Here is a 71,064-nt window from a genome sequence, read left to right on the forward strand (position 1 = left end):
TTTAGAAAAATATCAGAAGCTTGCTGTTTTTAGAAGAATATATGATTAAGCTCTCTTTAGGTGAGAAAAGCAATTTGTCAAATTAGTAACTGCACTATACTCACGTGACATTCCTTCAGCCAATTCTTTTTTAAGAAATTTCAACATGTAAGGTCCATATGTGGGACTAAGGTCCATATGTGGGACCAAGCAACACATGGAAAATAATCTAAACCATTCAATTCATTGGGCTGATCCGCATCATCCAAATTGCGAGCATCAAATGCGAATTAATTGTACTCCCCTAATCAATCCTCTGGGCTGATCCAAGCCATCCAATTGATTAACCACGCCCTCTAGGTCTTCTTCATTAGATGACCCAAACCGTCCATTTGATTTGGCCGCAACATAAATGGGTTGCACCCTTGAAATTATCTCCATATGGCGATCCGAACTACCTAATTGATGGGTCACAACATGGATGGTCCTACCCCACAAATCAGCCATTGGATGAGCCAATCCGCCCAATTAGTGGGCCGCAATGCAAATGGGTTGGGCCTACAAACCATTTTCATGGGATAATCCGAGCCACTCATTTAATGAACCTTAATATAAATTCGCTGTGCTCATTGCATAGTTCTCAGGGGTTATCTGGATGGCTTAATTTGATGGTCGCAGCAAAATTGGTTGTTAAAATGACTTCTTTGAGATCTTGACCGTTCCGTTGATGGTCATCTTTAGGCATTAGATCGAAGTAGGCTCAATACTCATTTTTCATTAAAACAATATGCGGGCATCCTGTTGATCCAAATTTAAACCAATGCTCAATGTGGGCCCACCAAACGGTTCCTAATTTCAATAAATGTTCAATGCGGGCCCACCGAATGGTTTCAAATTCTCCCCTGGCTTGGATTCTTCTGCATAACCATTCTCACCACTTAGCGAAAAGAAAAATACGAAACATTGCGGAAATGATCGGAAAGATTGAGAAAGCATAAGGGTCAGACACGGGAATGGGGAAACACTGAAAAAGACTGATAACACGAACACTAACTTCTTTGTTGATTACAGCAGAGCAAAATGGGGTGTCTACACAAGTCAACGCCGTTCACACTTGTGATAAGAAGATGAAAATAGAGAACGAGATCTCTTTCTCAGACATGGACCTCGACAACTTGATACTCCCTCACGACGACGCCCTGGTCATCACTATGCTCGTTGCAAACTGGGAGTTGAAAAAAATCCTGGTCGGCAATGGAAGTTCCGTGGACATCCTCTATTATCACGCCTTCAAACAGATGATGATAGGAGATGATCGGCTGAGGCCTGCAAATTCAGATCTATTCCACTTCTTGGGAGAGGTGGTCAAAGTCGAAGGACAAATCAAGCTCCCCGTTCTTGTCGGCGAGCCTCCTTGTCTGGCATTTGCTATGGTCAACTTCCTGGTAGTGAGGGCCAGTTCGGCCTACAACGCTATCTTAAGAAGACCCGGACAGAACCTCGTCCGCATCGTCGCATCTACGTACCACCAAAAAATGAAATTCATAACCCCTAACGGCGTGGGCGAGGTCAGGGGAGACCAGCCGCAATCAAGAGAGTGCTATGCCCTGGCGCTCAAAGGCAAAAATGCATCAAAAACACTACCGATTGAACTGCTCGATCTGAGAGACGAAGCTCAAACCGTCGTAAATGAACCAACCGAGGACGTCATCTCCATTCTGTTATACCAAGATGACAGTGGGAAAGCAGTTCAAATCGGCTCTTCCTTAGGCGAAGACGCCTAGCAGGAGCTCACCCAGTTCCTAAGAGATAACGCAGACATCTTTGCGTGGATCCCCGCGGACATGCCTCGTATAGACCCTGAGGTCAGTACGCACAAACTCGGCGTCGATCCAACCTGTAAGCCAGTAAAGCAGAAAAGAAGACATTTCGCCCTAGAGAGGCGGTAAGCAATCAAGAAAGAAGTGGAGAGGCTCTTGAGGGCTGACTTCATTCGAGAAATTCAATACCTTGACTAGCTCGCGAACGTTGTTATGGTGAAGAAATCCAACGGAAAGTGGAGAACCTGTGTTGATTTCACCGATTTGAACAAGACCTGCCCGAAGGACAGCTACCCGCTTCCAAAAATCGATCAATTGATAGATGCTACTACGGGTCATGAACTGCTGAGCTTCATGGACGCCTTCTCCGGGTATAATCAGATCAGAATGTATGAATCTGATATACCTAAGACATTTTTTGTAACAGATCAGGGAACGTACTGTTACCGAGTCATGTCTTTCGGTCTAAAAAATGCCGGAGCAACTTACCAGAGACTCGTAAACAAACTCTTCAGGAACCAGATCGGGAGGAATTTGGAAGTCTACGTTGACGACATGTTAGTCAAAAGCAAAAAGGTGTCAGATCATATATCCGACCTGAAGGAGACGTTCCAAGTTTTAAGAGAACACAATATGAAGCTCAACCCGACCAAGTGCACGTTCGGAGTTGCCGCTGGGAAGTTCCAGGGCTTCATCGTAAGCCAAAGGGGAATCGACGCAAACCCTGAGAAAATCAAGGCGCTGGTTGGACTGAGCCCACCGACCACTATAAGGGAAGTTCAGCGGCTTACTGGAATGGTGGCCGTGCTAGGACGTTTTGTTTCAAAATCCGCGGAAAGATGCCTCCCTTTCTTTAATGCCATTAAGGGGATCAAAACAGCCCCCTGGACACCGGAGTGCCAAGTCGCGTTTGAAAGGCTGAAGAAGTACCTAGCTTCCCTACCGTTGTTGAGCAAGCCCAAGCCAGGAGAAGAGTTAGTATTGTACCTATCTGTGAGCCCGCTGAAGCTAGCAGCAATGTTGATTCGAGAAGAGCATAACCAACAGAATCCAATTTACTACGTCAGCAAGGTCCTACATGATGCCGAGACCAGATACTAGCGGGTGAAAAAGTTGGCGTATGCCCTTATCATGGCAGCCAAAAAACTAAGGCCGTATTTTCAAGCGCACACAATAAAGGTCCAAACGGATCAGCCACTCCGACAAATCATTCACAGACCGAACACATCAAGGCCACTTGTAAAGTGGGCCATGGAACTCAGCGAGTTCGATATCCAATACCTGCCCCGGCCGGCGATAAAAGCTCAAGTGTTGGGCGACTTTGTTGCGGAATGCACCATGCCCTTGCAGGATGTCGCGTCAGAAGCAGGAACAGTCCGGCTTCCAGGTGGAGAGGAGCTAACTACACCTGGGGGGCAAGCCCAAGTCGAAAAGGAACCCATGGCTAAAGAAGTTGCAACTCCATCTGAAGGACAGAATTCGAAAATCGAATTGCCCTAGGAATTGTATGTGGACGGGTCCTTAAACAAGCTAGGCAGCAGAGCTGGTGTGATCCTTACCAGGCCTGGAAACCTCATCCTGGAATATGGGGTGAGGTTTGGGTTTCGTGCGTCCAACAACGAAGCAGAATATGAAGCTCTCATCGCCGGAATGAACCTACCAATCCAAACCCGTGCCCAAAGATTGAAAGCATATTGCGACTCCCAACTAGTCGTCAGCCAGTTCCAAGGAACGTATGAGACCCGTGATGAGCGAATGATCAAATACCTAGCAAAAGTCCGCTGCCTGGCCGACAAATTCGAAAGCTTCGAAGTCGTCAGGGTCCCAAGAACGGAAAATACGAAAGCAGACGTGCTATCCAAATTGGCAGCTTCAGGTTACAACGCTCTCGGGAATATATGCATGGAGTTTCTAAAGAAGTCCAGTATTGAGAATGAGTTCGTAGAAGTAATGCAGGTCGACAACGAGCTGTGTTGGATGGACGAGATCATCGATTATTTGCGAAGCGGAAAGCTTCCAGAAGGAAAGAAGGAAGCCTACAAAGTGATACAGAGAGCAGCAAGGTTTTTCCTCGATGGTGAGAACATATACAAAAGGTCATACACCCTCTCCTACTTGAAATGCCTCCGGCCGAGCGATGCATCATACTCCTTACAAGAAACACACGAGGGTGTAGACACCCCATTTTGACTGGACCCTAATAGAGTCGTTAGGGTAGAAACCCTATCAAACTAGTGTTTTAATGTCCCAAATTTGTTCCTAGAATAGGTTAGCGTCTCATTTAGGTCCCCATAAGATTTCGTCCGAATCCGTCGCCTTTTGCCTAGTAAACGAGCCGAGGTAAGTGTCGTGGTGCAAGTTTATAAGGGTGGCGATTTAGTCAGAAACAAGGGTGCGCTGGGACCTGGAAAAACAGTTCAAATTTTCTGTAATGGGTTGTCCAGGGAGATACGGGGGTATACGGAATCTTTGAAAGCTTCCTAGGTGGTTAGGTTTCCTTTGATCTTAACCCTTGAATCAAAATGTGATTTGAAGGATTAAGATCAAAGAAGAAGATATTTTTTGCAAAGATTTTCCCCCCTGTTTTCTATTTGCCCCTATATGTTAGAAAAAGTATAAAAATGCACTGGATGTGGGTTGTCCATGGAAAGTGAGGAGGGTCAAATTTATCGTTTCTCTTTGATAAAACCCAACGAAATAGGGTTTTAGAAAAAAAAAAACCCCATTTGCAGAGAGAGAGAGAGAGAGAGAGGGGGGTAGAGAGAGAGAACCACAAACCCACCACCCTCTTCTCCGGCTCCACCTCCCATCGGAGCTCCGGCCAAACCCTCCTCACCACTTTCTTCTTCTTCCTCTTCTTCTTCTTTTCCTTCTTTCTCTTCCTCTCCCAGCCACCACCCCATTTTCTCCGGTGGGCTTGCCGAAATCCGGCGAAGCCCGGAGCCACTATCATCTTCAACCTCCAGCCAAGCCACCCACCTATATTCTTCTTCTTTTCCTTCTTTCTCTTCTTTTCCCAGCCACCACCCCATTTTCTCCGGTGGGCTTGCCGAAATCCGGCGAAGCCATCGGAGCCACTATCATCTTCAACCTCCAGCCAAGCCACCCACCTATATTCTTCTTCTTCTTGTTCTTCTTCTTTTCCACAAACCCATTTTCAATCGATCTCAAAAACCCCCAAATCTGCTGCTACCTCCACCTCACCCACCTCCATTAAAAATCCCCATCAATATTCCCAACACCATCAGCCACCTCCATCAATATTCTCACCACCATCAGCCACCTCCATCAAACCCCCTCTATCAACCACCTTCTCATCATCTTCTTCAAAACCCTACCCCATTAAATCTCCTTCTCTCACCTTCTTCCTCGGCATCATCTCCGGCCGGAACTCTGGCCAGCACCCATACTTTTCTCCTCCTTACCGCCACCAAAAACCGCCACCAAAAACCACCACCACCTTCTTCTTCTTCTTCTTCTATATTTTTACCACCATCAAAACCATCTCAACCACCATAAACCCCATCACCTCTTCTCTGCAAATCCGGCCATTAAACCCCCTCAAATCCGATTCCATCATCTTCCCCAATCTCATCTCCGGCCGACCCCTCCATTAGCACCACCACCCACCACCACCTTCTTCTACTTTTGATTATCATTTCCACCACCATCTCCATCTCCGCTCCCTTTGCAAAACCCTCATTTAACCTTAAACCCATCTCAGCCACCTCTCATTTCACTACCAAAAACCCCTTTGAAATTCTCCATTTAAATCCATACCAGCCACCACCATCCTCCGGCCGATCATCATCCATCTCCACCAACCGAGCAACCACCCTCACCTCCAAAATCCTCCACCCTCTCTTCCCATCACCGACACCATCAACCGAGCCAGCCATCTCCTCACCTATCAATAGAAGTTTTCACCTTCATTTTGAGGATTTTGGGTCCTCTCTTCAAACCTTAGCAGAGAAGTTTAAAAAAAAGAAGAAAACCATTGTCCAAACCCTTCTTCTCTATCTTCTCCGGTCATTTTACCGGATTCTATCAATTCCAACCTTCTCTGGCGAGAATCATCATCTTCGACAACTCCACCGGTGCCGAGCATCTTCTTCCCCGCCTCATTCAATCGCTCAATCGTCTCCAAAGTTTGTCTCCAGCCCCTCCTCGGTTGTTGTCAGCTCCGAATCTACAGAGAAGGTAAGCTCATGTTGCTGTTCTTCTTTGATCTAACTTTATTCTCTCCCCAATGCGCTCATGAATGTGTTTTGCGATTATCTTGATGGCCCTCCTTTTGAACACTCGTCTATCCTTTGGTTGGTTTGATTTTTGTTACTTTGAGGTTGCTTGATCTTCATTCTTTTTTTTCCTCCTATTTGTTCTACATATGGTGTTCACTTTTGGGAAATGCAGAGTTTTATCTCTAGGTCTTGGTTCTTACGTTTTGAAGATCCAGAGAACATTAATCAGGAGCATCATATTATTGATGAGCTTGGTTTGGAAAATTTGATTTTGGAAATTTACTGAGTTTGGGTCAAGAAGAAAACTCTTTTCTCCAACTTGGTTTTAATGCCTGCATGTCTAAATAACATGGTTATGTGCTCTGTCTTTTCCCCTGCCTACTAGAAGTATCTCTCAAGCTGGAGTCTGAATTTTGATTTCGGTTTGTCTTTATAAAAATGATGAAATGAATTTTCCCAATCTTGTTTTGTCTAATTTAGATTATCAGAAATCTGTTCAAAAGGAGAGGACAAAGTGGATTTAGTATGATTGAGACATGGCAGTGTCCTTACCATTGGTATAAAAGAGGCCTATTGTTCCATTCCTTGAGAGAGATCATACCAGTACAACCATATTTTTATTGCTGCTACATGCCCTGATTATAGTTTAGCTTAATCTGTCTTGTTCTTTGAATTAGTAGCAGCCCTCATTTTGTTGAGCAACCATAGTCATGCCCAAATAGAGCTCTGAATCTACTTACTATTCAGGAAAAAACAATATGTTCAGTTTGTGTTTTGACATGATAATGGTGGCTCTCATGCCAGCATATCCCCTTATTCTTGTTAAGACAATAACAATTTTGGTTACTGTTCATTCTATAGATATGAATTATGAGCTGCTTCAAAAAGGATGGAAGGTACTACTGTAATATGTTCGGGGTGATATCATTTGCACAGTACTTTTATAGGGAATTAATGCTTCACTAATATACTGCAATGATGTTTCAATTGTGCTGTTGCTAAAATGCTATGGTGGGTATCAGGTCCGTGCTTTTGATATTAGCAGTCATGCTGCTGACCATGATCCATTGGAATTCACACCTTTTTCATGAGTCTTGAAGCCCATATTCCCCTTGATTTGTTCCTGATGGGGAAGGGAAAATTCCATGATACAGCCCTACACTTGTAATTCAGTCCATATCATACACTTTAAATCAGCCCCTGTTTAACCTCATAACAGTCCCTGTTATTACCCCATTAGCAGCCATGTTTTTACCCCATAGCAGCCCCTGTTTAACCTCATAACAGTCCCTGTTATTACCCCATTAGCAGCCATGTTTTTACCCCATAACAGCCCCTGTTTAACCTCATAACAGTCCCTGTTATTACCCCATAGCAGCCATGTTCTTACCCCATAAGTCAGCTCCTGTTTTGCACAGATTAAACGCATGATATCAGCCCCCTGATCATTTATTCTATCAAGAAAGAAAAGGCAAGTTGAGTTTGTCCCACTACAGTGGTATAGTATTGTATATGTCTGTAGTTTCCTGTCATTCTGTCTTTTTAGATGCCCAACTCGCGTTCCTAGCTAGAGCCTCGTCCCATTGCACTCCCATCTTCTCTCCTTAGCATCAAGACCTTGAATGTGACAGTAGATAACTGAGCTTTACTCATGTAGCAACCCATTTATCCTTTGGATCCTTTCACCAAGCAAGTCTCACTAGTCTCATTTCATAATGTAGGTATACATGGTAGTGTGCTTTAGTGATGAGGAGTAAGAAAAATACATTGATAGAGGTTTGATAATGTGCATGCAAGTGCCATCTGAATGTATGTGATGAGGATATACATTGTAGATGCGGGTATGTGTGTCTTGGGGTGGAAGAGAGTTGCTAGATGTTTTAAGCACAAGAATATTCATTTCGTAGTTATCTCTCTAATTGTAATCCAGGCACTTTTCACTAACAGGCTAATATCATCCCTCTAACACTTGTAGCTTGTTAAAAGACTTGAGCTTCGGGAGTCCTGAGCATTTTGTTTCTTTTAGATTATTATCTTTTTAGAGTTGGGACGAGAGGACTGATTGTTATCGCTATTGATTTTCATTTTCAACGAATTCAAGTCAAAATCTGTTGGCTATGGGGTTCAGAGCTGCTATCTATCTCGCTGTTGAAAGAGTCGCATCGGTTGTAAAATGGGATTCTCGCCATTTGGGGTCCAATCAACCTCGTTTCTTGTTGAGCAGGTCTGCAACAAAACCTTCACCTTTACCCTTCTTGTCGTCCTTGTACTAGGATTTCTCATGGGGTTTAGGGGTTCCTCCTTCTTTAGGACCTTTGCTCCTTATAGGGTTCGGGGTTCTATCCTGATTCTTTCGGATTTATTCTTTACATTCCTCGAGGTCTCTTTGTATTTCGGGATCCCATTGATTTTGGGAACACATCTTTGTCGGGTTTTAGGCGACGACGGACGGCAACCTCCTGAGCCAAACCCCCCCGTATAGCTTTTCCCCTCATTTATTTTAGTAGACTTTCGTAGTCTTTAGAACCCCTTTAGATATTAGATGGTAGTTCCTCCTTTCATTGCAAGGGCGATGATAGGGATACTTTGAGCCCTCCTTTGTATATAGGAGACTTGCCCAGTCTCATCAGAACTCTTGTTTACGTCATTTGTGTCTCAGAGACAAGCCTCGTCTCATATAGAGAGTTTCCCCTTTAGGAGGCTTACCTAGCCTCATGTTAGAGTGGTCTCCTATTTTAGAGCGAGTCTTTGACTTGGTAGTGTTATTAGAGAGTCTCTGACTCATTTGTACTCCTCCCTAGTGTTATTAGTTAGGAGTTTTTTTTATTAGAGACTAACTCAGTCTTATTAGAGCTTTGCTCGTTTGAGATCTTAGATTCGTTTTCTCTGTTCTTGGGGCACTTCTTTACGTGTTGTGGTTTGTCTCTTTGAGACGCTAGTTGCTTGTTCGGGGTTTCCCCTTTAGCTTTAGGGCTTTGCCCTAGTTTGTGGTTGTACTTGCATGGTCCCTTTAAGATTGAAAACATTTAAAGGTTCAGAGCATTGAAAAAGCTTTAAAATCCAAAAACATTAGAAATTTGAAACTCAAAAACATTTGAAAACTTTAAAAATATCAAAAACATTTGAAAAACATTAAAAAACCTTAAATCAGCTAAAGTGTTGAGTTTTATAGCGTATTAGGAGAGTTCGTTTCGAACTACGTTGGCTTGATCCTCTTCCACGAGGTACGTAGCGCAGCTCGGGATCCATGTCCCAAGTCCAGCCAAACTTTGTAAATAAATATACTTTAACCATTTTTCTTTAAAACTGTGTTTTCAAAAAGCTCTTCCTTTAGAGTTAGGAGTTTATCCTAGATAGAGAGTTTCTTTTAGAGTTAGGGGGTTTGTCCTTGATTTGTTGTGGTTGTTGTGTGCTTGTTTTAGAGTTAGGGGTTTATCCTAGAGTTATAGGAGCGCCTCCGTCCGGTCAGTGGGCGATTCACATCGCTGATGACTAGAATAGGATGCGTTAGTCAACCCTTTGTTTTCCTTAGGAAGCAGCCTAGTTACACATAGGTTGTAGGAACCACATGCATTAGTTTAAGGCTAACCTGCATTTAGCTAGGGCATATAGGGTGTCATAAAAATCTACAATTCACTGAAATCTAAATGATCGTTCAAGAAGCTTTAAGAACTAGTCCGGTCTTTTAGGTCGAGTATAGGATAGAGGTTTAGGTGTCTTAGGCATCCTAGCTTAGAATAGGTGCGAAGAACTACGTTGCTCTGATTCTCGTGGAGGCGGGGATACGTTGATTTTGGGACATCAAATTCACCTATTTAAAGGATTTTTAACAAAAGCAAGGGTTTAGGGTTCGGTCAAAATGGGGTGTCTACAGGTTTGCCCAATTCTGGGCCCATTACTGACTTGACTGTCGAAGGGCCCGTTCGGAGCTACGACTCCGGGTTGGTCTTCTGACCTCGTGTTCTGGGATGAACATAATAATGAATTAGTTCAGCAGTTCGGACCCGCCAGATCAGCTCCTTCGTCACTGCCTCATCTGTTACCGATTTTGGGCTTAAGAATTTTCTCTCGTCGATCATTGAAAAACCCCTTCAGTCTCTTCTTTCAAGAAATTTAATCCACGGAATTGGTACGATCTTTCTTTCCCATTTGCATTCTGTTGATTTTCTCTGTTGATTATCTGTCTTTGGATAGATCTTGCAGTTATTGAGCTGGATTTTGAGATTTTCGCTGTTTTTTGTTCTAAAACTTTTCACATATTCGAGTTAGATTTTCAATTTGAACTGGCATTCCTAATTTTATAGTTTTTCCTTGGCCAAATCGTGAGAAATTTTCTGAAAATCTCGTTTTCTTCGGAGATTTGGTGAAAATCTTTGTTTTCTGCTCTTTCTTTGAAGTACTTCTCTTGTTTTGCTCAGATTTTAGAGATATCCTGTAAATGATCTTCGTTTTTGCCCCTTTTTTGAGCCTTCTATTCAGATTACATCATGCGGTCTTGAGAAAGTTGTTTAGAAATTTGATTTTATTCTGTATCAATAATCATTATAACATGTATGAATAATCACTTGAAAAATGAATGCAATTTTGTCGTAGGACATCTTGAAGGGGCGCACGTGTTCTTGATCTCATGGGTAGTATAAATAAATAACTACAGAAATCAATGGTTTAGCTTTTGCTGGCAGAATCCTAAAAGTGGCTTAACTGATGATGGACCTAGGATACTCTGAGTCTCTGATCAAGTTACTCGCATAAAGTGATCAAACCCACTTTATCGGCCGTAGATAGCCCATCGTGTGATTCGTATCAACGATCACGATCACGTAATCCGGGTGGCCAGGCTACAGTGCGTTTGGATCACGCAAGTTATGTAGGCCCCGCTGTATTTTTGGGCTTCGCTCATTTGGATCACCCAAGTAATGTAGGCCCCATTGTACTTCTGGGCTGCCCGTGCATGCACGACCACCTACCAAATAATTTCTCCGTTTTCGTTATTAGAAAAAAAAATTCTGTGGAAAAACATTTCCTATAAAATGTTCTCTATATCGTAGCAGGTTCGGTCAAATTTTTTTTATGAGAGCCAGCGTAAGTTGATATTTAACAGTTCATCCCAACTGCTGCGAAGACCTGAAAAAAGTGAGTTTGTTTGTTCTTTTTGGGAAGAAAGACAATCGGATAAAAGAAAGACAATCGGATAAAAGAAAGACAATCGGATATATAACGAGTTTGTTTGATTGATTTGTTTCTTTATTCTGACCATCAACTGCCCGAATATTGGCTTTTCTAGTTGTTGGATTCAAGTAACTTTTGCTTTTCTATGGCAAATAGTTTTCTATTTGCTGCTCACTTTTGATGTTCTATTTGGGAAGTTTAAGTAACTCACCAAGTGTATGAGATTATGCCTCTACGAATTTTCTCTTTTTATTTCATATTCTAGCTTTTCTATTTGCTGCCCACTTTTGAAGTTCTATTTGGGAAGTTGAAAGTAGCTCACCACCTGTTTGAGATTATGCCTCTATGAATTCTCTGTTTTTATTATTAGATTCTAGCTACTCGAAAGGTATCAGGCTTTGAGTTTTATGCCTTTGAATGCATTTATACTATTTTCAAATTACTTATTTTTTATTTGCTTAGCATCTATTTGGGATTTAGTACGGTTACGACAGATCTGAGGAAAATATGATTATCAAGCGAGAAAATGATATAGTATGAAGACCCGCTTTAGGAAGTATGGGGAGCAGGTCACCATCCATTTGAGATGTGCTTTTCAAATAAACAAAAAAAAGGATTAGATTTTTCAAAAAGTTTGCAGTCAACAAAAAGGAATTATTTGGGATTGACACATTCGACAAAGGAAGATGAAATCGATTTGGGAGATAAATATATCTTCATCTATCATTATGAGGACTGTAAATCATTTATTTCAGAAGTCTTTTTTGTTGGATTTGAATTTATAGTTTTTTTCATCATCACACAGTATAGATCCCAATTCTTTTCTTGCTGATATTTTGAATGATAAGGTGTTTGAGTGCATAGATTATTTTGTATATTTTGGGATTGAATGTAATCTTTTTCTCCTCGTTGGAGAAACACCGACTCTTTGGAAGTTTGACATACAGTAGCCACCCAAGTTAAGGCCTAGGACCTTAAATGATCTTGTAGAAGGATGGTCAGCGATCCCAAATAGATTCATGATCAGGTTAGGGGGTTGGAAGGTGTTAGGCACCAACCCCGCCCGGTGTGCACCGATCTCTACCATAGATTAAGTATCCATCACTAAAAATTCAGCTCAAAAGTAATGACAAAATTCAAGCAAGGGGGGAGATTTGTCAGTATATTTAACTCGATGCTGTAAAATGGGGAGTTACGTGCTAGAAAAAGAGGGGAATACTACAATGGGTTAGAGGAAATTCACGTTGGAATCTTCAGCTGTATGGGATAGTCTCCCATCCTGAGACTGTAATCTTTAATATCTTCTCCTATCCTGAGACTATATAGGATAATTTCATTGATGTCTGTATGGGGTATGTGCCATCCCCTGCTTCCTTGTCATAACCTTATCATACTGAAGATGGATGCAACTTGGGAAGCCCTCAAAATACGACTGCACATAGGGATATGTGATCATATCGCTGATATTTTTGCGTATGGAAACTCCACAACCAAGCAGATGGCCGTGCGGATGACGCGGCATAATTTCGAAATTCTGACAAATGAGCCATTTTCCAACTATGTATGAAGGGGGATTTCACAAACCAACTAGTACTCCTATATAAACAAATAAACCAACCCACTTCAAGCCCCACAAATACAAGGACTCCTTATGTTGCAATGTGGGCCATAATAATCATTTAAGTGACATGATGTCACCTTATGTCCTGTGGGCCCTTTAGGGATATGTGATCATATCGCTAAGATTTTTGCGTATGGAAACTCCACAACCAAGCAGATGGCTGTGCAGATGATGCGACATAATTATGGAATGGTGGTGTTCCGTCAGTGCCATGTATCTTGCTTGGCCTACGGAAGCCATTTTCCAACTACGTATGAAGGAGGATTTCACAAACCAACTAGTGGGCCATAACAATCACTCAAGTGACAAGATGTCACCTTATGTCACGTGGGCCCTTGTGGTCACTTAAAACTTAAGTGAATTAACAAGATAAATGACTTAAGCTCCCTTACCACTTGAGATTTTTGTAATAACTTGTGGGACCCATTTTAAACACCTATAACTTAAAGAAACCTAATGATATTTGTGGGAAAAGACCGTGCTACCCCTCCTATAACTCAAGGGACTTAAAAAACACCTGAATGCCACATAAAAATTTGAATATGGGCCCAGGTTGGTCTCCATTGGGGTGGAGGGTAACTAATCTTTATTGATCATATAAACTGAAAACCAACTCCATTTAATTAATTATTTTTACTTATGAGATAGGCCATTTTCCTTGTAACTTTGTATTATGGTTATGATTCACTGAGTAAAAACAATTGAAGTCAGGCCATTTTCCTTGTAACTTTTATATTACAGTTATGATACAGTAGAACAATTGAAGTAACCAAACCTTTTTGTACATATGTTTCAGTTGAGTGAAAACAGATGGCCAGAGTTTTTAGTGGCATGTTATTTACGCAACGTTATCATCATCCAGTCTAAAAGATTCCAAATAAAAGCCATATCATCTAGAGCACAAAAAGTACGAATAAATGTCCGTTGGATAAAGGAGGTGTATTCAGTTCTCTAACATAGGGATTTTATCTTCTGATTAGTTTAATCAGACCTAATTTTACGTGAAAGATGTTAATAGTGTTTTGTTTGCACTTCAAGACTACACAAATTGTTTTATTTTACTCCAAGACTCAAACAACTGCTGATTGCACCCATTCAGAAGAAAAAGAACAATTGATTATACTATTTTCCCCATACACAAGAAGTCCCAATGTTTAGCACTTCTCTGTCTTTTAAAAAAGTGCACTTCTATATGTAACTGTTCTTTTATTTCATTCAATCTTTTTTGCTTTCTGACCTTTTATAGATGCATAACACTTCAGCTGACTAAAGTTCATTTCTTTTGGAAGGTGGTGTAGTGAGGAAAATGTTCAGGCATGTCTTCAACTATGTGTCACATAAAGGGGCATTTGCGCCAGGCAACATCTATAAGCCCTTTTCATACGTTTTCACAAGTGGTTTCCATGATGGACAGGTAATTTTTGAGGTTCCGAGATAATATTCTGTGTTGATTAGATGCCGTAACTTCCTCTTAATTACTAGTGGTCATTGCTTTATTTGATCTTACACGCTTAAAGCCTATGTTTAAGCCGAAACTTTGAATTTGGGAGCATGTATACCTTTTTGTACTGTGTTAAGTGACATACTTTTTTATTATTGAATACAGTATTTACTTCTTTTTTTTATTATTAACGAATATCTATTGTTACCAATCTCCTTATTGACTTGTTAGTACAAGGTCTTGTCTTTAGACATTTAGATTGTAGCTTCAAGGATTGGTATCTGAAGAAATCTCTTCACAACTAATACTTATTTTTATCCCCACTCCAAATCCCCCTTCCTCAAAAAAAAAAAGAAAAAAAAGAAAAAGAAAAAGAACTTAAACCCTAAACAAATCTTCTTTTATTATTAGTCTTTTTATCCTATTGTTCTCTCTTTCTCGCTGTATGTTGGCGACTGAAGAGACCTAGATTAGATTGATGAATGCATTATTATTTGATCATCTCATGCTTGCTTTTAGACTTATAGTTGCTTAGTCCTAAGATTTGTGGGTATGTTAAATGAATACTATATTTATCTTGTTGCAAATTATGATTAATAACCTGTAATTTTACATGTATATATGCATATGAGGTTGTCCTTGTATCTAGATTTTTAGTGGTATCCGTGTCGAACACCTTGTATATGTGTAGACACTCGACACATGAATCTGTGTCCTCATATTATAGCTTAGAGAGATAAATACTAAATGAACAATATTAGGATTATTCTTTTTTATCACAAAAGCTAATCTACTTTGCCCTTCCCTTTTAATTTGCCGTGACTGATCCTGGAACTAATAATACTAAGGAATAGAAAGGTGAGGAGAAAAATACCACTGTATTGTGATGCGAGGGCGGAAATTCTTCTATTTAAGGTGTAGTGTGAAGAAACTTTTGATTCGATATACTTTGAAGTATTCCCTTGCTCAAACCTTAGATTCTAATTTTTTCGTAGTTGAATTAGTTACAACAAGAAATAATTTTTGGACTGTTAGACACACGCATCCTTGTGTTATGTAATATTTTTGCAATTTAAAAAGAAATAAATGGCTAGGGGTTGAGCTCTAGCTCAATTGGTAAAGACTATGTTCTTCAACCCTGAGGTCGGAGGTTCAATCCCAGCTTACCAACCAAAAATATGCACGCCTAACTCATCCACGTAATACATGCCTAACTCGCCCATGGAACTAATTATATTGGTTCATATATATTATCTTGTAGTATTTTCAGCCATACTGGCATGACATCTAGATTAAAAGCAATGGCGTGGAAAAGCCTATACATAAATGGTGGTTGAAGACTCGATTTGATTTGGCTTACTCTTATGAAAAAAATGAATAGATCTTGGGATATGTAAAAGGATTAGAAATAATAGAGAGGTGTTATATGTGCATCAAATTTTTACATAAAGGAATAAGTGATGCGGAACAATCTTCAATAAAAACAAAAGGGGGGCTAAATATGTTAGTGAAAGGGGGCTAAATATGTTAGTGGGGCTTATTAGAAGTGTCTTAGGGTTTTCTTATTTTCTTAGGGGATATAATTGTCATTTGTGATTTTTATTATTAATGTAACTGGGAGGGTTAGTAGTTTGTTCTCAGACTAGGAAGTGAGACCCCCCCTCCCTCCTCTCTCATCCTCCTCCTGTCTATAACAGCGAGACACTATACTAGATAACCTTTAGACATGATGAGACGCTTCATTCTATTCATTTATTTCTCCCTAGATTTATGCTAGAAATCCAAGTTTGCAGTTTCCATAGCCATATAGGTCTGTTTCCAAGTTTGCAGTTTCCATTGCCATATAGGTCTGTTTTAAAGTTCCAGAACAGATTTCTACCAATCCATGTTATCATTTTGTTGTTAGGAACTTCTAGAACTGTAATCTTGCAAAATTTGCAAGTTTTAGACATCCCCTAGTTGTCCTAGATAAAAAGTAAAATGAATTTATAGGCTTAAATCCCTAATAGAGTAAATTCTGAACAAAATAAGTAGGTAGGCAGTATTAGTGCACGATAATTGAAAGATCTGTAATCTGAAACATATTGGGGCATATTACATTCATAAAATTATGAAACAATGAACTATAAGATATAAACATTATTGGATATGGATTGAAGATCTAAAGATTCTAGCTAGTGCTAGGTAGTAATTTGTTCCATATGTTTAGAACTCCCATGTGTCATCTTGAACTCCCCCGAGTCTACTCCCCTTTACCTTGGCCGTGTTCCACGTTTTGCCCTAAAGAGTCAATAAACACTCCTTTGACTTCCGAATTATGATTGCATCAACCGAAACAGCCATGTCAACCGAGTACTTGGCCGCATCAGGCCGAGATGACATGGATTTTCTTCGGCCGCGTTCCACGCTGCATTCACGTTTTTAAACACTGGTATTTTCAGCATTAAGATGATTATTGTTGCCCATAGTGAAATATCTACGTCGCAGAGTACGTGTACGAGTGTCGGAATCCGACACGTGTATCGAATGCCGGTTTAGCAAACCTCAAAAAGAAAGATTAGCGAGTTTGCCAAAATATTTAATTAATCCTCAAATTTTAAATTCTTTGTTATAACAAAAAATATATTGGGAATTTTAATAGGTTAAATAAATATCATGTTTTATATGCATGTTAAAAAAAAAAAAATCCTTCCCGTTTTTAGGTTTGTTTCAGCCTATGATCTATGGGAAGGGTGGAGTGAGGTGTGTAGCAGTGTGGAAATAAAGCAAAAGGTGGTTCAAGATTGGATCCCCCTGCACCCGGTCTTCTAAAACTCAATTTCGATGGATCAAGCTTGGGGAATCCTGGGCCGTTCGGGATTGGGAGCATATTGGGAAACGAACGAAGGGAGGTAATATGGGCTTTTGAAAAGGGCAAGGATTGAAGCTGATAGCGAGAGATAATCTGAAAAATGTGGTTGTGGAAGGGGATTCCTTGAACGCTATTCGGTGGCTAAATAGGTTGCAAAAGCCGCCTAGCAGATTTGATAGATTATTTGATGAGATGTTCGATTGGTCGAGTTTGTTATCCCCAGCTTTTCGGCACGTCCGACGATCGACCAACTCAGTAGTGGATAAGCTTGCGAGAGATGGCGTGTCAAAGGAGGATTTAGCTTTGTTCAAGTGCCTCCCTCCTTTAGCATTTTCCTGTAGTATATTTATATTCCTGTTCTTTGTAGTTTTCTCTTTCTTCTTTTTCCTTCTATCTTGTTCTGACCATCTCGGTCTTCCTTTTTCTAATAAATTTTGGCTACCATTTTGAAAAAAAAAAACATCCAAGAACCAATCCCTTAAAAGAGCAGTCCAGCTCTGAGATTAAGCTAGGAACCTAAAGTGTGTTGGATGCATCTCTTGGTTTTTTCCCCAACATAGCATATATGGGATTAAGGATTATCAGCCGGTCGTTTCAGCAGTTGTTTATTGACTCTCGGACAGTGGATCTTAGAAACGGAGCTATTGCGAATGGGTTCCAAAACTTATTAGTCTTAAAGGCTGAATTTTAATTCAAGAGGATTTCGGAGTTTTGAAGAAATTAAATGAGAAAGGGATGACTCCCAAGGCATTGTTGTTTTCGGTTTGACTTATGTGAGTTGCTGACAAGCATCCAACAGATCTGGAAAGTATCCATCCAAAACCAAATTTGAAGGATATTTCTAATGATATTGGAGTCTGGATGGAATAATAATCTAGAGGGTAATGTATTCATGAATTACCATTTGCTTAGCTAAGAATCCAAGTGCACCCTCCAAGCATTGCAGAAATTCACCATGAAGTGACAGGAAGTGTAACTTGCTCATTGTTATTGCAATTTGGTTAAACCACTCGTATACCACTTGAAGTTTGGTGTTCTCAATTTATATCCCATAGACCTAAGCACTTCCTTATGGTATCAAGGTGTCCCTAATTCTATTGAAGAGTGTTACACAACCTTGTATAAGACAGCTACCAGCAAGCTCCTGATTAGAATCTTGCTTATGGAGAATCTATGCCAGCTGATACTAAACTCAGGGATCCAACTCATCCATTTTGACTTGCATCACCAAGCCAATGGGAAAATCTCCTGGGACAATAAGAAATGAGCACAATATACTTCGATAAATATTTTATTTACCCATAATGTCCTCCGTGTCGCAAACTGCAAGGATAACTCTTTACAGCATGGTAAGTAACTATCAATCATACTACACTAGAAGATTACAGAATTAAAGAAAACTGATGATAACTTATAGGTCAAAACATAGAATTTGTGTAACCTGTCATGAGCTTTTTTTTCACAAAAAAAAAAATGGCATGGGCTCATTTGTTGGTTCAAGACTCGAACACATATATGGACCACCAGATCTGACAATAGTATCATATGTTCATGGCTAAAACCCTATCTCAGTGATACAGTGGGTATTCTCAATAGGTGCATCAGAGAAGTTATTGAAAAGAGATTTGGTGGTAGTCAGTATAATCCATGAAAGCACCACATAGGGATATCTGTCATGGTGGGTTCAATTGATACTTTAATCTGATATTTAACACATGGATTACTGACCATTGGCACTTTGTCTTAAGGTGGGGGAAGCGGTAGACCACTTTTTTATTCTTTGTAAGTTGGCTAGAGAGGTGTGGAGTAGCATCCTCTCTAGATTTGGTATTCACTGGCTATTCCCTGCTAAGCTCATTAACGTGTTGGAAAGTTGGCCTATGGTCCCTTGGAGAAAAAGAAAGGGAAGATTCTTTGGCATGTTGCTTTGCTAGCTACAATTTGGGTTCTATGGTAAGAGCGCAATGGAAGGGTGTTCAAAGGATATTCCAAGAGAGCTCCATTCATATTCAACAAGGTGATAGCCATCACTATATCTTGGGTGAGGACCCTTCCTGCTTTAAAGTTTGTGTCGGCTCATGACATTCGGTATGGTTGGAAGGAGGTATGCATTGATTCTGAATGGGAACCCAAGGTTGTTCAAGATTGGATCCCCCCTGCGCATGGGTTCCTTAAGCTAAATTTTGATGGATCTAGCTTAGGTAACCCGGGCCCATCTGGCATTGGGGGCGTCCTAAGAGATGAGCTAGGGGTGGTTACATGGGCCTATTCAGGCTCCATTGGTATAGCCGATGCTAATGAAGTGAAAGTGCGTGCGGTTCTTCAAGGAGTGAAGTTACTTCAAAATGTCGATCTTGATAAGCTGATCATTGAAGGGGATTCCCTCAACATGATTAGATGGCTCAAGGGTTTGCACTCGGCCCCTTGGAGATTTGCTTTATTCTTCGATGAGATTCATGATAGGTTGGGTGACGCTTGCGTGTCTTTCGTCCATGTCTGGCGTTTGGCTAATGAGGTGGCTGATAGGGTGGCTAGAAAGGGTGTTCCAAGGGCAGAAGTGGAGTTCTTTGATTTCCTTCCCCCAGACTGCTTCCTCTTTTTGTTCTATGTACCTGTACTTTCTCATTGTATATCTTCCTTTTCTTCTGTATAGACCATGATTGCCAGAGCGGGAATCGAAAGCGGGAATCGAAACGGGAATCGAAGGCTCCGAGGGAAGAATCGTACTCAAGGTTGCCAGAGTGGGAATCTAAAGCGGGAATCGAAACGGGAATCGAAGGCTCCCAGGGAAGAATCTTGCTTCCTTGGTATAGACCTCTGGCCTTTTCCTTGGAATGAATTTTTTCCATTAAAAAAAACACATGGTTAGAAGGATTATGGGTTTTTTGCGCTACTTTTGTCACATATGGAGGTACCAAGGGTGAGATAGTTGAATCCATCCAACCCGGATGGGTGTGGCTCTTTGGCTTAAAGTCATGGGTATGCTCCTCAGTGACGCGAGTTCGAATCCCCCCCTAGTAACCTGATGCGCGTGGTTTACGAGTGATTGCACGCATCCATAGAGATTAGTCTTGCCCAAGGAAGCAGGATTATTCCCTGGGAGTGAGGAATCTCGATTCCCGGGTTCTCGAATCCGAAACGGGAATCTTCTCGAATCCCCAAAAAATGGGAATCCCGGTTCGGATTCGCTGGAAACCCGATTCCCACTTTTGGGAATCGCGGTTTATGATTCTCCGGAAACCCGATTCCTACTTTTGGGAACCGCGATTTAGGGGCCGTTTGGATACGCGGATTTTAGAATCTAGGTTTTTAGTTTGAAAACAGTGTAAGAGAGGCTTTCATGATCAGGCTGCTGTGTGCTTTCCTGGCAGCGTTTCTTGGATTTTAAGCAAGAAAATCAGGTTTTAAAAATCTCTCCTGCATCCTAAGATTTCTAAAACCATGAAATATGAGAGGATCTGCTACTCTCTTGCTGAGTAAAAAATGACGGCTGGTCCGCTTCTTCTCTTGTCTTTAACCCTCTTTTACACTGTTTTTAAAATAAAAACCTGGATTCTAACATCCGCGTATCCAAACGGCCACTTAATGTGATGTGAAACGCAATTTCCCGGCAATTCCCTGGAGTTTCCTTGGCGATGCCCAACCCCCAGCGATTCCCCGACAATTCTCCGGCGACTCTCCGATGACTCTACGGTGACTTCATGATTCCCGCTCTGCAACCTTGGTCCTGCGCTAAAATGGGGTGGGTTCAAAAAAAAAAAAGATAGTCGAATCCATGATTGCTTGTCATGTAGTATATAATTCATTTGCATTATTGACATCAATTCATTATTGAATTCGACTCGAGCTTTAGTTTTCGGAACAGAAAACTATTCGAACAGCTTTAGCATATCGTGCTGAGTATCACAGTGCACCTAATGGAGCCACACCACAGAGCTCTTTGTCTAGGTCATATTAAGCAGAACTTAGGATGTCTAAAATCTTATTGCAAAAATCATAGAAGATCTGTTATTCCCCGTGTCCCTTCCATCTATGGTGGAATGAATCTAGATACATAGCTATGTAAGAGCCCCAAAAAGATTGCCCTACAATGGGTTTTCCATGATTTTATAGCTGTAAAATTACTCATTTTTGTCAGGTGGTTTTTGGTAATTTTGTTACACCAGTAATTTTTGTCAGGTGGTAATTTGGTAATTGTGCTGCACCAAGCAAAATGGGAAAATCTCCGGGATAAATCAGAAGTGTGCAAAATATACTTAGTTAAATATTGCATTTACTTGTCATTCAAAAAAAAAATTGCATTTACCCATATTGTCCTTTGCGTAGCAAGCTACCAGGATAACCCTTTACAGCATAGGAAGGAGTAAGAGGTAAAGCAGACAAACTCTCAGTCATACTACACTAAAATATAGCAGAATTAAAGAAAACAGATGATAACTTATAGGTCAAAACATTGTATTTGTGTGACCAAATTTTTCACAAGAAGTAGTAATAATAATAAATTGATATGGGCTCATTTGTTGGTTCCAGACCGGAATGCGGAATGTCTGACATGGAGACCCCAAAAAGCTTGATGTGCAGAGGTACATATACGTTATGATATTTACAATTAGTTAAGAATATAAAATTATAAAGGAGAGGTCCATTTGAATAGAGGATAATGTTGGTCCTTCATGGGTGTGATGAGGCCTCCCCGAAAACCATTTCAAAAATAAGTAAAAAAGGTGCCTACCTACCATTGTACTGTCACCGATACACTCAATTGCACTTGCCTTTTTAGAATTCAAACATGGAAACAGAACCGCAGGACAATAAATATTTGGTACATAACGAAAACAATATCCGTCGAGAATATGAAATACTGCACCTTGGAATGGTGAAACACACTCAAGATTGCGTATAATTCAGGATTCTTTCAATCTGGGTCGGTGCCATTATCAGTCTGGTCACATACAAAGGTCAGGAGATCATGAAATATAGTTTGTTTTCATCTTTGTGACCTTCTCTGTAACCGCTGTTATGTTCTTTGTTTTCATTTCAAGCAGTTTTCTTCTTACTGCTGAATATTTCATATTGAAAAGGGGAATGATATTTCCATCCCCTCTTGTGTATCTTTTCCCAAATATGAAGTCATTTTAGGGAAAATATCCGACATTTTAAAAAGGGAAATGTTATTAGCACTACTGTATTTTGATGATCGCACTCCTCACTTTATTAAAAGTACGGTATGGCCCGCACCATAGGACGATCCAAACCGTCCATGGGCCACACCCTACATGATTGTGCCCCAAAAATTATTACCATAGGTTGATCCTAACCTCCGATCTATAGAGGGTTAGGATCATCCCTCTAACATTCAATCCCTTTACAGATCGGAGGGTTAGGATCAACCAATGGAAATGATTTTTGGGGAACAACCTATTTAGGCTGTGGCCCATCTAATGGACGGTTTGGATCATCCCATGGTGCGGGCCATACCGTACATTTAATAAAGTGAGGAGTGCGATCATCAAAATACAGTGGTGCTGATAACATTTCCTTTTAAAACTATCGCGATATTTTGATAAAATGATACAATCCCAAAATTTTCCTGGGAATTTGAAAATTTATTGAGATGTGTTAATATATTTATTTTTATCGAAAAAAATATCACGAAAATATCGCAATAAATTCATGATATTATTTGTTGACCTAATTCTATTCTTAAATCTTATATTTTATTTTGGGAGATGATTTTTCGCATCCCCCCTCGCCCGCAGGATAATGCGCCCCCCTGTTAACATGAATTGTGCGCAGACTTAACGCTTTTTGACGTCAAAGAGAGCGGGGAGGGGCGTTTGGGATGTGAACAAATCATCACCCTTTATTTTTCAACTTTTTCCCGATACTAACCAAAAAATTAAGAAAAAAAATGTAAAATATCCTGAGATACACCTTTACCAAGAAATTTTCGAGACAAATATGTGTGACTGTTCATGAGTACCCAAACCCAATACCAAAAAAAATAAAAAAAATAAAAAATTGTTTTAATTTATGTTGTTTGTTCCAGGTTCTTTCTGCTCCAAGGAGCTTCTTTGGTGTGGAGGATTTTGTGGATGATGACAATAGCCGCCCATATACATACAAGAAGGAGAAGAAATCAAAGAACCCACACAAGCACATTTCATTCAAGCAACGCACAGTAGCTTACATGGAACCCTTTACACTGGATGTGTTCATCTCCAAGCGTTTTGTTTCGGCTTCATTTACACACAGGGTGACCAGCAAGCAAGTGGCGGTTGCGGGCACGAACTCTAAAGACATCAAGGCTGCTCTCAAGTCCAGATCGGATATCCCCGCATGCTTGGCCGTTGGTAGGTTCTTAGCCGAGAGGGCGAGAGAAGCCGATGTGTATACGGCTTCTTATACGCCGAGGGAACGTGACAAATTCGAAGGGAAGATAAGAGCAGTTGTCCAATCCCTCATAGATAATGGAATTGATATTAAAGTTTATCTAAATTGAGCCACTGTATTTTAGTAAGAGATGATAAGATCCTTTAATGTTTTTTTTTTTCGAAATGAGAATGATACAGATACTTCTTTGAACAATCAACAAGCAGGTTCTTTTAACAAAAAACAGATGAAGAGAATGTGAAAGAATAGAAGTGTTTGGTCCTATTGATACTGTTCTCCTTTTGTTTGGATGCAAGTAATATAGAAGTAGCTGGAGCGGGAAGCATTCTCATTTCTTTATTTTCCTCTCGATTTGAGAGGAAAGTCGAACTGTGAAAAAAAGGCTTGCATTTGGAAAATTCAGAGCCGATACGGCTGTGATTGGCAACCAAGCAATGGCAGGGAAAGGAAAAAATGTCATTTAGCTTTAATTTTCCCAATTTTTGGTGCAACAAAACGGACGGGAAGTCGATTTTATTCTTGGATCGGCTTGCTATCGTTCATTCTCGTCAAAAACAGATAGCTTTGGTGTGCTTTGACGAGAGAGAGAGAGAGAGAGAGAGAGAGAGAGAGAGAGAGGCACCTTTAACTTTAAGGCATGTTTGGCGACCATGAAAAATTATACCATGGAATATTCATGGGTCATAACTGATCGAAAGTGGGAGTAGAAATGACATAAAAATCACTAAAAACTAGAGTAAAGAAACTACATATTCCTTTCCGAAATGGTGAAAAGAAAATACTTATCCCTTTCAAGTGTCTCATCTCTCACACCTCACAAATATTCCGTTGGATATTTTTTCATGGTGGCCAAACATGGCCTCAGAGTACAAGTTCTTTGGTGACATGAGAGAGAGAGAGAGAGAGAGAGAGAGAGAGAGAGAGAGTTATGTTCCAAACTGATTTTATGCCGGACAGATCCTTGTGAACCAATCTTCTTGCTCCCTCGAGCTATGGTGCTGTAGAAACACTGCTCAAAGAGGGAGTACAAGAGAGAGAAAAAATAGAGATAAAAGGAGAAGAAAGGAGATATTAATCTTTTCGGTATTTTATTCTAGATGAGAAGCAACATATATATACAAAAAAACTCTCAACAACGTAATGGACTTGTTATTCCCCTACAAATTAGACGCAAGCTTACTTTATTCCTCCCTACAAATCAGCAACAAACTCCCTGTAGCTATAAATCAGCAAGAAACCTGATCCCAAATCTTATCAAACCAAAGACCTATCCTATTCCAATCTAAACACTAACTTTTCTATAGGAGTGTATAGAAAAAAAGGGAAAAATACAGTTACACCCCAAAAAATCAGCTCCATAGGATCATCCTATCCCTTCGACGATCTGTGGACGAACCGTCAACTGAGGGGGTCTACCTGATACAAATTGAAACCTCAGGGGGTGTAGTTGGTGACTTTTAAAAGTAAGGGTTATAGTTGAAAATGTCAGAAAGTTGAGGGGGTGTATCTGTATTTTTCCGTAGAAAAAAATACACGTATCAGAGAGAGAGAGAGAGAGAGAGAGAGAGAGAGAGAGAGAGAGGTAATCTGAAGAGAGTTTTTTATTTTTATTTTGAATCATATATGTTGTTGAGGGAGGACGGTCGTAACTAAGGTAATCTGAAGAGAGTTTTTTATTTTTATTTTGAATCATATATGTTGTTGAGGGAGGACGGTCGTAACTAAGGTTAGGTGTTTTATTTTTTATTGCCCACCTTAAAAAAAGGGAAGGGCGGCTTTGCATCGAATCCCCCTGGGCTTACACAATGCACGTGGTTTACGGGTGATTGTGCGCATCCGTAGGGAATAGTCCCGCCCTAAATATTGGGGTGGGGATACCCTATGTCGCTCCAAACCCAATCCAATTGGTTGAATGCCCTTATGTTCCAAACCCAATTCAATTGGTTGAATGCCCTTATCTTCCAAACCCAATTGGCCGAATACCCTTAGATCCTAAACCTAATCCAATTGACCATAGATCCCAAAGCTAATCGGCTGTATGACCTTAGATTACAGACCCATCCTTACTTAACTTAAACCTAGAGAACAAACCCTATTGGCCGAACCCTCTTAAAACCAAATCCCATTTGTCCTAACCTTTAGGCCCAATCCCTTAGGATCAATCCTATTGGTCGAATCCCTTAAGTCGCTCCCTTTGGCCTAGATCCCTTAGGATTCCCAAACCCTTATAGGATTCATATTTCCCAATCTTGATTCCCAAAACCCCAATTTCCAATCCCAAGTTCTAAAACGTCAATTCTTAATCCTAAGTACGAAAAGCCTAAGCCTAGTTTCTAAAGAACCAATTTCCAAATCCTAGTTTTTAAATCCAAATCTTCAATCCAACTTTTCAATCCAGTCTCAATTCCAACTTTCTTTTAAACTGTGTTTGGCTTGATCCCTAATATTTAGAGTATGTAGGCAACTTGGCAAACCCAAGTTCAGTCAAACTTGTTCTTCACCCTTCTCCATCCCCTTCACTATTCAAATCCCCTTCTCAAATCCATTGCTTTCATGTTTAGTTACTTTCTTTGCATGATTATTTGGATCTATTGCATAATTAGTTGCAACGTCCCTTCTCCCATCATGTTGTCGACCTACAATTCCTAGTCAACGATACAATGCCCGTACCGGCACTCATACCTGCGACCACACCAGTATCATTCTACTATCCCATCGTCGGCCCACGAGACACGAAACCTCCACCTATAAAAGGGAAACCCCCACTTCGAATTAAGGGCAATGCAACCACCCATCCACGTATGCGAGACTGATCAGTCAGACTCTGAGCACTTCCTTTCCTTGCCCAGCTTCATTTGTTGTCTCGTGTGACTTGTGGTTCTCTAAGTGCACGACACTAGGACGAACCAACCATCCTTATGCTACAACTAGTCCAGGAGAGACCCATCCATGCACCTAGTCGGATCTGAGCAGCAACAAGCGGTAGCGAACAATAACTTTTTTTTAAGGATAGGGTATACATATATATATATATATATACACACACACACAGTTTTCTAAATCTCTCCATGGAGAGATTTAGAGAAAATAAAAAGGACCTTCATATGGTTTTCATTGATTTGGAGAAAGCGTATGATAGGATTCCCTTTGGGGATACACTTTTTCACCCAAATTTCCTTAAAACTAATAAAATGGCATTAGAGACCGGGTTTCTCGGGCGAGTGGGGTGCCTAACGCCTTCCCCATTCGTAACCACTTTGGGGCACTGACTTGCCTTATTTAGCATAGAGTTTTATATTGGGTTCTAGGCCCTAATCCTAGATGGCGACTCTATTATTTATTCCCCATCGAATCTCTGATTCGTGTGGGGAAATCGTCGGTACGACTTGATTTCAGGTTTCTTAATCCCAAATCCAGTGGTATCGCACACCATTATTCATATTGAGAGAGCAGGGACATCGAGAACCACATGGAGCTCTCCACGTGTGGAGATCAAGGTGTATCATTTCTCTCGAGTCCCACAGACTGGTGACTCTGGTGGGGATACTTGATTTGCCTAACTCAGTAAAATGCCAATTTTGTTCTACATGATTTCAATTCTTCTGCGCATAGAGATTTTGCCCAGGGGTTACAACTGTTCTAAAAAGTGGTATTAGAGCAAAATAGGGAATAGATTAGAGGGATAATGAACCAAAGATAGAACATGTGGTTACCTACTACGAGTCCGGACGTTTATCCCGGCTATCCTCCTAGTCTTTTGTGTGATCTAATAGACATAAGACTGTTTTGAGAAAACAATAGATCTAATCTGCTTGCTGGATTGTTTGAGTTGATTTCCTTACATGGTTGGATAGTAAACTCAAATATGAGTCCAACGCATTAAGAATCATCGAAATTCGAAGAGCGGATTGGGAGATATGATTTTTCGAAGTTGCATGTAACTTGTTGGAATTTTAGTGCGAGAATTGAAATGGATTTTTGATTTTTGACCCCAAACAAGTTTGAAAAGCCTATAACCAAGGCATAGACTTTTCAAACAATGTCTTGGGGAGTTTGTAGCATGGTCATAACCTTGATAGGTCTTTCGAATAATTATATCCCACTCAAAATTGTCCGAAAGATCATGCTATCATGATTGTGTCCCCAGTACAGGACAGCTTTTTGTTTTTCTGGAACAAATGATCTTGTTTTCGCACGAAATTTTTCATGGTAATCTATTAGATCATATAAAAGTATTTTATGATGGTTCTAATTGAAATCAGAATGATTTTGTGTTAATTACAAATTAATTAGCCAAGATTTAGTACGAATTTATCGCTTTTGGTGAAAATGAGCAAAAAAGATATTGTACCTCAATTCATGCATGAGATGCATGATTTTATTTTTATGTTCGATGATCTGATTTATTTCATATTTGGTTTGTAATATTAAATTCCACAATGTAATTTAATTTTCAATTTTTCATTCCATTTATGTACTCCCTCTAGGCAGTTGGACGGACGACTAGTTTCCCATGTAGATTGATCATCATGTATTGATTACCTGGGATAGTGTAGGACACTAGTAGGGGTGTAAACGAGCCGAGCCGAGCCGAGCTTGGCCAGGCTCGGCTTGGCTCGTTAAGCTCACAAGTGAGGCTCGGGCTCGAACCAGGCTCGGGCTCGGCTCGGCTCGGTCAGGCTCGGCCAGGCTCGCGAGCGCCTCGCGAGCCTTACCGAGCTCGGGTTTAATATGTTCACACCCCTCATCTTCCCTGGACAGCCCTACTAGTGTAATTTGACTACTTTTTTTACACTATGGGGGGTGGTCCTAGTAACAAATGGGGTTCCAAAAATGAAGTGACATATTTTGCCCCCTCCCCCCTTTCACTCGATGGACAACCCTTTTAATGTATATATTAATATATAATATATATATTTAAATATATTAAATTCTTAACGAGCCTTAACGAGCCGAGCCGAACTGAGCCGAGCCTGGCCTAACTCGGGCTCGGCTCGACTCGTTAAGGATTCGAGCCGAGCTCGAGCGAGCTTCCGAGCCCGAGCCAAAATTGACACCCTTAGACACTAGGGTAGTTTATTTATGTTTGTCCAAGACCAATTGAGGATGAGATCTCTCTTTTGAATCTCAACGAATGGATCGTGGGAACCAAGGCATAGCGATGCTCCGCTTATCTGACGGATGGTGGCGGAATTTAATTCAACCAAGTAGGGACATAGTTGTTGATGTAACCGACGTCTTTATTCTTCATATGATGAGGCATATCAGATTACAATCCTTTGAAAAATTCACTTTGAGGCAAGCGGATTTCCCCTTGTGCTATTGCATAAAGTTGCCCAGAGTTCACCCTCAATTTGGTAATATGATGTTGTAGGGATTCCCTTATGTAAATAAGGTTAGTGGGAGAATCCCTATGATGCAAGGTACCAAATTGGATCTCATGGATGGTGTTTGCTTTATTTCCATAGTTTGGATGTTTGCTTTTCATATGATGGATGGCATGGTTGCTTGTTTACTATGTATGTTTTTATTTCCATGTGATGGTTGCTGATTAAACATACATAAAGAAAATGATACTCCCACATTTAGCAACCTTACATAATTATATTAAGTTGTAAAATGGGGTCAAATTGAAAGAATTGGACCTCGTGGCCTTCCATAGCCATGAAATCGTTGGCTAGTCAAGGAAATAGGAATATCATATGCCAAAGCAGAAGCTATCCTATTTATTTGACTAGAGTAACCATTGGATTCCCACGTGGATACGGGAAGTGTGCAAAATGCAGTTATCATATGCAAAAGTAGAAGCCCTTGTAGATTTGTATAGGTTCTCGACGCAATGGGTTTAACTTAACAAAGCATAGGGTATTGATGCCCAAAGGATAAATATACCGACGTGCTTGGAGGCTAAATTTTATGGATGTTATGTAAGACATAATGGATTAGAAGAATTCACTTATTCAAGGTTGTATGAATAAGTTTCCAACGCCCATTGGAGAAGTCTTAGATTTCTCTTGATTCACGAGGTTGAGGAGCCTGTGAATGAGACGTTCAATGGGCATACCATTGTAAATTGAAAATCCTAATCTGATGGATATATGTCATGAAACTAATGAACTTAAAATGGTAGTTTTGCTTATTCATGCCTCTTTGTCTTTTGCACGTAGATTCAATGACTTCCTTCAACCCATTAGCTAAGATCCTAGATGACAACAAGTTGACTAGCCCTAATCACATAGACTGGAAAAAGAATTTAATCCTGGTGCTCACAGTAGCCAAAGTTTACTGGGTTCTGACCACTGATGAACCTGAATTGCCTAGTGTTAGATTGGTTGTAAAACCCCGAGCAAAATCGCTACACATTGCAGAAGAATAAACTGTGTAGAACAAAATTTTGCTGTAACCTAGGATTCCTATGGTCTAATTGATTTTATTGTGATTCAATAAACATAAATACATTTATGTAGAAAAGAACTCGTCCGCTTGATCTACTCCTCGAAAATTCACCGGCGATTTATCGACACGAAACTGCAAGTTAAATCGATGGATTCCTTTTTTTTGCGTGAAGGATCTTGTGAACAACTCTTTGTTCCCTTTATAACCTGATCTAAATCAGATTGTGGGAGTATGTATTTAGATCAATGGAGCTTGGTTGGAAGTTTGTCTTTGATCTAGAAGAGACAAAACTAGTTGATGGAATTGAATGAGAAGAAGAGAAAGACTTTGGGGTATCTACCAATTTTCAGCACATGAAATTATGGGAGAGCTCTTGAAAACTCCAGCCATATGTCTCATATTTATAGAGTTCTCAATTTCCATATGCACAATCCAAAGTTTTTAGAGAAATCTCACAAAACATGAAAACTAGCCATAATTGGAAGCTTTAATTTGGAAACAAGATAGTTTGCTTTTTCAAAATAGAAACCAAACAATGTGGGGAATGTTTTTACAAACTCTTGGACTGTTAGAAATCCCTAAATTGAGGTTTTTTTCAAGTAAAAAATGTGGGTTGTTTTATTGGATAAAAACAATCCCAAAAATATCTCACACATTGTTTCCCTTTTCAACATTTCCTGCTATAAGCTTGTAGGTCAAATTTTGACGTCGTTTTTGGACATGTAAATGGCTGTGGACCCACGATCCGAGAGGGGCGGGGGGACGTGCCCCCACGCGAGTCTCAAGATCATCCACGTCAAGGAGAGCCCTACCAAGGAACTCTCGAAAGAGTGCCCCTCACAGCATGAGCGGCGATGTAAAGTGAGATACCTCTCGATTCGGGGACCAGCCCGGATTCGAGACGCACCTTAAACGAAGAAAGAGTCGCCATCCAAGGAAGTGGGCCCTGGATCCCATGCTGTGCTCTGTCGCAACAGATAACCAGAGATATAAAAGGTCCGTGCCTGATGACGAATGGGGAAGGGGTTAGGCGCCCCCAATTCGCCCAAGTGCGAGCACCTGGTCTCTTATGCCATTTATTATTAACTTTGAAGAATTTTGGGCGAAAATCATGTGAAATGGGAACGAGCATCCCCGAGAAAACGTCTATCTAAGCATGCATGACCCGGGGATGGGCAAAAGAAAATAGACATCCAAATCCTAACTCACCGCATCTACTCCTAACCCATCACATCTAGGAAAGCAGTAACATCCGCATGCACAGCTACAGCTAAACAAGCAATATCAGATATGGTAAGCAGAAAGCAGTAAATAGCCACAGCTAAGCATGTGAAACTAAGCGCACAAATAATAAGCAAGCTGAAAGTAAACACACAAGGAACCAAAGACAAACACACGATAAACAAAAGATGTGAGGAAAGAAATGAATCGATAAATCGACGGTACATGAGGACCGAGAATACCAGGGAAAATAAAAGGGAGCGTACGATAGGCTCAGGGAGTCTAATGAATCAAACTCAACAATCCTGATCCGCTGAAGATCGGATAGGTCTCACGATCGTCATAGCCTATCGTTGGGCTCAGCGAGGACAATCCCTGCGAAGGGGCCACGCTACGTCGTTGCCCGTCCCAAAACGCGATAAAAACGTCAGAAAATCGATAAAACCGGCAAACCACGATGAAAACCGGAAATGGAATGAAAAGAGGGCTCCGAGTGACCTGGCAATCACCGTCCTTGCCCATTTTTTTTGCTTTTGTTTTGAAATGTTTGAGAAATATTTACAAAAATGGTGATTAAAAAGGGTGACGGAAATTGTGACTGAACTCAGGATGCCAGCAGCACGCCTGAGCTGCCTACGTACCCCTCAGCTAGGGATCAAGCCATCCGTAGTTCGGAACAGATTTTCCTAACTACACTCTAATGACTCGAGATTTTTGATTTTTCAGATGTTTTTGATTTTTTCGACACAAGAGGACAGAATCCTATCATCACAAGGGGAGGACAGACTCCTGATATCCCGCAAAGGTTGGACAGCATCCTATGCTTTGCGGGGGGGAATGAACAGAATAACAACTCTGCAAGGGTTGGACAACATCCTATACCTTGCAGGAGTGAATAAAAATCACGTGATTGGATGAGGGGATGGAGAGAATTCTAACCCCCATGATGATAGGACAGACCCCTGAAAGACTGAAGGACTGACTCCTATGCTGAAGACTGACTCTGAAAGATGGAAGGACGGAATCCTAAATTTTATGAAGGGATAGGACAGAATCCTAAACTCTACAGGGGTAGGACAGACACCTATACCCTAGGATGGTAAGACTGACTCCTAAACTCTCTAGGACTGACTCTAAAGAGGAAGAAATCCCTTAACCTGCGGAAACTCTAAGGCAGGAAGGGAAGGGGGTTTGTGTCGAGCCGGTAAGGGCTGAACTCGACTGGGTTGAGTTGGGTCTGAGTTGGACTGGGCTCACTCGGATTGGGGTCGGGTTACGGGTCCGAGTTGGGGTTGAATTGGATTAAGGCTGAACCGAGTTAGATTGGGGACGGAACTGGGCTCACTCGGGGTGGACACTGCCCCGCGTGGGAGGCCGGAACTCCGGCGAGACACCGGAGAAGACACGGTCGGGCCGAGTCTCCTCCTCTCTGTCTATATATATATATCTCTCACTCTCTCTCTCTCTCTCTCTCTCTCTCTCTCTCTCTCTTCTGTATATTTTCAAACGGAAATGGGGGTTTTCAACAGGGGAGGTTGGGGGAAAATCGTGGCTTACCGGGAGAGTGGCCGGAGGATGTGAAAATGGTGGCTTGGCCGTAAGCTGCAGAGGGTGGCTCGAATGGGTTTGGGTGGTGATGGCCGTAAGTTGCAGAGAGTGGCTCGAATGGGTTTGGGTGGTGATGGCCGGCCGGTGGGAGTTGTAGATGGCTGGCCGGACAGTGAAGAAGGTGGTGGCAATCGGTGAAGAAGGTGGTGGGGGTGCAGTGGCTGCCAGATGGGGTTTTGATTTGGGTGATAGTGGCTGGTGGTGGTGGAGAAGCTTGGTGGTGGCAAAAAATGGGTTTCGATTTTGGGTTTTGAATAAGGATTTTGGGTAGAGATGGGTTTCGATTTTGAAGGTGAAGGTTGGAGGAGATGAGGGTGGGAGAGGGTTTTCGAATGGGTTTGGGGTGGTCAGTGGCGGCTGGTGGTGGAGGATGGTGGAAAAATTGGGTTTCGGTTTTGGGTTTGGGGTAGAGATGGTGGCTGTCGGTGGAGGTTGCAGAAAGAGGGAAAGATGGAGGAGGAGGTGGCGGCTGTGGGTGGCTGATGGTGGTGGAGATGAAGGTAGAAGACGGTGGTGGTGGCGCCGGATTTTCGAAATGCAGAAATGGTGAAAAAAAATGGGTTTCGGTTTTGATGGGTTTAGGTTTGCAGAGGGTTGTGGGTTTGGGAGTTGCAGAGGTGAGGGAGGTGGGAGTTGGCCGGAGTAGGGAGGAGGTTGCGGCTGTGGAGGTGATTCGGCCGGAATCCGGCAATGTCGCCAGAGAAGGAGGAATGGCCGGAGGTTGTGGGAAGAGGGTTCCGCTGAGGTGGAGGTGGCTAGCAATGATGGTGCGGGTGATGGCGGTTGATGGAATGGCCGGTGGAGGAAGAAATGGTGGTTGGAACGGAGGGGTTCTGGTGGTGGAGGAAATGGGCTGGCCGGTGGGAAGGTGGTGGCTGGCGGCTGGGCTCCCTCTCCCTTTTTTCTTTTTTTCTCCGCTGTTTTTCCCTCCCTCTGGTCCTTTTTTTTTTCTCTGGTTTTTTCTTGCTGGTTCCTCCCTTCTCTGGTTTTTTTCTCTTGTTTTTTTTTCTTCTTGCGAGAGAACCGAGCTGGAGTGGGGAGACTCATCATGAGTCATCATGAGGGGGAGAGAAAAATGAAAGTGGTTGTCCCCCTCTTGTCCCCCCAATTCCCTTGATTTTTTTAAAAAAATAAAAAATAATCATCACAAATGGCATCGGATGCCATTCATGTCCGTTTTAAATTGAAAGAAAATGATTGAAAGAACTTTGAATATAAGCGGATCTCACATCAGTGGGCCCCACACGAGCAGGTTCCACATCAGCGGGCCCCACACAAGCGGGTCCCACATCAGCGGGCCCCACGCAAGCGGATCCCACACAAGCGGGTCCCACACAAGCGGGTCCCACAAAAGCGGGTCCCACACAAACGGGTCCCACACAAACGGGTCCCACATCAGCGGGCCCCACATTCTCTTTTGCTCGGATTAATTCCATTCGAATACGCGGGTTTAGGGCCCTGTCAAAATGGGGTGTCTACAATGGCCGAATTAGAAAAATTCACAAACTAAAAAGTTGTAGATCTTTCAAAATCCTTCGAAATGAGTACTTATAAATTAATTTTTGACAAGAGATGAGTAAGTTATGACTGTTTTAGAAAACCTAGTCTATAAGCTAAACTTATAATTGTTTATTTAATTTTTTAATTAAATAAACATCTGTCAAGAGACCTATTACGCTTTATTATGATAACATCAGGGCGATTGCTCAAGCAAAGGAACCGCGGTTTCATCAAAAGTCCAAGCATGTCTTTCGAAAGTATCATGTGATATGGGAGATTATTGACAGAGAAGATGTGGTCATAGCAAAAGTAACTTCAGTGGAAAGCATGGCAGGCCCTTTTACTAAGTCCCTTAGTCAAAAGGTGTTTGACAAGCATGTTAAGGGAATGGGTCTCAGGTATATGTGACTGACTTTGAGGACAAGTGGGAGATTGTTAGAGCTAGTGCCCTAAAACCAGTGTACTTTGCTTATTAATTAATAAAAGTTTTATTTCATGAAATTCTTAGGTGTTATTTAATTAATACGTGAGATGTGCTTAATTGATTTACACATATTTGTCCTTAGGAAGCAAGTAGGAATCCCATGCTCAAGGATTAACAGATCCTGGAGAGCAAGGAGATATGGAATTCTGATTCTTTGCAGACCTTGAAGGTTCATAGTTGGGGTCGAGATTTCACATCTCCTTCTGTGCACAACTAGCACCAATCTTGTCTACATGCACGTGTCGTGGAGTGGCTTATCTCATTCAGTTGAGTAGTAAACCCTAAGCAAGAAGAGTATCTGTAGAGTTGGGATTGCGCACTGAACATGATCATATTAGGATAGCCTATGGACAGAAGATAGTAAGGCTATTTTACCAGATAGTACCCTTTACATATCCTTTGACCTGAGGGATCATATTGATCTGTGGGCTCGTCCTTCTTTCTTGGTCTATCTAATAGTGGTTCTTTTAAGGATCACCTAAGGGTACTACTGGAATGTTAGACAACCCTACGAGACTAATAGGGATACCCGACATAGAATTCTCTGCCCAAATTATTAGTAATCATCTACAATTTTGGTCAGAGCAGTAGGCCTATTAAATTACCTGGCCAGGTAGATTTGATAAAAGATTTATTAAATGTTTTCCAAAATATATTTTGAAATAATTTTTAGCAAATACATTTGTGGGCCCAGATTGCTTGACTAAAATGTATACTATGAGTGGGCCCAGGAGGTAGTGTGTGTCCACCCTCCGTAGGACCTAACTTGGTGGATGTGGAAAAGGAGAAGGGACTTGCACATATTTGATGTCACTAGGGGTATAATGATTCGACGGCTATCTTCAGGATTACGTCTCGATGGAGGCCACTGATCTAATGCGATTGTAGTATTGACTATGGAGCAAGATCACAGTGGGGCCCACCATTAAGTTCTGTAGGATCGACTGATTGAGTGCCTGCAACATAATGAAGAGCATCAGCACGCCTACTTATAAACTAACATATCCAAAGGAGAAAACGCTAACAGAGTGCTGTTAAAAAATCAAGGTCATTCCAAGGACAACTCAGTTGGAATCAAATCATGCAATCAAACATCATTTAATTAAAGGAAATTAAAAGAATGGTTAATGCATCAGCTTCATAGCAGAGTCAAGATATTACCAAGGTGTACTGAATGAATTCAGCTTTTCTCTTCTAATAAAATCATGCTCTTATATATATATATATATATATATATATATATATACCAAATAAATGGATCATCAGCAAAATGAAAACTAAGATTTAAAATTCAAGAAGACAACCCACTAAGATAATATTATCCTTTGATCCAAGCCACCCAAAAGATAAATCTTTGACCAAAAGTTTTGGAAACAAAAATTAATAGAAGATGAAAAACCAAGAGAGTTTGGAAATAAGCCATGTTCCTTTTGGGTAGCCTCATATTTGGCTTATATGTTTCCATTGTTGACTTTTCTAACATTGACTAGTTTCCAATTATTTGGTACTAGTTAAAGCAACTTTTGAGAATTGTAAAAAGCAACACAGAGCATTATTTTAACCACAAAAGTGGATGAATTGGGTTCCCAAGCTGCTGGAATTAATATTGACATACTTAAATTCGTCCATCTCTCTCTCTCTCTCTCTCTCTCTCTCTCTCTCTCTCTCTTCGTTTTCAACTAGTTTGGGGTTTTGAATTCAAAAGGCATTCTACAAGCAAAGCTCCATCACCTTAAAGGTGTTTTTCCCCATACATATTCTGATTTAGATCAGAATATGATCACAATTATTGTTATATACCCTTTGTGCAAAACAAATGATTCCATCGGATCAACTCCCGGGTTCGCAGCGTGCAGAACGATCGTGAGCATTCAAGGAGTAGATCGCACAGAGGTTATCTTCGCAACAACATTTGAGGTAATTTATATTTTATATGTTTTATTTTGATCACCATCAGATCATCTAGACCCTAGGATTCCTGGGATACCGGCAAAATTGAAGAAATTTTTTTTTGTTCTACGTGATTTCAATTCCACTGGACGTAGCGATTTTACCCGGGGCCTTCTAACAAAAAAAAAAAATAAAAAAAAAAAATAAAAAAAAAAAAAAAAATATATATATATATATATATATATATATATATATGTGAGAGAACCGTTCCTACACACATGTGTAGATAAGTTATCTACACACTAGCTTAAAATACAGTGGGGGCCACATTATTTGGGTGATCCAAGCCGTTCATTTTTAAGGCCCTCACATAGATAGGGTGTCCACAAAAAATCAGGTCCATAGGATCATCCTAACCATTCGAACTGTGGAGGCAAAAAATGGACTAATTTGTAAAAGTTTAAAGACATCCATTTTACCTCCACAAATCGTAGGGTTGGGATGATCCTATGGATCTAATTTTTTGTAGACACCCTATCTATGTGAGGGCCTTTAAAATGGATGGCTTGGATCACTCAAACAATGTGGCCCCCCACTGTATTTTAAGCTAGTGTGTAGAGAACTCTACACATATGTGTAGGAACCGTTTTCTCTATATATATACACATATGAGAATAGAGTTCCTAAGGTGTCACCTCATATAGCTTATATGAGGTGGCGCTCACAAAACATAAGGGGCCCATATTTTTGGGGTAATCCAAACCACTCATTTGAAAGGCCCTTAGATGGATATGGTGCCTACAAAAAATCAGGTCCATAGGATCATCCTAACCCTTCCATTTATGGAGGTTAAAAATGGGCAGATTTATGGAGGTTTATACCCATCCATTTCAACCTCCACAAATGGAAGGGTTAGGATGATCCTATGAAGTTGATTTGTTGGGCACACCCTATCTATGTGAGGGCCTATCAAATGAATGCTTTGGATCATCCAAACAAAGTGGGCCCCTTATGTTTTTAAGCGTCACCTCATATAAGCTATATGAGGTGACACCTTAGGAACTCTATTCTCATATGTATATATATATATATATATATATATATATAGAGAGAGAGAGAGAGAGAGAGAGAGAGAGAGAGAGGAAAGTGAAGCTACACCGCCGGTGTAGCTAACTTAGCTACACCACCGGCTTAAAATACAATGGGCCCACATTGTTTTGGTGATCCAAACCATTCATTTGATTGGCCCTCACATAGATATGGTGTCCACCAAAAATCAGCTCCATAGGATCATCCCAACCCTACGATTTGTGGAGGCAAAAATGAACGTGTAAAAACCTTCACAAATTTGTCCATTTTTGCCTCCACAGTTTGAAGGGTTGGGATGATCCTATGGAGCTGATTTTTGGTGGACACTCTATCTATGTGAGGGCCAATCAAATGAATGGTTTGGATCACCAAAACAATGTGGGCACATTGTATTTTAAGCCGGCGGTGTAGCTTCACTTTCCTTATATATATATATATATATATATATATATATATATATATATATATATATATATATATATATATATATATATATATACGAGGAAAGTGTTGGTGAGCTTAAGCGCCCCAATCACATGGGTCCCACATTTTCTGTGGTGATCCAAACCATTCATTTTCAAGGCCCTATCATAGATAGGGTGTGTACCAAAAATCAGCTCCATAGGATCATCCTAACCCCTCCATTTGTGGAGGAAAAAAATGGGCAGATTTGTAGACAAATAATGTCTGTCCATTTTGACCTCCACAAATGGATGGGTTAGGATGATCCTATGGAGCTGATTTTTGGTACACACCCCATCTATATAAGGGCCTTTCAAATGAATGCTTTGGATCATCATAACAAAGTAGGCCCCAATGTGATTGGGCGCTTAAGCTCACCAACACTTTCCTCTATATATATATAGATCCTCTATATATATATAGAGAGAGAGAGAGATTCTCGATTATGACTTTATGCCAGTGCTACTGTTGCCTGCACGTAGGATGACCCCCACTCGTGTTGTAGGGTGCTAAGAAGGTTTTGTTTATGGAATAGATGATGTTTTAGAGAGAGAGAGAGAGACTTCTACAATTAATGGTAAGAGGCAATTTTTAGGTCTTACAAGGGTGTCTACGTGAGATCAAGACCATTGATCTTGTACAATGTAACGAGGCAACCCACATGATCATGGGCCCATCCCAAAAAGGCATCCCATGAATAAGATAAAAGACTACAAAAAATCCAAGTATATTTTTCCTCAGCAAACCCCTAAGCGAGGCTGGATCGAGCCTTGATGGATCTAGGACCTATGATCCTCTGATCAAGATGTTCTCAGCAGCATTTGACCAGCCCTATCGTTGCCATTTGGATCAACGGATCCGATCACATAAAGAATGCAAAAGTGGGGCGAACAAGTGCCTTTTAGGAACGAGCAATAGAGTGACTTTCATATAATCATTTTCCATATATAGTCTTGGGGGCACAATGTGTTTAGAAGATGTGTATTTTCGGTCTTCGTGTTTGTTGTTTGCTTGTTTGGTGCTTTGAAATGGATCCAAATATCTCTGTACATCTTTTTAAAATTCAAAACCTCGACCAATATGATTGGGCATATAAAGCAAGGCAATATTCCTAACAAGCTAGGAATCATACCCCATCCAATTGTCAAGACTACAATAAACAAGGGATTTGCAACGCAATTTCGGAGAAAGCAATTTTGAGAGAACCGCCCTTGGCAGTCCAATTTTTTTTCATAGGCCCTATTTGAAATGCAATAATTTTCTTGAAAAATTTGGAAAGGAAAACTATTTCTTAAATTCCCTACTTTTGTTACACACGAAAAAACCATTGTAAGCAACTCTATTCAACTCTTATGTAGAGGGACATTTTAAAAATGATGGCATCCCTCTAAATTAACCATCCCTCTCTATATGGTGGAAAGAAGAAAGGGAATTGCTAGGGTCCATTGCAAAAGGCATTTCGCGGCCGGTATGTCCATGACAGACCAGCCACCTCTTAGGCCCTACTTACAAAGTTAGAGTTTTGGGTTAGTTGATGGAAGGGAAAGAAAATAGAGATAGAAATAAAGTTCTTTGTTTTTTTTGAAATGAAAAGCGGGAAAATGAAATGTTGGGTGTCATTTTAAGCGGGGTTTTCATTGTTAAGAAAATACCGGTTTTCATTTTACGAAAATACCGTCACGAATTGACATAAATCAACAAAAACTATGAATGGTATTTTTGTACATTATTCGGATCTAAGCTCCATCGGATTTTGTGTTCATGTCACGGCCCAAAATAATTCCAGACCTAAGGATATTGATCCAAAGGAACACATTAGGATCCTACGATCGGATCATAAGGATCCATACCGTCTCTGTCCGTTGACACCCCTAAGATTTACAAGCAAATATACAGAATTGAGTATATAAGAAGAACACTCAATCAAAATAAAACTATAAAAATGCACTCAATCAAAATCAAAATAGAAGTATAAAATTCAATCTTCCTCCACAATTTTCATTGGGTGGACCACATGCTAAAATCTAGCAAAACGATGATCTTAGCCGTTGGATCACTGGTCTGAAAGAGCATACATAGCTGTTACTTCACTAGAAACAAATAAAAACAGAGTCCATCATAAGATAATAAGTGCCACGTGGACGGTGGATGGTATGTGTAATACAAAGGCACCTAACCTTGGTTCCCTACAAGAATAGAGGCAAAGACAAAAAAATTGCATTTGTTTTCAATTTGAAATGGTAATGAAAGAGAGAGGGACGAGAAAGTCGGCTTAGCTGAATCACAGGTTTGTTCATTTCTTCCATTGGTTTCTATGTAAGATCAATCATCAAGACAGAAAGTTTAGGATTATTTTTTTTATTTCAGGTTTGATCTATCTGTGTCTTTATCTATTCATTTAGTGTTATTATAATTAGGGTTTTTCTTTTCTGCTTCCTTTTCTGCCTCCAATTGAATCTGGTAATTGGGATTTGTTTTTCTCACCTACAAAAAGATAAGAGAAAGAGGGGAGGGGTTTAAATTCTGGTAACCGTTTTGATTTGTTTTGTTTGATTAAAGTTGTGATTTGGGTTTGTGGGTTTTGTTGTTGGGATTCAATTTAAGATGTTGGGAGGTAAAATGGAATCTGGGAAGAAAAAAATCGTGGGAGATTCGGGAAATGGGCGTTTTTTGCAAGAGATTGAGGCTTTGAGTAAAGCCCTATATATCAACAAAAACCCACCAAAGAAAATGGATTTGATTTCCTCTACGTCATCCGGTATGCGATCTATCTCTGCCGGAAAAAGCCATCTCCACGAGACCCCGAAAACAACCAAACCTAGGGTTTTCAAGGGAAACCCTAACCCTAACGCTAAAGACCCATCTTCTCAAAAAGAAAAGAAATCTTCTATATGGAATTGGCCCCTCAGAGCCCTATCCCACATTCGAAATCGCAGATTCAATTGCTCGTTCTCTCTCCACGTCCATTCAATTGAACAACTTTCGCCAGAATTCAATGGTGCCAGCCTTCGCATTCATTGGAAAAGACGTGATGGCAGTTTGGAGACCCGCCCCGCTAGGGTTTTTCAAGGGATTGCTGAGTTTGAGGAAACCCTAACCCATAAATGTTCAGTCTATGGCACGGGTAATGGTCCCCATCATTCTGCGAAGTACGAAGCAAAATATTTCTTGCTTTATGCTTCAATTGTTGGTGCTTTAGACTTGGATCTCGGCAAGCATCGGATTGACCTCACGCGTTTGCTTCCCCTCACGTTGGAGGAATTGGAGGAAGAGAAGAGCTCGGGGAAGTGGACGACGAGCTTTAAGCTCTCAGGTAAGGCCAAAGGCGCGATTTTGAATGTTAGTTTTGGGTTCTTGGTGTTAGGGGATGATAGTGTTGGATCTGGTGGTAATAGAAAAGGTCATGAAAATTTGAATTTGGAGAAGAACAGGATTGGTTCAATGAAATCTACCATGGGCGATGGCAGGGGTTCTCTTCGGCACGTGGGAAGTGTTTTGGGTGCGGTCCATGCCCCTCGCGAGCGGTCTCACTTCCCATCTCAGTCTGTTGATGATGTGAAGATCCTCCACGAGGTTTTTCCGAGTTTAAAATTGGAGGTCTCCAGTTCATTGACATATCAGAAGTTCGATGAGGGTGAGTTTGGTGACGCTTTGGTCGATTCTAAGCCCGAATTTCAGGTTTTCTCTGAAGAGGACCCAACTCTTGTAGTGAAGCCCTACCCTTTATCTGAGTCGGGTAAAGAGAATTCTGAGAATGGATGTGATGATTCCGAGTTTAATGTGATTGAGCAGGGAATAGAGGTCGACGCAAAAGATGATCTGAAATTGGAGGAGAATATGAGGGTTGTTATTGAATCTACAGTAGAAAGTAGTACCAAGCTCGACGAAATAGATTGTGGAAATAAGGTGACCCTAGAGGAGGTTATAAGGACTGATCTACAAGATGAGTCCTGTGGGAGTTGCAAAGAGGATAACTTGTTCACAAAAGAATTAGTCATGGAGGAACTAGACTCCGCTTTTCGTAGTCTTTCAATTCTTGAAGCAGAAGGTTGGGATTCGCCAGAGTCTCAGAGTAGGGATCCCGGGCAAGCGAATTATGCGGAGGCTAAATCGAGTTATAAGACGAATAAGATGGGAAAATCCCTTAGCTTGGATGATGTCACGGAGTCTGTCGCAAGTGAATTCTTAAGTATGCTTGGTGTAGAGCATAGTCCATTTGGTTTGAGTTCTGATAGTGACCCGGAATCACCAAGAGAGAGCCTATGGAAACAGTTCAAGAGGGAATCATTGGGCGGAAACAACACCGTCTTTGGTCTTGATGTTGGCAATGGAATGGAGACAGAATTGGCTAACGATGGTTCACCACAGTTTGATTTAAGTGATCTTTCTGAGGATTTTGGGCTGTCATCAATTGTTCATGCGGCTGAAACCGAGCATGAGAGAGCGAGTCAGGCAATGAGAAGCAAAACACGGGCCAAAATGCTTGAAGATGCGGAGACGGAAGCTTTAATGCGAGAGTGGGGCTTGAATGAGAAGGCCTTTCAGAGCTCTCCCCGTGGCAGTGGATTCGGAAGTCCAATTCATCTCCCCCCTGAAGAGCCATTTGATTTACCCCCACTTTGTGAGGGGTTGGGTTCGTATGTTCAGACAAAGGATGGGGGGTTCTTGCGATCAATGGATCCGTCACTTTTCAGGAATGCTAAGAACAATGGAAGCTTAATCATGCAAGTTTCTAGTCCTGTTGTCGTTCCTGCCGAAATGGGCTCAGGTGTCATGGAAATATTACAGCGCTTAGCATCTGTTGGAATTGAAAAGCTCTCTATGCAGGCAAGTAAGCTAATGCCCTTGGAAGATATTACCGGGAAGACGATGCAACAGTTAGCATGGGAAGCTACACCTACTTTGGAGGCGCGCGAGAGGTTACAAATTTGATTTTTCAATTGCTTCATTGAGTTAGTTTCTAATTTTATTTCTAGTGAATTATTTTATTGTATTTCTTTCTTTTTACAGCCAGGACTTATTGCACCACCTAAAACCAGAAGGGGTATCAGAGTTTGGACAAGATGTGTTTGGTGGGCAAGGGCAACACAAAGCCTCGACCAAACACAGGTCTAAGTTGAATTTTAGTTCATCAGGCGGCGACACGGGATCAGAATATGTTTCATTGGAAGACCTTGCTCCTTTGGCAATGGATAAAATCGAAGCACTCTCAATTGAGGGATTGAGAATTCAATCTGGAATGTCTGATGAGGAAGCCCCTTCAAACATCTGTCCTCAATCGATTGGTGAGATTTCAGCTCTCGAAGGAATGAGGGCCAAGAGTAGCATGTCCCTTGGTTTAGAAGGTACTGCTGGATTGCAACTGTTAGACATTAAAGATAGTGGTGATGATGTCGATGGATTAATGGGTCTATCTATATCTCTGGATGAGTGGATGAGACTAGATGCTGGAATAGTTGATGAAGAAGAACAAATCAGTAGTCGGACATCGAAGATCCTTGCCGCCCATCATGCCAATTGTACGGACTTGATTAATGGAGGATTTAAGGGAGATAAAAGAGGGGGAAAAAATTCTGGTAGGAGGTGTGGTTTGTTAGGAAACAACTTTACAGTGGCATTAATGGTGCAGCTTCGCGATCCATTACGTAACTATGAGCCCGTTGGCAGCCCAATGCTTTCCCTAATTCAAGTGGAAAGGGTTTTCATCCCTCCCAAGCCAAAAATATATTACAGTGTTTCAGACAAGGGGAACAGTGAAGAAGCTGATGAACCTGAACCGATGGCAAAAGAGGACAAGAAAAAGGAAGAGGAGGTTGTACCTCAGTTCAAAATCACAGAAGTCCATGTTGCAGGTCTTAAGACTGAACCCGGCAAGAAAAAACTATGGGGCAGCTCAACACAGCAACAATCTGGTTCTCGCTGGTTGGTTGCTAGTGGAATGAGAAAGAGCAATAAGCATCCATTTATGAAATCGAAGCCTACTTCAAAATCTCCCCAAGTTTCCACCACAACAGTTCAACCTGGGGATACTCTGTGGAGCATTTCTGCTCGTGTTCATGGCACCGGAGCTAAATGGAAAGAGCTGGCTGCATTGAATCCTCATATACGAAATCCGAATGTTATTTTCCCAAATGAAAAAATCAGGTTGCAGTAAGCATTCTGAAGGCACCATCCCTTTTAGAGGTTAAAGGTAATGTCTTTTAATGTATGCATAGATTGGGATGAGTTACAGTTTTAAAAAGGAACCAGGTAGAATCCTCCCCCTTCTCGAAACAAAGCTTCGATGTGATTTGATGTTTATAGTGCGTGCAAGGTGATGTGATCTACTTGTGGAGCTCTCTTGTATTTATTCAACTACAGTTAATAATGTTTTTGCATAAAAGTTAACTTGGTACATGAATTAATATTTGTTCTGGGTACTGTCTTCTATTTTGTACGGTAGATTGTTACAGGCTGGATAACTGTAACTTGTTCCTTTTTTTTCTTGCAAGTTGCAACGTAATATTTCCTTTTATGCATATTTCATGCAGATCATATCTATGTTTTTGTCGGTGTGGACTACAGTCCTTCAGATTGAAATTTAGATGCTAGAAACATCAACTTTGAGTAATCAGCATTTTATGAACCATATGCTGTTTCTTTTCAGTTTCTGCTTCATTGTTGCAGGTCATGTGCAAAGCGAGGCATATTAATTATGAGTGAGAAGCTTGCACCTCCTTGTGATCCAAGCCAAGGCTCGTGGTTCCATTGTGGTAAACGTGGTTCCATTGTGTGGTAAAATATTGATAATTTATTGAATCAATCCAATTATTGCATATGAAGAGATTGACTGGCCCATGAAGACTCAATGGGAACATTAACAAAATTCTTCATTATTCATTTTCTATTTGACTTATAATTTAGGTGATAATTTGAATTTGTTGTTGACTCATGTTTCTACATGTATTGACACTCCTTTTGATTCTTGCAAACATACTGTTAGAAGTGTCGAGGCTATTATTGTATTGTGTCTGAGTGTTAAATATTATTTTATTATTGAATAATGTCTTTACCTCTTATTTTATTATTAACGCCTTTTTAATTAATTTGGTTGTTATCATTTCAAAAATTAATAATAATAATAATTTGGTTGCTACCCCGCCTCCCCCCAACATCCATACTCAAACCTAAAAGGCTAAAAGCCTATACACTCTTCTTCCAATGTTATATTCATTGGATCTTATTGGTCTCCCTTTTTCACTGAATATTTTGGATTGAAGAGAACTAGATTAAATTGATGAATGCATTGTTATTTACTTATCTCAAGTTTGTTGTCATTAAAAAAAAAATCTCTAAGTTTGTTTTAGATTTGTAGTTGCTTAATCATAAAAAAATAATAATCTCGTGACAAGTTCGTAATATATTCACCATTAGACCTTTCATTTAATTCATCTGAGGTGGCTGAGCTCTCATGCAATAGTTCAGCAAAATGTAAATGCCTTCCTTCTGTGATGGTCCCTAGCAAGTCCCCCCACAAATGTAAAAGGGAGCGTTTGGATGTACACTGAAGTTCTCATGGAAGAAAAAGTCCAGTGGCAAAGAAACACTAAGGGGCCGTTTGGATATGCGGATTTTAGAATCTGAGATTTCTTCAAAATTGTAGGTAAGAGACGAGAAGAAGCAGACCAGCGTTGTTTTTTACTCGTTTTTGACTTCTCGCCCTTCTTCTGTCAGCAAGAGAGTAGCAGATCCTCCCATATTTCCAGGTTGTAGAAATCATAGGATGCAGGAGAGATTTTTAAAACCTGATTTTCTCACTTAAAATCCAAGAAACGCAGCCAATAAAGGCGGCAGCAGCTAGATCATTAACTATCTTTTACACTGTTTTCAAACTAAAAACCTCGATTCTAAAATCCGCGTATCCGAACAGCCGCTAAATGTTTCCTTAAAACAGTGAAAGTTTTCTTAAAGATAAGTTGCCAAATGCTAGAAAACCCATTGCCGGGGCATGGGGGCGCGCAGAAATCCAAGAAAAATCTTACCATAGAAACCCAAAAGACTGTCAAGACAAACGATTAAACTTGTTGAACCTGCCAGTCAGTACATATTCTTCAATCATCCTCCTTTTGAAAAATTAGTAATTTTTGCTCCTTGAAAGTGCAGATTTAGTGAAATGGGGTGTTACGAACCCGAATGGTTTGTAACATTATTGATCTTCTTAGGGATCAATTGTCTTTTGTGCAAAAATATACAATTTTTAAGATTATTTCTTCATTAAATTATAGAAAAGCAAATGAGTGTTTAAATAAAACACTCAAGGGATAAACATAGAAAGATCTAGAAAGATCTTATGATAACAATGGAAATAACTAAATAAAGACTAATCCAACCTTTGCCAGTATCCAAATCAATTGTAGTTACTTAATCCACCCTACTTGCCTAATCTACCGTACAAGCAATCCAATAAACAGATCTTCAAAGATCTGACATATCCTAAATCCAAACTAATTTATTCTACTATAGTGGGACCCATCTAGGGACGTAACATTCCACCCATCTTGAAATCAACCTTGTCCTCAAGGTTGGGGAGTATACATTCGACAGTTGGTGAAAAATGAGATTTTGGGCTGGACTTTCCGAAAATCTTGTCTCTTCTCTTCTTTTTTCTCGCTCTCTTTCTTCTTCTCTTCGTCTTGCAATTGGTCATCATTTCCCATGTCATCGCCAAGGGTCGCAGCAGCTCCATATTTAAATGGATTTCATCGTGTTGTTTATCAAAGCACTTTTGTCATGTTTTCTTGAAATGTTTGTAATTTTGATGCATGGAAGATCGAGGATGAGGATCTTCTTGATGTGTTGAACGGTTTGAGAGGAACGACGAATTTTTCGATGGTGAACTCGTCGAACTCGACTACATTGAAAATCAAAGACGACTTTTGTTGTGGCTTTTCCATTTTTTCTTTTATCTGCTTTCTTTCTCTTTTCTTCTCTTTTTCTGTTTCGCCTTTCTTTTTCACTGTGCAAGCCTTCTCGACTGAACTCTTCCATTAGCTTCTGCATACATGGAGGTTCTTCTATTTTCACGCCAAGTGATAATGTCATCTTGTTGAAATTGGCATTCATAAACGCAAGTTGCCTTTTGAACTCTCTTGTCTCCTCCTCCCATCGATCCATTATTTCTTCAATTTTCTTCAGCATGAGGCCAAATCGAACTGCTCTGATACCAAATGTTACGAACCCGAATGGTTCGTAACGTGGTTGATCTTCTTAGAGGGAAGATTAGCCTCTTGATCCACTTCGAGGGAAGGATCAATCCTCCTTTGTGCAAAAATACACAATTTTTAAGATTATTTCTTCATTAAATTATAGCAAATCAGTGTTTAAATAAAACATTCAAGGGATAAACATAGAAATATCTAGAAAGATCTTATGATAACAATGGAAATAACTAAATAAAGACTAATCCAATCTTTGCTAGTATCCAAATCAATTCTAGTTACTTAACCCACCCTACTTGCCTAATCTACCGTACAAGCAATCCAATAAATAAATCTTCAAAGATCTGACATATCCTAAATCCAAACTAATTTATTCTACTATAGTGGGACCCATCTAGGCACGTAACATGAGGGGGAGCACGTCGGGTTTGACAAATGCCATTCTTCCTAACTTTTTGTTTTATTAAATTCTCTGTACAGGAAAAAAGCGCAAAAAGTGCTGTTGAGAATGGTTGAAAAACTAGACCTTTAGTTTTGCAAACAATGGTTGAAGAACTAGACCTTAGGTTGTTTTCTGGTTTTTTTGTTTGCTTTTATCTTTAGGTTGTTCACGAGTTATTTTTTTTTAATGCATATATATAGTTACTCTAGAAAAAATTCCCGAGATCCCCCTTAGAACATTATTTGTAAAATAAACATAGTAACTTCATAACAATTTGTATATAGGATTGGCTATTCATAGTGGCACTACCATGTTTTAATATTTGCACTAATTCACCTTGTCTTTTATTATTTAACCAGATGTTAAAGGTTATTACAATTCCCAAAAAGCTCTCAAAAGCCAATTAAAAAAGAAAAGACAAGGTGGTTTAGTTTAGTCCAATTATCAAAACAGGACAGTGCTGATATCATTAGCCGTAGGATTTTATTAAAATAATTTTTTAGAATCCTTTACAGTTCCCAAAAATCTCTCAAAAGCCTGTTAAAACAGAAAAAGACAAGGTGAGTTAGTGCAATTATCAAAACATGGCGGTGCTGATATCGTAGCCTTAGGATTTTATTAAAATAATTTTATAGGGGGAGTGATAAATCGAACACCATATATCGTAAATCGACTCTCATGTGTCTTTCTCTCTCCTTTGGGTTAGAGAGAGAAAGAGGAGAGAGACACATGTGGGGTCAATTTAAGATATTTGGGAGTCGATTTATCACTGCCCTTTTTGGAACTATATATCAATTTACTTAGGCCCTGTCTATTTTGGATTTTGAGAATCGGTTGTGGGTCCAAAACTGATTATTGAGTCCAATAATCAGTTTTGGACCCACAACCGATTCTCAAAAGATATTTGGGAGTCGATTTATCACTGCCCTTTTTTAGAACTATATATCAATTTACTTAGGCCCTGTTTATTTTGGATTTTGAGAATCGGTTGTGGGTCCAAAACTGATTATTGAGTCCAATAATCAGTTTTGGACCCACAACCGATTCTCAAAATCCAAAATAAACATTAATTTTGAGTCAAATAATCAGTTTTGGACCCACAACCGATTCTCAAAATCCAAAATAAACAGGACCTAAAATTGTATCAGTGTAACCAATCGAAGTAAATTGTTTCCGACGTAGGCAGAAGCGTGCGGAAATGGCAAAGAACACCGTCTCCAGCCCGGTAGAAGAAGAACACCGTCTTCTTTAATAAAACTCTTGAATCCACAAGAGGAAAACCTTGAATTCACAAGGAAAGAAGCAATAGAAATAAGTTTATTCCATAAAAAGATCTCCTTTCAGTATACACATACGTCCATTTATAGAGCTTTTATTTCCTAATTTCTCTCAACTAAAATACAGCTATTACTATCTAATCCTAATCTAATAAGATTCTATCTTATCTTTATTTAGAAATGTAATTGACTACTAAATCTAAACAAATCGTCCTACATCATATCTCCCCCACTTAAAAGAAACTCGTCCCCGAGTTTATATCTTGGTACTCATAAAGCAAGCTGCAGTCGTATACCCAAACGTTTCTCCCTTGCATATGACTTGTATCCACACCAATGCCATCGCATAAACATTCATCCCAATAATATTTTTTAAATGGAATACGTCTTCGTAGTGGAAGCTTCGGATTGATCACGGGCTTGAAAGCTTCATATGGATCTTCCTCTGGGTTTGGCATGTCTAAGAGCTCACGGATAGTCAAATCCAAATCATCTCGCAGAAGATCTAACTTATGATCACCATAAGACACCTCGTTACTTTCTTCTTGGGAAAATTCTTCTTTGGGTGAATCAGGCGTACAAGAGCTACGTTGAACGATTCGGGCTCTCCAGGCGCGTTGGATGACGTCAGTGGCACACTTGACACATATGTAGCTATCTCGAGCAATCTTTGGACGAAGCAAACTCTGAATCAGAATGATGGAACCGACATAACTTTTATATTCTTTTCTAGCCCCGTACATTCGCCATGTCTTTTGGATGATGAGACATGCAGCTTTCTTCCGAGCACGGTACCTGGCCTTTTGGGCTCTCTCTCGTCTGCTTCTAGCTTGAATCATCAAAGACTCTTGATAGGTAATCGGTGCAAATTCTTTGATAAAGAGATCACGTACTTCATACCAACAAGTGAATGGTGATTCTTGCATTCGGTATCGCTCTCGTTCTATCTTTATCAAGAAGGATTTAGCATGAAGGGCTACAGTCATTCTGACACTCTTAATCATTTCTGCATGATTCCAACCATATTTTTCTTGATAATCCTCAATGACTTCAATCCATTCCAAACACTCGGTCCCACAATTTCTATACCCAAAGAAGGGCGGAATTAAAGATAGATCCATGAGAGGTTGAGAGAAAAGGAAGAAAAACTAGAAAAAGGGAAAAAACATGAAAAATTGAATGTGGTGGTGTCGTTATCAATATTGGGGCACGTGGAAAAATGTGTTTTTTTTTTGTGGGTATTTTCGGTCATTGGAAAAAAGAATCCATGGCTGAGAATTAGGGATTGCAAGTGCTGTAAAGGTATTTGTTACTCTTTTTTTTTTTTTGGATTTCAATCGGATGGCTAAGAAGTTTTTTGGGTAGAGTGGTTGATGCTATTCTCCAAGCATAACTCTAAAAGGGTGGAAAGGGAAGGTGATTTGAGGTAGGTTAAGTAAGAAGGCGTGTTATTCGGCTGAACAGGAGAGGAGATTGTTGAAGGGGTTTGAGAATTTGTGGCCCAAGGGAAGTGCTTTATGGATCTGCAGTTGGTGGGCTTTGTGGTGATTTGGGCTGAAGGGATAAGTGTGATGGAGGTTTGGGCTGTTGTTAGGAAGGGCTGAAAAGTACTGATGAAGGGATGTGTTGGATTGGAAAACTACAAGAAGGTCGATTGATGTCTGGGCTATTTATGCGGGAAAGCAAATAGAGACAGACCTGCTAGGATTGGCTTTGGATGTTGGGTTTGGGGGTGATGGGGTGTAAAAACTCCAGCCACTCACAGGCTGCCACCTGTCCCAGAGCAGGTGAACTCCAGCCACTCACAGGCTGCCACCTGTCCCAGAGCAGGTGAACTCCGGCCACTCACAGGCTGCCACCTGTCCCAGAGTAGGTAAACTCCAGCCACTCACAGCCTGCCACCTGTCCTGGAGTAGGTGAACTCCAGCCTCTTACAGGCTGCCATCTGTCCTGGACACCTGTCCAGGACACCTCACCAGGTTTTCCCTATAAAAAGGGATTCAAAGCTCAAACCAATGGGTAATGCGAAAATCCCTTCTCTCCCTAAACTCTCAGACATCTCCCCTTCACTCCTGCTCATACTGACTTGAGTGTCGAAGGGCCTGTCCGGAGTAAAACCCGGTCTGGTCTTCTGACCTCGCTTGCCTTGTGCAGGACTCAGCCCTCATAGCAGGACTCTCTCTCGACCACCTCACTCCTCGTTCACTCCGGTCCTTCAGGACTCAGCTCCTCTAGTCATCCAGCTCAGCTCTTACATCACTGCTGTACCTGTTACCGATTTTAGGTCTAACAGATTGGCGCCATCCGTGGGACCCCAGAACTAAAAGCTGTCTTTACACCCCACTCACAAAAATGGCAGGACGCAAGAGTACGCGGATGCCTACTGCGCGGGCGCGGACTACCCAAACCGCGCTACCCCGCAGGACCCGGAGCGAGCGAATTGCATCACTAGTAGTAGCAGCTTCTGCTACAGCAGATCAGAGCCCGGCTCGCTCAGAACATCTGAATCCTTTGCCCACCCCGGAGCAGGTTCAAGCTCTATTTCAGCAGATGACAGCCCTCGTTGGGCAGTACCAGCAACTACTTCAACTGCCCCCTCAACCTCCCCCAGAGGCTCCGCGATCTGTCCAAGGAAGGCCATACGTCCACAGGGGAGAGTCATCACACCATGGTGAGGGCCGAACTCATCATTCCACCAGACAAGTCCCTCACCCCACGACGAGGCATGCCCAAACAGAGCCTCATCACCGTGAAAGGTCGCGGTCCCCCTCCGCACAGAGGCGCCGAGCTCATCAAGATCGTGCACCACCGGCGAAACCTCGACCTCGTCGTATGAGTCGGGAGAGCCAATCCGGCTCCGCGGCGAGCCAGTCTGTGGAAAGGATCAGGTCCTTGGACCACAGGACGGATCCGCTGCTACAGAGAATGGAGGAGATGGACCATCGGATAGAGGAACTGGCGAAGGACCAGAGCCGGCCCGTCTCCAGGGCGTTCTCAAGTAGGACGCCATTCACTGATGATGTTCTGGGTGCCCCAGCACCCAGAGGGTTTAAAATGCCCGCCGTCCCTCAGTATGACGGCACTACAGACCCCGTGGACCACTTGGAGACGTTCAGAACAATTATGCTCCTCCACGGAGCTTCCGATGGCTTTCTTTGCAGAGCGTTTCCAACGACGCTAACTGGCGCAGCAAGAGACTGGTATTCCAGGATCAAACCGAACTCCATCAACAATTTTGATGATTTTGGAGAGGATCTTGTCCGCCACTTCATGAGCAGCCGCAGGCCAAGGAAAACAACAGCTTCCCTGATGGCCTTGCGACAGGACGACAACGAGCCTCTGAAGGTGTTCGTCCGTCGATTCAACAGGGAGGCACTTCAAGTGCCAAATCTAGATCCCTCAGCAGCAATGAATGCGCTCCTCGCAGGCGCCAGGTCTAATGAATTCCGTCGAGCGGTGGCTCGACAAAATCCGCACTCACTAGCGGATCTTATGGCCGGAGCAGAAGAGTACATAACGGTGGAAGAAACACTGGCAGCTCTTAATTCAAATCAGAGGATAACCTCTGAAGAGAAGAATCTCCCTAAGCAGCGCAGGGAGGATAAACCTCCCAGGAGAGAGAAGTCTCCACCTCCTCAGAGAAGAGAAGAAAACTTCACGCCTCTCAACACCTCCAGAAAGCACATACTGGCGGCGATCAGCGAAGAAGAGTTCGTGAAGTGGCCTGCTAGAATGATCTCCAAGGGAAACAGGCGAGATCCCTCAAAGTACTGCCGGTTCCACAAGGACCACGGCCACGACACAGATGATTGTTGGCAACTCAAGCAGGAAATTGAACAACTCATCAGCCGGGGCTATTTGAAAAAGTATATCCGAACTGACAGCCGCAACCAAGAGCGCAGAGGAAAGAGCCCCCAGGGCCGCAGCCCTCGAAGATCACAGCAGCCGCCTGCTCGGGACAAAACCCCTCAGCTGGGTAATGCGCAGCCTGAGGCACCCCAACCTCAGCCAAGGGGGGTCATCGGTACAATTATGGGTGGGCCTGCAGCTGGGGGCACCTCTTCTACCGCCCGCAAAGCATATGCACGGCGAGTTAACGCCGTGCACACAACCAGCAAAAAGACGAGAACGGAGAATGAGATCTCCTTCTCAGATGCAGATCTGAATAATCTTATCCTGCCCCACGACGACGCACTGGTTTTAACCATGCTCGTCGCCAACTGGGAGGTGAAGAAAATCCTCGTAGACAATGGGAGTTCGGCGGACATTCTATACTACCACGCCTTTGAGCAAATGATGATAGGCGACGACCGTCTGAAGCCGGCAAACTCAGATTTATTTGGCTTCTCCGGAGAGGTCGTGAAAGTGGTGGGGCAGATCGAGCTCCCTGTTCTTGTCGGAGATCCACCTTGTCAAGCTTTCGCCATGGTCAACTTTCTAGTAGTAAGGGCCACTTCGGTCTATAATGCTATCTTGGGACGGCCTGGCCAGAATCTCATCCGTGCAGTAGCCTCGGCGTACCACCAAAAAATGAAGTTTATAACCCCTAATGGTGTGGGGGAAGTTCGAGGGGATCAGCCTCAATCCAGAGAGTGCTACGCAACGGCACTTAAAGGCAAAAATGCAGTTGAGTCACTGCCAATTGAACTGCTCGATGTAAGGGACGAGCTCAGAGGGACTCAACCTGCTGAAGACCTCCTCTCCATCCCACTGTGCCCAGAGGACAGTGAGAAAGTCGCTCTGATCGGTTCCTCCCTCAGCACCGACATTCAGCACCAGCTCACCAACTTTCTCCAGGACAATGCAGATGTCTTTGCATGGGTTCCCGCCGATATGCCCGGCATTGATCCAGAGATCAGCACACACAGGCTCGGTGTTGATTCAACCTGCAGACCGGTGAAGCAGAAGAGACGACATTTCGCCTTCGAAAGGCGGCAGGCAATAAAAGAAGAAGTGGAGAGGCTTCTGAAGGCTGACTTCATTCGCGAGATTCGATACCCGGACTGGTTGGCAAACGTAGTCCTAGTCAAGAAGACTAATGGGAAATGGAGGACCTGCGTCGACTTCACCGATCTGAATAAGGCTTGTCCTAAGGACAGCTATCCACTCCCGAAGATCGACCAACACATTGACGCCACAGCGGGTCATGAACTGTTGAGCTTCATGGACGCCTTCTCCGGATACAATCAGATCAGGATGTACGAGTCGGATATACCAAAGACCTCCTTCGTCACAGATCAAGGGACTTACTGCTACCGAGTTATGCCCTTCGGCCTCAAAAATGCCGGAGCCACTTACCAAAGGCTTGTGAACAGACTTTTTCAGAACCAGATCGGCCGTAACATGGAAGTCTATGTAGACGATATGCTGGTCAAAAGTCGGAGTGCGCAGGATCATGCGTCTGATCTCAGAGAAACATTCCAGGTCCTGAAGAAGCACAACATGAAACTTAACCCCACCAAGTGCACATTTGGTGTCAGCTCGGGGAAGTTCTTAGGATTCATGGTGAGCCAGCGAGGGATAGAAGCAAATCCAGAAAAGATCAGAGCCGTCATGGAGCTTACTGCCCCAAAAACCATCAGGGAAGTCCAGCGGCTCACAGGAATGATAGCGGCGTTGGGTCGCTTTATCTCCAAATCAGCGGAAAGGTGCCTCCCCTTTTTCAGCGCGGTCAAGGGACTCAAGACCGCGCCCTGGACGGAAGAATGCCAGGTCGCATTCGAAGAACTGAAAAGATATTTGTCCTCTCCGCCATTATTAACAAAGCCGGAGCCGGGCGAGGAGCTATTTTTGTATCTCTCCATCAGCTCCACGGCTCTGGCAGCTGTACTCGTCCGTGAAGAGCACCGCCAGCAAAAACCAATTTATTATGTTAGCAAGGTTCTTCACGACGCAGAAACAAGGTACCAGCGGGTCGAGAAATTGGCTTACGCGCTGGTAATGGCCGCCAGGAAGTTAAGGCCGTACTTCCAAGCTCACACTGTAAAGGTCTTGACTGATCAGCCACTTCGACAAGTTCTCCATCGACCAGATATCTCCGGGCGACTTGTGAAATGGGCTGTAGAGCTAAGCGAGTTCGATATTCAGTACGCACCCAGGCCAGCTATCAAGGCCCAAGTACTGGCAGATTTTGTAGCAGAGTGCACTATCCCCCAGCAGGTCGTCGACCCTGAAGCATTGCAGCTCCCAGTTATAGAGAAAGTAGTCCCTGAAGAGCGTATGACAGAGGAAATTCGGACAGAAATCAGGCCACCTTCAGCCGGACAGGACTCCATAACCAGCACACCAACTTGGGAAGTATATGTCGACGGATCTTCAAATAAAAACGGCTGTGGAGCTGGCCTCATCCTCACTGGGCCTGATGAGTTCACTGCGGATTACGCCCTGAGATTCGGGTTCCGTGCATCAAATAATGAGGCGGAATATGAGGCCCTCCTTGCCGGAATGAGCCTAGCAATTCAGACCGACGCCCAAAAATTGAAAGCATACTGCGACTCGCAGCTGGTAGCAAATCAGATCCAAGGTGTCTAGGAAGCCCGAGACGAGCGTATGATTAAGTACCTCGCCAAGGTTCGCCAACTTTCTAGCCGGTTTGCAAGTTTCGAGGTCATCAGAGTGCCAAGAACGGAGAATGCCAAAGCTGACGTGCTGTCAAAACTGGCTGCCTCTGGATATACCACTCTCGGAAGCATACACATGGAGTTTCTACAGAGGTCCAGCATCGACAGTAAAGCCATGGAAGTCATGCAGGTGGAAGATGAGCCGTGCTGGATGGATGAGATCGTGGGTTATCTGCGCGATGCTAGACTCCCGGAGGATAAGAAAGAAGCTCGTAAGGTGATACAGAGAGCTGCCCGATTCTCCCTCAGTGGTGACAATCTATACAAAAGGTCATATACTCTCCCATATCTGAAGTGTTTGAGGCCGAGCGACGCCGCGTATGCACTACAAGAGACTCATGAAGGAATTTGCGGAGAACATCTGGGGGGCAAAGCCCTGGCGATAAAGGTGCTGCTCAGAGGACTGTATTGGCCTACTATCAGACAGAATGCCCTGGATCTGGTTAAAAGGTGTGAGAAGTGTCAGAAGTTCTCTCCTACCATCCACCAGCCTGCCGTAGCAATGGCTCCAATTATTAGTCCGCTTCCCTTTGCAGTATGGGGGATGGACATCCTAGGCCCTTTCCCACCGGCCTCTGGAAAGCGCATGTTCGTGGTAGTGGCGATCGACTATGTCACTAAGTGGGTGGAGGCAGAACCTCTGGCCCAGATCACTGAGCAGAATGTGCAGAACTTCTTCTGGAAGGCAGTAGTCTGTAGATTTGGGATTCCCCGTATCTTGATCACAGACAACGGCAAACAGTTCGACTGCCGGAACTTTCGAAAGTTCTGCTTGGACCTAAAAATTGAACAGAGATTCACTTCGGTTGCACACCCCCAGACCAATGGGCAAACGGAAGTAACTAATAGAATCCTGCTCCAGGGGATAAAGAAGAGGCTGGACGAAAAAGCTGGCCGTTGGGCAGATGAGCTCTATCACGTTCTGTGGGCTTACCGCACTACTCCTCGCACGACGACTGGTGAATCGCCATTCAACCTTTCCTTTGGTACTGAGGCTGTGATACCAGTCGATATAGGCGCTCCGTCTCCCCGAATCACCAGCTTCAACGAGCAGCTTAACGGCGACGGGCTCCGTGCCGACCTCGACTTACTAGAAGAAATCCGGGAAGAATCTCGAATCCGGGTCGCCGCTTATAAGCAGAGGGTATCAAATTATCACAACTCCAAGATTCGCCCCAGAGAATTCAAGACAGGAGATTTAGTCCTGAGAAAGGCAGCCGTCTCCCAACCGACGAAAGTCGGGAAACTCTCCCCGACTTGGGAAGGGCCATATCGAGTGAAAGAAGTTATCCGGCCAGGAAGCTATAAACTGGAGACACTGGAGGAGCACTTGTTACCTCACGCATGGAACTCCAAAAATCTCAGGAGATATTATCAATAGACAAAATGTACAGCGTAGAAAGGTGACTTTGTAAATTTGTCAATTTGTTGTTATAAATAAATAATCTTTTTTGCAGACTTTGTTTCACTCTTACTCTCTGGAAACCCAGTTCACAAAACTTGGGTACTCACTGGAAACCCAGTTCTTAAACTTGGGTACTCACTGGAAACCCAGTTCACAAAACTTGGGTACTTACTGGAAACCCAGTTCACAAAACTTGGGTACTTACTGGAAACCCAGTTCACAAAACTTGGGTACTCACTGGAAACCCAGTTCACAAAACTTGGGTACTTACCGGAAACCCAGTTCACAAAACTTGGGTACTCACTGGAAACCCAGTTCTTAAACTTGGGTACTCACTGGAAACCCAGTTCACAAAACTTGGGTACTTACTGGAAACCCAGTTCACAAAACTTGGGTACTTGTTGTTCCTGAACTTGGGTACTTGTTAAAAGACCAGTTCGTCACAATTCGACTATCAACAGCCTCAGTCCCAGGTTATCAAAATTAAAAAGACAGTCAAGCAAATCACTCAGTTGAGAAGTATCAGAGACAGACATGTGATTTCATTGATCAGAATATGTGGGGCCTCGAGGGCCATTACAAAATTCACTTTAAAAAGGCTGGTAAGAGCTGTAGGGTCTCAAGGACCATTACAAAAAGAGGTCAAAACAAACAAAAATAAAATAAAATAATACTAAGCATCTGGAAGAGAGGTGATGTCAGCAGGAGCATCAGCAAGAGCATCTGGCTCCTCATCAGTAATCTTCGGCCTGGCAGGGAGAGTCATGTTCTGCATCAATAAGTTTGGATTGCAGGCCTGGAGCTCCTGGAGGCAGTCGTAGTATCCAAGACTATAAGCCTCGCTCGACAGGCTAAAAAGTTCAGCCTCCTTCGCCTCTGTGGCCTCCTTCACTGCCTTCTCCTGCCTCTCAGTGGCTCTTCCTCTTTGAGCCTCCATGGCTTCAGCAGCCTTGACCAGTTTTTTCTTCTCTGCGGCCAGATCCTCCTTCAACAACCTCCTCTCCTCCTTTATTCGCCCGATGCTCGTTTGAAGCTCCTGCACCTCAGCGGCCAACTTTCCGTTCACCTCTTCAGATGCAGTAATGGCTTGGGAGAACTTCTTACTCTTCTCCTTGAGGTCATTATAGTAGAGCAAGATCTGAAGAAAGAAACAGGCATCAGTATGGTGAAAGGAAGAAATGGGCAGAAAGTTAGCAAATGGATCACCACTTCCTTACCTGGTAAGCTGAGGATAGCACAGCCTCCTCTCCTGTAGCTGGCGGCTCGTAAAGGATCTGTTGCTTGTCCTTCCGCAGCAAACACTTGCTCATGAGCTCTGCTGCTACTCGGCTCTCGCCTAGGGCAGTGTCATCCTTCAGAACGGCCCAATTGGGTCGAAAGACGTGCTCACTAAGCCCAGTAGGAGGACGAGCCCCAGAACCGGTTCCGGTAGAAGCACCACCGGACTTAGAAGAGCCACCGCCCTGAGCAAAGGGGCCTATTAGCTTCACCGTAGTCTTGGGCCTCTGGGATGGGGGAGGAGTGCCCTGTGACGGGGCCGGACTCCCCAGTACAGTCGCCTTTCTCTTCTGGCGCTCCTGTTGTGCCTGTGCAGCACCCTCCTGTGCCCGTGGCTGGGCTCCCTGTCTTATCTTCTCGACAGTCGATTGATTCTTCATTTCTGCCAGACAAGCAAGCAGTCAGAAGCAAGCATATAAAAGTAAACATATTTTAAAAGACAAGTCTAGCTACATACGTTCTGGAGTCGCGGCACTCACGCCCAGTCCAACTAGCACCTCCTCTCTTGAGAACTCTGCACAGCGGATAAGGCCTGATTGCTCAATCTCCTTCCGCATCAAGGCGAAAGTCTCTTTGTCCTCACTCTCGAGGAGCGGCTTTCGACTTAATTTGGAAGTGTCCGGAGTGTCCCACACTAGAGGGACAGGCCAGGGCTCACTGACCTCCTTATCCTCGACGTAGAAGAACCTATTCTTCCATGAATGTATTGACGAGGGGATACCGGTGATGATTTTGAGTTCAGGGCGCTGGCTGATGTAGATCCAGCCCCCTTCCTTATGCCTCTTCAGATGTGCACAAGCACGGAATAGCGACAAGCTCACGCTCCTCTCTAACCGGCCGTGGACAAGATACAAGAACCCAGTCAGTAGTCTCCATGAGTTCGGAGCTACTTGAGCTGGGGCCAGTCCGTAGTATCGAAGCACCGCTGCGAAGAATGGGTGCAGAGGAAACCGGAATCCCGCCCTCATCGACTCCTCATAAATACAGAGATCTCGACTCTCGTTACAGGCTCTGTCTCCCTCTATAGCTGCCTTCAGTTCAAATCTTGGAGGCACACAGTACTTATTCCTAATGTCGCCTAGCATGGACCTGGTGAGGTAGTTCTCTTCGACTAGAGCTCGCAGGTTGTATTTTGGGTTGGCATCCATCCGCGCTCTAGCGACTACCTCCACCGCCTGACCAGGAGGGAATGTTGTAGACGCCTCAGCAACGTCACTTTCAACACTCCCTTCTGCTCGGGAGAGACTAACAGTGGGGAGTGGAGTGGCGTTTAAGTCTAAAAACACCTCCTCCTTGTCCCCTTCGTCGTCACTATCTACAAGATCTACTCTAGCGGACGTCCTAGCCATTACAGGCTCCTGCGGCGGCCTAAATTCCTAACTACTGCTAGTGGAGGACTCCGTACCGGACTCGGAACTCGAACTACTATCAGACATGTAGTAAAGAGAAGGGCTGAGAGGAATACCGGTGAGTGGAGCTCGCCAAGTCCTTGCGCAACTCGAACTGCGAACTGCGAACTGGGAACTGCGAACTGCGAACTGAGAACTGAGAAGTCGAAGCTCCCAGAGCAAGAAAAAGAAGAAAAGATGAAAAGTAAAAAGTAAAGAATGAAAGGGGGTAAAACCTCCTTTTATAGCTTTTCAGAGGCGGTGGGGCATTAAATACGACGCACGCATCTCGAGGACACTCGAATGGCGCCACGTGTCCCATATTTATGACGGACACATTCTCCCACTCAAAAATACGATCAAGCACGCGCGTGTTCCTACGTGCATGAAAATCACATCTCCGCTCCGTACTACATGCTCCGCACTCCATGCTCCGTACTACTTGCTCCGCACTCCATGCTCCGTACTCCGTACTGGATCTTTGAATCCGAACTGGATATAACGCGTTTCAACAAAACGACAAAAACCATTCCGGTTCGACAAAAACCAGTCCGGTCCGAACCGGACTGGCCGCAAGACGACAAAAATCAGTCCGGGAAAATCCGAACTGGATATAACGCGTTTCAACAAAACGACAAAAACCAGTCCGGTCCGAACCGGACTGGCCGCAAGACGACAAAAATCAGTCCGGGAAAATCCGAACTGGATATAACGCTTTCAACAAAACGACAAAAACCAGTCCGGTCCGAACCGGACTGGCCGCAAGACGACAAAAATCAGTCCGGGAAAATCCGAACTGGATATAACGCGTTTCAACAAACGACAAAAACCAGTCCGGTCCGAACCGGACTGGCCACAAGATGACAAAAATCAGTCCGGGAAAATCCGAACTGGATATAACGCGTTTCAACAAAACGACAAAAACCAGTCTGGTCCGAACCGGACTGGCCGCTAGACGACAAAAAATGAGTCCACTTCCAGCCGGACTCCGGACTCAACTTCCCGCCGGACTCCGGACTGGATCTCCGGACTCCACTTCCAGCCGGACTCCGGACTCAACTTCCAGCCAAACTCCGGACTCAACTTCCAGCCGGACTCCGGACTCAACTTCCAGCCGGACTCCGGACTGGATCTCCGGACTCCACTTCCAGCCGGACTCCGGACTGGACCTCCGGACTCCACTTCCAGCCGGACTCCGGACTCAACTTCCCGCCGGACTCCGGACTGGATCTCCGGACTCCACTTCCAGCCGGACTCCGGACTCAACTTCCAGCCGGACTCCGGACTGGATCTCCGGACTCCACTTCCAGCCGGACTCCGGACTCAACTTCCAGCCGGACTGGATCTCCGGACTCCACTTCCAGCCGGACTCCGGACTGGACCTCCGGACTCCACTTCCAGCCGGACTCCGGACTGGATCTCCGGACTCCACTTCCAGCCGGACTCCGGACTGGATCTCCGGACTGAACCCTCTGATTCACTTCCACACAACACCTGTCCATCCAGATAAGCGATCAACCACACTTTCCCAAGTCACTCAATGACTTGGAAAACTGGGGGGCAACTGATGGGGTGTAAAAACTCCAGCCACTCACAGGCTGCCACCTGTCCCAGAGCAGGTGAACTCCAGCCACTCACAGGCTGCCACCTGTCCCAGAGCAGGTGAACTCCGGCCACTCACAGGCTGCCACCTGTCTCAGAGTAGGTAAACTCCAGCCACTCACAGCCTGCCACCTGTCCTGGAGTAGGTGAACTCCAGCCTCTTACAGGCCGCCATCTGTCCTGGACACCTGTCCAGGACACCTCACCAGGTTTTCCCTATAAAAAGGGATTCAAAGCTCAAACCAATGGGTAATGCGAAAATCCCTTCTCTCCCTAAACTCTCAGACATCTCCCCTTCACTCCTGCTCATACTGACTTGAGTGTCGAAGGGCCTGTCCGGAGTAAAACCCGGTCTGGTCTTCTGACCTCGCTTGCCTTGTGCAGGACTCAGCCCTCATAGCAGGACTCTCTCTCGACCACCTCACTCCTCGTTCACTCCGGTCCTTCAGGACTCAGCTCCTCTAGTCATCCAGCTCAGCTCTTACATCACTGCTGTACCTGTTACCGATTTTAGGTCTAACAGGGGGGAATTGGATGGTAACTCAAAGTGGCTGTTTTTGAAGGAGATTGGGGCTGGCCAGGAAGGGTGAAATAAGGCAAAAGGAGTCAAAAGGCTGCTAGCAGATTTATTTTATTTTATTTATGGTGATCGGCTGAGAAATCAAGCGATGGGGGTTGGCGATCTACTAATTAGTAAGAAAGATTTGGAAAGTGAAAGGACTTGAGGCTAGCTTACCTTGAAAAAAGGTGGTTTCTGCAGCAAGCTTACCTTGAAAAAACCTACTACTGCTTTAAGAAAAGCCATGAATGTCGTTCGGATATGCAAGATCGGAGAAAATTGGGTGGTTTTGTGGAAGCTTGGACTGTTCGTGTGGCAAATCCGCACCAAAAATTCAGACCTCGCTGCTGGTGGTGGGTAAATGGTTGATGCCAACGGATTGAGCCGAGGAAAACCTCGCTCTGATACCACTGACGTAGGTGGAAGCGTGCGGAAAAGGCAAGGCCATCTTCAACCACTGACGTAGGTTGAAGCGTGCGAAAAAGGCCAAGGACGCCATCTTCAACCCGGTAGATTCCAGAAGAGGAAAACCTTGAATCCACAAGGAAAGAAGCAGTAGAAATAAGTTTATTCCATGAAAAGATCGCCTTTCAATATACACATACGTCCATTTACAGAGTTTTTATTTCCTAATTTTTACAGCTATCACTGTCTAATCCTAATCTAATAAGATTCTAACTTATCTTTGTTTAGAAATGTAACTGACTACTAAATCTAAACAAATCGTCCTTCATCAGTTTCAGTGCAACAAATGCATCTCGTAAGGTGTTTTGCATATCACAACCCCAAAAGGCAAGTTGCATTTTTTTATGGAAAAGTTTTGGGAAGGAGAAATATTATAAGAATTTCCTAGTTTATTTACACAGAGATGAACAACTAGAACCAACCCTGTTCTTTTTTTCCTTTAAGCCACGACTGGCAGCCAGGAATTTATTTTCATAATAAATTAGTGTCTCCAAGTGGTGAGAGTGGGTGTGGCCAGTGGGAGGAAAGAGATTGGGGACAGCCCTAGTTTATAGTTTCTGAAAAGAGATCTCACGATCTACTTGGATGATCTAAGCCATTTATTTTTCCAGTAGGATGATCATAATCCTTTAATTTGTAGGGTTTTTATAAAATCCTTTTTTAAAAAAAAAAAATTTAGCTGCTAATTTTACATCAAATATAGTAAACGGTTAGGATCATCCTATAGAGAAGATTTTTGGGGTAGGCACCAATAAATGAATTGCTCAGATCATCCATATAGGTAGGCCCCACTGTACTTTCTTACAGAAAACAAATAATTTCTCAAAAGAGGGCTCACCACCAATCACGAGGTCCAAGCCCACGCGTATGAACCTTGCCTTTTATAAATTATAGATATTTCTATCCACCTGAATCCAGCCCTGGTTAGATGTCTTGTTAAACTTGTTTTTTTTTTTTTTTAAACTCTTTTTTAGGAGATTAATATCGGCAGTATTTGCTTTCACACTTTTTAATTAGATTTTTAAGCCTGTTACAATACTCAAACTGCTATCAACATCCAACCAGAAAAGTGTAAAACGAAGCCCATTTTACGTCCAGGAAAGAAACAGAGCATTACATAAAGGAAATTTGACATAAGGGGGACAAATAAAAGGCATAATATCAGAGGGGTCAAGTGTTTGTTGAAAATGACCGAAGGGGGTCAAAATTTGGTTTTGAAAATTTCGGATGACGAGAATGCCCCTTTGGCAGAAACCGAGTGAAATGACGTAGAGAAATAAAAAAAGCTTTTAAGTTTTCCCTCTTATCTCTTCCCTCTTCTCTCCTCTCGTCGGCGATCTCGACCATCTGTTTTTCGTCCTCTCCTCCGGCGATCTCTACGGCAATCACTCCGGCGATCTCGACGGCGATCTCGACCAAGGGGAAGCACGTATCAAGCCTCGCATTTGAAGGAAACCCTACCTGGTACGTCGTTTTCTTCCCTTACTTTATTCAATCTCATTTTTATTTACTTTTTAAAAGGAAAATGAGGTTGAGAGAGATGCAAAAGGGGGGGGGGAATCATGCAATATGTTTTTAATTTTTTTCAGTTCATATACATGTCAGTTACTGCATTTCCTCCTACAGAGTAAAATAGTTGTAAATGCTTGTAAATGTTGTTTATTGCTGCTAGGGTTTTATGTTTGACATTAATTTGTGAAATGGAGAAACGTTCTGCTGTTTATTTATTCTAGGGTTTTATTACGTACATTAATTTGTGAAATGGAGAGATGAGATTTCATTTCATATATGCGTATCCACCTACAGAGTAAAATAGAGTTGCATGCTACGGTATTTGTTGATGCTAGGGTTTAATTTTTGACGTTAATTTGTGGAATGGAGAAATGCGATTTCGTTTCATGTACATATGTTAATGCTAGGCTTTTAATTTTACAATTTGTGGAGTGGAGAAATGGGATTTCAAAAACACCTTCTTGAAAACCATGTAGAGCTCCCCTATATTGGCCTTGAAAACCCTCTTTTGGTACTAGTAACCCCACCTAGGTAGCTGGAAACCCTTTTCTGTGAACTTGGGGACCATGTTGGGCAGTTGATGGCCCCTCTATGGCGACTTCTTCTAGGATTTGATGGACCCTCCAAGGGTACTTCTCCTACCTCATTTGAGGGCCCATAATCCAATCTCTAAGACCATGCATAGCTCCCCTCTATTGCCCTTGAGAAGCCCCCCTTAGGTACTAATAACCCATTTTTTCTAGCTGAAAACCCATGACTTTCAACTTGACGACCATCTTCTGGATTTGATGGACCCTCCAAGGGTACTTCTTCTACCCCATTTGAGGGCCCATAATCCATTCTCTAATACCATGCATAGCTCCCCTCTATTGCCCTTGAGAAGCCCCCCTTAGGTACTAATAACCCCTTTTTTGTAGCTGAAAACCCATGACTTTCAACTTCAGGACTTTCTTCTGGATTTGATGGACCCTCCAAGGGTACTTCTTCTACCCCATTTGAGTGCCCATAATCCCTTCTCTAATACCATGCATAACTCCCCTCGGTTGCCCTTGAGAAGCCCCCCTTAGGTACTAATAACCCCTTCTTTGTAGCTGAAAACCCATGCCTTTCAACTTGAGCACCATCTTTGGATTTGCTGCACCCTCCAAGGGTACTTCTCCTACCCCATTTGAGGGCCCATAATCCCTTCTCTAATACCATCCATAGGTCCCCTCTATTGGCCTTGAGAAGCCCCCCTTAGGTACTAGTAACCCCTTTTTTGTAGCTGAAAACCCATGACTTTGAACTTCATGACCATCTTCTGGATTTGATGGACCCTCCAAGGGTACTTCTTCTACCCCATTTGAGGGCCCATAATCCCTTATCTAATACCATGCATAGCTCCCCTCTATTGCCCTTGAGAAGCCCCCCTTAGGTACTAATAACCCCTTTTTTGTAGCTGAAAATCCATGACTTTCAACTTCAGGACTTTCTTCTGCATTTGATGGACCCTCCAAGGGTACTTCTTCTACCCCATTTGAGTGCCCATAATCCCTTCTCTAATACCATGCATAGCTCCCCTCGGTTGCCCTTGAGAAGCCCCACTTAGGTACTACTAACCCCTTTTTTGTAGCTGAAAACCCATGACTTTGAACTTCAGGACCATCTTCTGGATTTGATGCACCCTCCAAGGGTACTTCTTTTACCCCATTTGAGGGCCCATAATCCCTTCTCTAATACCATCCATAGGCCCCCTCTGTTGCCCTTGAGAAGCCTCCCTTACGTACTAATAACCCCTTTTTTGAGCTGAAAACCCATGCCTTTGAACTTGAGGACATTCTTCTGGATTTGATGGACCCTCCAAGAGTACTTCTCCTACCCCATTTGAGGGCCCATAATCCCTTCTCTAATACCATCCATAGCTCCCCTCTATTGCCCTTGAGAAGCCCCCCTTACGTACTAATAACCCCTTTTTTCTAGCTGAAAACCCATGCCTTTGAACTTCAGGATCTTCTTCTGCATTTGATGGACCCTCTAAGGGTACTTCTCCTACCCCATTTGAGGGCCCATAATCCTTTTTCTAATACTATGCATAGCTCCCCTCTATTGCCCTTGAGAAGCCTCCCTTAGGTACTAATAATCCCTTGTTTGTAGCTGAAAACCCATGCCTTTGAACTTCAGGACCTTCTTCTGGATTTGATGGACCCTCCAAGGGTACTTCTCCTACCCCATTTGAGGGCCCATAATCCCTTCTCTAATACCATGCATAGCTCCCCTCTGTTGCCCTTGAGAAGCCTCCCTTGGGTACTAATAACCCCTTTTTTGTAGCTGAAAACCCATGCCTTTGAACTTCAGGATCTTCTTCTGCATTTGATGAACCCTCCAAGGGTACTTCTCCTACCCCATTTGAGGGCCCATAATCCCTTCTCTAATACCATGCATAGCTCCCCTCTATTGCCCTTGAGAAGCCCCCCTTACGTACTAATAACCCCCTTTTTTGTAGCTGAAAACCCATGCCTTTGAACTTGAGGACCTTCTTCTGGATTTGATGGACCCTCCGAGGGTACTTCTTCTACCCCATTTGAGGGCCCATAATCCCTTCTCTAATACCATCCATAGCTTCCCTCTATTGCCCTTGAGAAGCCCCCCTTACGTACTAATAACCCCTTTTTTGTAGCTGAAAACCCATGCCTTTGAACTTGAGGACCTTCTTCTAGATTTGATGGACCCTCCGAGGGTACTTCTTCTACCCCATTTGAGGGCCCATAATCCCTTATCTAATACCATGCATAGCTCCCCTCTATTGCCCTTGAGAAGCCTCCCTTAGGTACTAATAACCCCTTTTTTGTAGCTGAAAACCCATGCCTTTGAACTTCAGGACCTTCTTCTGCATTTATGCTAGATTTTATTTTTTACGTTAATTTTTGGAATGGAGAAATGCGATTTCATTTCATGTACATATCAGTTACCGCATTTCCACCTACGGAGTAAAATAAATGCAAATGGTCGTCTGCTATTTGTTTATGCTAGGCTTTTATTTTTACAATTTGTGGAGTGGAGAAATGAGTTTTCAAAAACACCTTCTTCAATACCATGTAGAGGGCACAGTTTATAGTTGATGGGCCTTCTTTAATACCATGTGGAGACCCATGTTCATTGTTGAAGCAGTCATGGTTCACTTGTTTTATCTTCGATTTCATTTATTAAATTATTGGTCCAATGGTGGTCATTGAATTCCAATAGCTAGTGCTTATCTGCTTTGTTTCTCAAAAGGTCTGATGCTATGAGTTTTTTTTTAAATGCATGTGAGCTAATACTCGCCTGATGCCCATGTGGATGAGAATTTTAACAGACCTGCTAATCTGTTTTTGGGGTTTGTCCTTGTTGTTGTGCTTTCAGAAAATTCAGATAGAACACTGATCGTTGCACTTATTGGTTAGCTCTTTTGTTTCTTGTTTGCTTTGCTTCATATCTAAGAAGCCAGACCTTAGAGGTTACAGACATGATACATATTTTCAGGTAAGTATGAGAATTGTAATAATTGTTGGTTTGCTTGCTAGCTTTTCTTCATAATAGTACTGATTGGGAATATGAGTTTATGCTATGGGTTGGATTTTATTGATTTTCTTGGTAATTTATTTTAGAGATGATGAGGACGAGAATTTTAATGATTGTCAATATAACTGAGTTTTTGGGTTATGAATTGATCTCGGTGATTTTGATTTGGTTGTTCATTGTTATACAGTTTTTATCCGGTCAGGAGCCATTCAAAGCCTTGAAAGATGGTGATGCGAAGAAGTGATAGAGTGAAAGTAACAAAGCCTCCAACAAGGACAGAAAGGAGTTTAGAAGGGGAGGAGACGAAAACTGCAGCTGTGAAGAAGAGAGGAACAGATGTAAGTGTGTATGTTGTTAATTGTATCAATCATAGTAAGTTAATTCATTTACCACATATATTTTGGCGATGTAATTTGTTTTGCAGGCTCCATACGTCCCAGCACGATGTTCTCCAGCTTCTTTCAAATCGGCAATGGACAGGATAAAGTTCAAGCCAGTCCATTTTCATGCCATAGAAAAGACTCCTTTCCGACATCTGTTTGGCATGGAGGACATTATCATGCACAAGCCTCTCATAAGAGCTATCCACGATAAGTGGACTCCCGGCACTAACACGTTCACGTTAGGGAGTATAAATGTCCCCTTCCTTCCAAGAGATGTGGCATTGGCATTAGGACTGCCACTTAGTGGAGAGCGAATGGACGTGGTGAGGGTTCTGTCATTCGACAGGACAAAACTGCAACCTAAAGTGCCTGGCTGGCCATTTCCAGAGGCCAACGTCAAGGCATCGGTTATTGAGAATGAAATTACATCATTAGTTAGAGAACGCAATAAAGTTTCGATAGAGAAGACAGTGAAATATGTTCTCCTGCATCTTTTTGCCTCTGTCCTTTTCACAAAAAGCACACATCGAGCTGACGAGCTCTTCTGGCCCTACATCGACGACATAGGAAACATTGACAACTATAACTGGGCGATGACAGTGTATGACTGGCTCGTAGATTACCTAGACAGAGTCAGCAAGGGTGGCAGGTACCTTGGTGGCTGCTCGTTGGTAATTCAGGTAATTTGGACTCATGACATTTAATATTCTAACCGTGCTGTTTATAGTTTGATTAACATGGTGTTTCGTATGTATGCAGGTATGGTTATACGAGCATACCACATTTTGGATTCCCACCAATCCAACTGCTCGTCCACGTGTCCTTAAATAGGACTGGAAAGCAAACGAATCAAAGACATATCGATTAGTGGAGCAGAAGCAGATAAAGAAATCGGAGGTGAGATATGAAAATTTTGTTAACGTATATATCAATACTAGTATCTTGATAACTGACTATGTTTTCCAAAAATTCAGGTGGTGATGACATTGAAAGTATCTCTGTTAGAGAAGTCACAGTACCTACAGGATGAGGTAATGCAGTCGAGCAGGACTATGTTGCCTACGTTATTTTATTTTACTTTTTGATTTTTTAAATTTGATCATTGACTGTCATGTTTAAACATTAAGATGTTGAGGAGACAATGGAAGCCGATAAGGAACAGTTGGAATCCGAGGGGATAGTTTTGGGAGTAGAAAGTGAAATGGAGAAAGGAAGTAGTGAAGATGAGTCGAAGCATATAAAAATTTTGGCGAGAGAGAGAGATGTAGTTGATAGACAGTGGCAGATGATTAGAGCAGCATGGGAAGAAATAAGAAAAAGAGAGGAAGATGTTGAAAAAAGAGAGGAAGATGTCAGAAAGAAAGAGGAGGATTTGAAAAAAGGATGGGAGCGTATGCGGAGAACAAATGAAGGGACTGGGGGAAGAATGGAGGGGGTTGAGGTGGAGGGGGTTGAGGTGGAGAGGAAGGGCGAAAATGCATCTCAAGGTGCACGATTATCTTCGCAGCTGTGCGAGGATTGGACGGATTTAGCTGACCTTGGATGTGACATGGATGCAGCCGCCACCCTAATAGATGTATCGGCTCAGAACCCCAAGTCACATGAAGAAATATTCGGCACCACAGACGGGGTGATCCTTAACCCTTTACAACGATTGTTCGAAATGGAGGTGACCAAGGAAGAGGCACCATCTACTGAAGTTGAGATGAAAGTGAGTGGTCTAAGGGATGAGATGGTGGATTCCGAATTAGGGAGCATTGTGAGGGGTGTGAAGATGGATGGAAGGAGTAGGAAACCTGGGAGAGCCAGAAAAAGCCCCTACTATTCAGGAAAGACCCGAAAGAGGAGGCAGAAGGAAGGGAAGAAACAGGGGGAGGACCCCAACATACCTAAACCACCGCCCAAGAAGAAAGGGGATGACGGGAAGATGCGTAAGGGAAGGAGAACAGCTCTGATAGAGAGACTTCTAAAGCATGAAAAAAGGCAAGTAGATGTGAATTATATTATACCATGATTTAAGTTGATCATAATTGAAAATTATTAACTAACAATTTAATACAATTTTGCAGTGATATCCTCATGGAAACGGATGATGTACACCTAATAGCTGAAGACCTACAACAGCTTTGGAATGTCAGACAATACCTGACTGGCACTGTAAGTGTCATTTTTTATCATTAATTTCTACATTACTTTAGGTAATAATGTACATCTGACATTTACTTCTCTTCCTTGAAGATTGTCGATATATATGGGAAGCACGTGCAGTCCTCCAACGACGATGGGTTAGCAGATCCTACAATGGAGGGAATTGTCTTCGTTCCATCGGTGGTACATGTAAGTGTAATTTCTATCATCCCACATTGAGGTTTACATAAGATTTTATCTGTAGTATCCCATTGAATTCCTTTTTTTTATAGGGAACTCTGACTGCAGTGGGGACCGAAGTCACTGAGGAGCTGAGGGTAGAAAAGTGGAAGACAGCGAAGGACGCTGTGCACAGTAGACTTATAAACCACCACCTCGAAGCAGTAAAAATGGTACTATTACCATTATGTGAAGACAATCATTGGGTTCTCCTCATTGTCGATATGGTCAACAAAATCTTCCACGAATGCAATTCCTGTAAAGGAATGGAGTTCCAGGAAAGAGCAGCATTGACTGTAAGTGGGTTAGCATCTTTAATGTTTTTCTACTTATAAATCTATACGTATAACACTTATGTTTCCTAAACCTGTCAATGTTAACCACTTGCAGGTTGCGTTATTGAAGGAGTACTTAAAGGAAAGGGGCTGTGATATAGACCACTTTCAATATGCGCAGATGGAAAATTTCCCACAACAGGCCAATGGGTCAGTATATTAGTATATTTAAATGTTTATTTTTCTAGGCTATGATTTTGATTCGCTCAATACAACCGTTGTTATGCAGGTTCGACTGTGGTTTGTTCGTGCTTAAAGCGATCGACCATCTGTATGCAAATGATCCATTTACTTTCAGCAAGTCTGACATTCCCGCTTATCGGCTGCAGCTGTGCGAAAGATTCTTGCGCCGAGAGTTTGGGGACTGTGGCGATTTCCTTAAGGGGGATATATGACTGAAAAATGAAGAACATCTCTTCAAGTTCTGATGGATGTTGTAAACATGGTGGACATTGATGGTCTTTCCAGTGAAGTTTTCTGTCTATTCGTAAGCAAAATGGGGTAAAATGGGCTAAATTTATTTGTAATTGTT

At 42.4% G+C, this 71,064-nt stretch overlaps 5 protein-coding genes across 7 annotated transcripts in view; all 5 read left to right on the forward strand.

Moving 5' to 3' along the window:
- Positions 1–1,139: 1,139 nt before the first annotated feature.
- On the forward strand, positions 1,140–1,763 carry LOC143888533 (uncharacterized). Its single transcript, XM_077392986.1, has one exon. The coding sequence runs from the start codon at positions 1,140–1,142 to the stop codon at positions 1,761–1,763; it is 624 nt and encodes a 207-aa protein (XP_077249101.1).
- Positions 1,764–3,050: 1,287 nt separating this feature from the next.
- Positions 3,051–7,131, forward strand: LOC143888534 (uncharacterized). Its single transcript, XM_077392988.1, has 4 exons — positions 3,051–3,214; positions 3,362–3,876; positions 6,845–6,936; positions 7,063–7,131. Exons 1-4 carry the CDS (start codon positions 3,051–3,053, stop codon positions 7,129–7,131), a joined length of 840 nt encoding a protein of 279 aa, XP_077249103.1.
- Positions 4,507–23,779, forward strand: LOC143887616 (uncharacterized). The gene is made up of 3 exons (XM_077391719.1): positions 4,507–5,999; positions 14,120–14,244; positions 23,172–23,779. The coding sequence occupies exons 2-3, from the start codon at positions 14,137–14,139 to the stop codon at positions 23,622–23,624; spliced, it is 561 nt and encodes a 186-aa protein (XP_077247834.1). The 5' UTR covers positions 4,507–5,999; positions 14,120–14,136; the 3' UTR covers positions 23,625–23,779.
- A 16,596-nt stretch (positions 23,780–40,375) lies between these two features.
- Positions 40,376–44,703, forward strand: LOC143887617 (protein PLASTID MOVEMENT IMPAIRED 1-RELATED 1-like). Of its 2 annotated transcripts, XM_077391722.1 has the most exons (3): positions 40,435–40,452; positions 40,660–43,084; positions 43,176–44,703. In XM_077391722.1, the coding sequence occupies exons 2-3, from the start codon at positions 40,770–40,772 to the stop codon at positions 44,317–44,319; spliced, it is 3,459 nt and encodes a 1,152-aa protein (XP_077247837.1). In that variant the 5' UTR covers positions 40,435–40,452; positions 40,660–40,769; the 3' UTR covers positions 44,320–44,703. The 2 variants fall into 2 exon arrangements, with proteins under 2 accessions (XP_077247836.1, XP_077247837.1); XM_077391721.1 differs by having other exon boundaries at positions 40,376–43,084.
- Positions 44,704–67,349: 22,646 nt separating this feature from the next.
- Positions 67,350–71,064, forward strand: part of LOC143887073 (uncharacterized) — a 3,820-nt gene continuing 105 nt past the window's right edge. The window contains exons 1-9 of one of the 2 annotated variants that reach the window (XM_077391182.1): positions 67,350–67,785; positions 67,872–68,510; positions 68,590–68,727; positions 68,805–69,813; positions 69,900–69,987; positions 70,069–70,167; positions 70,251–70,493; positions 70,588–70,682; positions 70,762–71,064. The exon at positions 70,762–71,064 is cut by the window's right edge and continues 105 nt beyond it. In XM_077391182.1, coding sequence (XP_077247297.1) covers positions 68,972–69,813; positions 69,900–69,987; positions 70,069–70,167; positions 70,251–70,493; positions 70,588–70,682; positions 70,762–70,927 — 1,533 coding nt within the window. In that variant the 5' untranslated portion in view covers positions 67,350–67,785; positions 67,872–68,510; positions 68,590–68,727; positions 68,805–68,971 and the 3' untranslated portion in view covers positions 70,928–71,064. Of the gene's footprint in view, positions 67,786–67,871; positions 68,728–68,804; positions 69,814–69,899; positions 69,988–70,068; positions 70,168–70,250; positions 70,494–70,587; positions 70,683–70,761 lie in introns of both variants that reach the window. The other variant, XM_077391183.1, reaches the window with a different exon arrangement.

Source organism: Tasmannia lanceolata, unplaced genomic scaffold (genome assembly GCF_043159265.1).
Source record: "Tasmannia lanceolata isolate RefF3 unplaced genomic scaffold, GAP_Taslan_0.1 ptg000012l, whole genome shotgun sequence".
NCBI lineage: Eukaryota > Viridiplantae > Streptophyta > Magnoliopsida > Canellales > Winteraceae > Tasmannia > Tasmannia lanceolata.

Excerpts from the sequence above, each read along its gene's own strand:
- LOC143888533 (XM_077392986.1), top strand. The coding sequence starts at position 1,140 with ATGGACCTCGACAACTTGATACTCCCTCACGACGACGCCCTGGTCATC.
- LOC143888534 (XM_077392988.1), top strand. The coding sequence starts at position 3,051 with ATGGAACTCAGCGAGTTCGATATCCAATACCTGCCCCGGCCGGCGATA. Across the intron at positions 3,877-6,844 it reads AGCAAGGTTTTTCCTCGATG|CATATCCCCTTATTCTTGTT; the intron begins GTGAGAACATAT and ends CTCTCATGCCAG. Across the intron at positions 6,937-7,062 it reads TGCTTCAAAAAGGATGGAAG|GTCCGTGCTTTTGATATTAG; the intron begins GTACTACTGTAA and ends GGTGGGTATCAG.
- LOC143887616 (XM_077391719.1), top strand. The coding sequence starts at position 14,137 with ATGTTCAGGCATGTCTTCAACTATGTGTCACATAAAGGGGCATTTGCG. Across the intron at positions 14,245-23,171 it reads GTGGTTTCCATGATGGACAG|GTTCTTTCTGCTCCAAGGAG; the intron begins GTAATTTTTGAG and ends TGTTTGTTCCAG.
- LOC143887617 (XM_077391721.1), top strand. The coding sequence starts at position 40,770 with ATGTTGGGAGGTAAAATGGAATCTGGGAAGAAAAAAATCGTGGGAGAT. Across the intron at positions 43,085-43,175 it reads ACTTTGGAGGCGCGCGAGAG|CCAGGACTTATTGCACCACC; the intron begins GTTACAAATTTG and ends TTCTTTTTACAG.